At 42.8% G+C, this 72089-nt stretch overlaps 1 protein-coding gene across 1 annotated transcript; it reads left to right on the top strand.

The window, feature by feature from the left end:
* Nucleotides 1-28532: 28532 nt before the first annotated feature.
* MRPS9 (mitochondrial ribosomal protein S9) lies at nucleotides 28533-64836 on the top strand. Its single transcript, XM_065929647.1, has 11 exons — nucleotides 28533-28719; nucleotides 33673-33852; nucleotides 41408-41470; nucleotides 41560-41590; nucleotides 48755-48834; nucleotides 57399-57484; nucleotides 58607-58682; nucleotides 61020-61188; nucleotides 62125-62233; nucleotides 63086-63255; nucleotides 64238-64836. Exons 1-11 carry the CDS (start codon nucleotides 28585-28587, stop codon nucleotides 64327-64329), a joined length of 1191 nt encoding a protein of 396 aa, XP_065785719.1. The 5' UTR covers nucleotides 28533-28584; the 3' UTR covers nucleotides 64330-64836.
* The last annotated feature ends 7253 nt before the right edge of the window (nucleotides 64837-72089 follow it).

Below are 72089 nucleotides of genomic sequence, written 5' to 3'. Positions count from 1 at the left end.
TTGGAAACCCTGCATTCAAGTAATGCAAATCTGTCTTCAAGTTCATTTAACAAAGTGACATTTAAATTACTAAGAAGAATGGAATAAACTCTATGTTATTTGCAGTCTCCCAATACACTGGGATGAAATTGTCCTGGGATCAGCAACTGATTAAGCTGATTATATACCTCATACATGGAGGATGTGGTTTTCAACCGGCCACAATCAAAATACAATTTACTTCTGTTAGTGTAATAATGTAGATGCCATAAAAGGCATCTCCTGGTAAGAGTTTTTCATTTACATTTCTCCTACTATTCGGGGAATTTTCACAGCTCTGCCCTGTCTTCTCCCTGCCTTGAACTCCAAGTTCTCACGGTGGAATCTGGGCGGCTTCTCTGGGTTAGCATTGCAAGGGAAACGGGCAGAAGGCAGGAGCTGAGCTGTGGGCGCTGGAAAACCACACACACACCCCTGCTAGCCTGCAAAATGGTACAACGGGTGAGTGGTTCCAGAAAGGTTATGAGGGAAAAGGTGTAGGCCAAGAAACAGCTCAAGCCGGGCCCGGTGGAAATGGATCCACCATCCAAGAGCTGTCTGCTTTATGTCATGAATATTTCACTCTCAAAGATTCCAGTGAACACAGATGCTGCAGAGAATATTTTACAGTAGATGAGGAAGGATTACATTTCCACGCACACACATAATGAAAAAATACCACCTATATCCACGAGAGTCTTCCTTACCTTAATAAGGACAATTTCTCCAGTTCTCTGAGTGGCAGGATGACTATACTTCCAAAAAGAAGAGTTCACGGTGCATGAACTTAAGGTTCTTGCCAAGGAAAGGTAATCCTTCTGTGGTCCAGCAGTTAGGACCCTGTGCTCTCATTGCCAAGGGCCTGGGTTCCATCCCTGGTCAGGAAACTAAAATCTCATAAGGTGCATGGTGTAGCCAAAAATAAAATGAAAAAAAAAAAAAAAAAACCCTTTAAAAAAACAGTGTGGATAGAAATCACACTTAATAGTAATGAATATCAAGCTAGTAACAATCTTTCCAGCAAGAATTAGATGCAGTTTCCTCTGAGGACCACAGTCAGATTATAAGTCTTAAACGGAATGTTTTTTGTGATGTGAGCAAGGTCCCCTGTGAGAAATCTGACTGTGTGACTGCTGTGGTCCCCCCTCATATAGCAGAGATGGTGGCGGAATTCATCAGACCTAGAAACAGAGAAAGAAAACACCACCATGAAACCACCAGGAAATGGGAATGTTTGGTGCAGCCACATCAAACAGGTTGGCCCTTTTCACTCTGGCCAGTTGTAAGTGGTTGGGCTGTCTTTCTTTTAATGTTTTTTTTTTTTTTTTTTTTTTTTTTTTTTTGCTGTGATGGGTCTCCATGGCTACAAGTGAGCAGGCTTTCTCTGATTGTGGGAGCGGGGCTACTCTCTACTTGCGGGCTTCTCACAGTGGAGGCTTTTGCTGGTAGAGCGCAGGCTCCAGGGCTTCAGTAGTTGCAGTGCGTGGACTGCGTTGCTCCTTGGGATGTGGAATCTTCCCGGACCAGGGACTGAATCCATGTCCTCTGCACTGCCAGGAGGATTCTCAACCACTGGACCACCAGGGAAGGCCTGAGCTTTCTTTTTCAGATTCAAATGTTTAAGGCAGAGAAATGTAATCTAAGTGGAGCGTCTCACTTGGAACTTCTGTAAGCACCTTTCTTTCAAAGCCTATTGGTCTCATTACACTCCGTTGAACTCCATGCAGGAAACAAAGGCAGAGAGGAAACCCGAAGTTCTACCCAGGCCATCTGATTCCACACTGAGTTGGAGGCAGGGTCCAGGGTTTTTCGCCTTTAAGCAAACACCTAGGCCACATCCACGCACCTGTGCCCCAAGTCCTGTGCATTTTGCAGGAAGAAATCAGCATTTTAGAGCTGAGCCCAGGATAAGCCTGAGTGGTACAGAGGCTGGTTAATTCCTCATTCTGCAACTGAAAAGAATTTTCAAAGGATTTTTTATTAGGAGGATTCTCGATTTAAAGAGGTACTTCAGGAAGTCATCAACTGTTTCACTGTCAAGACAAGATCTACACTACTTAGTCTGTGTAAGCGTGAGTATCCTGGCCAAGAGCGGGAGGATGCAGCATTTCAGAGCAAATAGATGGGAAAGGGGTTTTTACAGCAAAAACCCGAAAGACCTGCTGATCAGGAGAGAACATACTGATCAAGCAGATGAGATAGGAGACAAATTGTATCAACATCAATTTTCCTTATTATTTGGCAAATGAGACAGAGAAAGGAGAAAAAGAGAGAAAAAAAGAATGGGGAGGCAAAAATAGCCTATTGCCTTCAGTATAAACCATGCCTGCCTGGCTCAGAATCATCATATTCATTCCCTTTACAGATGATTTAAATTTCCTGTGTGTGTGTGCTAAGTCGCTTCAGTTGTGTCCAACTCTGTGACCCTATGGACCATAGCTCGCCAGGCTCCTCTGTCCATGGGATTCTCCAGGCAAGAATACTGAAGTGGGTTGCCATGCCCTTCTCCAGGGGATCTTCCCGACCCAGGTATTGAAGCCGTTTCTCTGATATTTCCTGCATTGGCAAGCGGGTTCTTTACCACTAATGCCACCTGGGAAGCTCTTAAATTTCCTACCCGTTTCTAATATATGACAAAATATTGAGACCCAGAATTTTGGCTCTTATGATGTTTAGTTATCACTAAAGCTGGCCCTTCAGGGTGGAGCCAGACACCTGTGTGAACCCAGGGACCATGATAAATTTATTGCTATGTCCACCACTGACGCTTTAGCCACATCAAAGTGAAAGTAAAACAAGATTTCCTCTTTTTTTATTTTATTGAAGTATAGTTGATTTACAATGTTGTGTTTAATTTCTGCTCTATAGCAAAGTGACTCAGCTATACATACATACACTCTTCTCATATTCTTTTCCATTATGGCTTATTCAAGTCATTTAGGCTTGTTTCCTCCAGGAAGGGCATAGTTTCTCTGAAAATGAGCAGAAGGATTCAGAACCAACTCATATGACAGGTGGGTGATGCACGCTGAGATTGGAGGCAACGTGATGCACAGAATGGTCTCCAGAACTAACCTCTCAGGTGGAGCTTAGCCCCTAAAAGGGCTATAATCCCAAATAAACAGCAACCAACATGTAGCCTGAATGAAGTCAAGTCTTCTAGCCCAATATGATTATCCTGTTCTTTAATATGTAAATTAAAATGACTACTGGAAGATATGGTACATATATGTGATGGAATATCACTCAGCCGTTGAAAGGAAGAAATAATGCCATTTGCAGCAACATGGATAGATCTAGGGATTGTCATACTAAGTAAACTAAGTCAGACAGAGAAATATCATATGACATCCCTGAAATGTAGAATCTAAAAAGAAATACTATAAATGAACTTATTTACAAAGCTGAAAACATACAACACTGAAAGATGAACTCCCCAGGTCATTAGGTGCCCAGCATGCTACTGGAGATCAGTGGAGAAATAACTCCAGAAAGAATGAAGAGACGAAGCCAAAGCAAAAACAACACACAGTTGTGGATGTGACTGGTGATAGAAGCAAACAACTGATGCTGTAAAGAGCAATATTGCATAGGAACCTGGAATGTTAGGTCCATGAATCAAGGCAAATTGGAAGTGGTCAAACAGGAGATGGCAAGAGTGAATGTCAACATTTTAGGAATCAGCGAACTAAAAATGTCTGGAATGGGTGAATTTAATTCAGGTGACCATTTTATCTACTACTGTGGGCAAGAATCCCTTAGAAGAAATGGAGTAGTCATCATAGCCAACAAAAGAGTCTGAAATGCAGTACTTGGATGCAATCTCAAAAATGACAGAATAATGATCTCTGTTCGTTTCCAAGGCAAACCATTCAATATCACAGTAATCCATGTCTATGATCCAACCACTAATGCTGAAGAAGCTGAATGGTTCTATGAAGACCTACAAGACCTTCTAGAACTAACACTGAAAAAAGGACACCCAAAAAATGTCCTTTTCATTATAGGGGACTGGAATGCAAAAGTAGGAAGTCAAGAAACACCTGGAGTAACAGGAAATTTGGCCTTGGAGTACAGAATGAAGCAGGGCAAAGGCAAATAGAGTTTTGCCAAGAGAACACACTGGTCATAGCAAACACCCTCTTGCAACAACACAAGAGAAGACTCTACACATGGACATCACCAGATGGTCAATACCAAAATCAGACTGATATATTCTTTGCAGCAAAAGATGGAGAAGCGCTATACGGTTAGCAAAAATAAGACCGGAAGCTGACTGTGGCTCAGAGCATGAACTCCTTATTGCCAAATTCAGACTTAAATTGAAGAAAGTAGAGAAAATACTAGACCATTCAGGTATGGCCTAAATCAGATCCCTTATGATTATACAGTGGAAGTGAGAAATAGATTCAAAGGATTAGATCTGATAGACAGAGTGCCTGCTGAACTATGGTCGGAGGTTCGTGACATTGTACAGGAGACAGGGATCAAGACCATCCCCAAGAAAAAGAAACCCAAAAAAGGCAAAATGGTTGTCTGAGGAGGCCTTACAAATAGCTTTGAAAAGAAAAGAAGTGAAAGGCAAAGGAGAAAAGGAAAGATATACTCATTTGAATGCAGAGTTCCAAAGAATAGCAAGGAGAGATAAGAAAGCCTTCCTCAGTGATCAGTGCAAAAAAACAGAGGAAAACAACAGAATGGGAAAGACTAGAGATCTCTTCAAGAAAATTAGAGATACCAAGGGAACATTTCATGCAAAGATGGGTTTGATAAGAGACAGGAATGGTATGGACCTAACAGAAGCAGAAGATATTAAGAAGAGGTGGCAAGAATACACAGAAGAACTATACAAAAAAGATCTTCATGATCCAGATAATCACGATGGTGTGATCACTCATCTAGAGCCAGACACCCTGGAATGTGAAGTCAAGTGGGCCTTAGAAAGCATCATTATGAACAAAGCTAGTGGAGGTGATGGAATTCCTGTTGAGCTATTTCAAATCCTGAAAGATGGTGCTGTGAAAGTGCTGCACTCAATATGCCAGCAAATTTGGAACACTCAGCAGTGGCCACAGGACTGGAAAACGTCGGTTTTCATTCCAATCCCAAAGAAAGGGAATGCCAACGAATGCTCAATCTACTGCACAATTGCACTCATCTCACATGCTAGTAAAGTTATGCTCAAAAGTTATGCTTCAAAATGTTGAAGCTCCAAGCCAGGCTTCAACAATACATGAACCGTGAACTTCCAAATGTTCAAGGTGGTTTTAGAAAAGGCAGAGGAACCAGAGATCAAACTGCCAACATCCACTGGATCATCAAAAAATCAAGAGAGTTCCAGAAAAACATCTATTTCTGCTTTATTGACTATGCCAAAGCCTTTGACTGCATGGATCACAATAAACTGTGGAAAATTATGAAAGAGATGGGAATACCAGACCACCTGACCTGCCTCTTGAGAAATCTGTATGCAGGTCAGGAAGCAACAGTTAGACCTGGACATGGAACAACAGATTGGTTCCAAATAGGAAAAGGAGAACGTCAAGGCTGTATATTGTCACCCTGCTTTTTTAACTTACATGCAGAGTACATCATGAAAAATGCTGGGCTGGATGAAGCACAAGCTGGAATCAAGATTGCTGGGAGAAATATCAATAACCTCAGATATGCAGATGATACCACCCTTATGGCAGAAAGTGAAGAAGAACTAAAGAGCCTGTTGATGAAAGTGAAAGAAGAGAGTGAAAAAGTTGGCTTATAACTCAACATTCAGAAATCTAAGATCATGGCATCTGGTCCCATCAAATCATGGCAAATAGATGGGGAAACAGTGGAAACAGGAACAGATTTTATTTTGGGGGGCTCCAAAATCACTGCAGATGGTGATTGCAGTCATGAAATTAAAAGATGCTTATTCCTTGGAAGGAAAGTTATAAGCAACCTAGACAGCAGATTAAAAAGCAGAGACATTACTTTGCCAACAAAGGTCCATGTAGTCAGAGCTATGGTTTTTCCAGTAGTCGTATATGTATGTGAGAGTTGGACAATAAAAAAAGCTGAGCACCGAAGAATCGGTGCTTTTGAATTGAGGTGTTGGAGAAGACTCTTGAGAGTCCCTTGAACTGCAAGGAGATCCAACCAGTCCATCCTAAAGGAGATCAGTCCTGGGTGTTCATTGGGAGGATTGATGTTGAAGCTGAACCTCCAATACTTTGGCCACCTGATGGGAACAAGCGACTCATTTGAAAAGATCCTAATTCTGGGAAAGATTGAAGGCGGGAGGAGAAGGGGATGACAGAGGATGAGATGGTTGGATGGCATCACCGACTCAATGGACATGAGTTTGTAAACTCTGGGAGTTGGTGATGGACAGGGAGGCCTGGTGTACTGTGATCCATGGGGTCACAAAAAGTCTGACACGACTGAGCGACTGAACTGAACAAAACAGAAACAGACTTAGAGAATAAACTTATGTTTGCCAGGGTTGGGGGAGGGTGGGAGGAAGGGATAGTTAGGGAGTTTGGGATGGACATGTAGACACTGCTGTATTTAAAATGGATAACCAACAACGTCCTGCTTTATAGCACAGGGAACTCTATTCAATGTTGTGTGGCAGCCTGGATGGGAGCAGGCTTTGGGGGAGGATGGATACATGTATATGTGCGGCTGAGTCCCTTCGCTGTTCACCTAAAACGATCACAGCATTGTTAAGCAGCAATACTCCAATACAAAATTAAAAGTTTAAAATTAAAAAATAAAATGCTGTCACATAATTTAGTCCAAGAGAGTCATTAAAACCCTGATCCTTTCAAGCGCAGATTAACATATTAGAAAGTGCTTGGTAAACTTCCAGATATATTAGACTAGCGAGGAATTTTAGAGTAGAAAGAATACCTAATTCAGTATCAATATACTACTTTGCATTGATTTAACAAAGTTTTTGCAGTGAGCAAATATGGAGGTAGACCTCAGCTTCAGCGTGGACAAGGATCACGCTGGACGACCACAAGGACAAATCTCCTGCCAAAGTCTTTAATCACTGAGTTTACACAATTAGCCCTAAACACCAGCTTTCCGCTCACATGTTGAATACATAATAGCACTTTACATGAACTTGAAAATTTCTTTCTCTCAGTTTAAAGTATTTTTTCCTTTCCCAAAATTTGTTTATAAAACATGACAGCATGCTTATAATAGAGCAGTACTTTCTCTCCCTCGTATTTTGCAGCCTGAAAACAGAACTGTGATGGGAGTCCCTTGAAATTTCAGAGCAAACTATTGGCAAAGGCAGAAGGAGAAAAAATCCAAAACAAACAAACAAAAATTCCTTTCCACCAGAACACATCGCCTGCAACCCTCATCGCATGGTTGAAATTCCATCCTGAGCTCAAGTTAACGTACAATTAAGAATTCACCACTACGGAGAGCCTTGAAAAATGAAGACACATTTCTTACTACATTTGAAAACTTCCTCAAAGCTAGGAATTGTTGTAAAAAAAAAATGTTTCAGCTCATTTTTCATTTGGGAAGTAGTGGAAAAGGATGACAAATGGATACCATCAGTCACAGACTCAAAAATCCGACTTCTCTTGCCTTTCAGGCTCCACAGATACATGGATGTGCCCTGTTAATTACGCTTCAACACCTAGGTGAGCAGGTGTGTGTGTGTGTGTTCAGTTGCTCAGTCATGTCTGACTCTTTGGGACCCTATGGACTGTAGCCTGCCAGGCTCCTCTGTCCATGGAGTTTTCCAGGCAAGAATACTGGAGTAGTTGTCATTTCTTTCTCCAAGGTGAGCAAAGCCCTCATGCAAATAGTCAGCTGTCTTTCTGATGAAAATAATGTTTACTTTACATTTCAAGTTGAAGAGTAACATGTCAGTTGAATTCACAGCAATAATCATGGTAGAGATTTTGACTTAATTTTTTTACATTGGAAACATTTTCAAGAGCACAATTACATACTTGTCCCTTATTTGCATGAGGAAGGGCTGTCACTCCAGTCAAAGGAAAGGCATGCTTCCATTCACCAATTCATCCATTCATGTATCAGTTGGGGTCTAGGGTGTGTTCTAGGCTCTAGGGTCATAGCAATGCAGAGAAAATGATGGATATTTACAAGTCCCATGCCCCTCATTCCAGCTGGGGGAGACAGGCCATGATCAAAACAGATGAATACAGAATTGATTAGAAGGGCATCCTGGGCTGGAGGGGAGTTTGGGGGAGAATGGATACATGTATATGTCTGGCTTATTCCCTTCATTTTACACCTGAAACTACCACAATGTTGTTAATGGCTATACCTCAGCATAAAATAAAAAGCTTTAAAAAAAAAAAATCTGTATTTTTTTTAAAAAGCACTAAAAGAAAGAATTGATAAGAAAGGATAAGTATTTGAAGAAGAATGAAGTGGAGGAGGAGGATAAGGCTGGGGGCTACAATTGAAACAGTATGGAAGGTCCTTAAAAAATTAAAAATAGAATTACCATATGACCTAGCAATCCCACTCCTGGGCAGATATACAGAGAAAATCATAATTCCACAAACACATGCATTACAATGCTCATTGCACCACTATTTACAACAGCCAGGATGTGGAAGCAACCTAAGTGTTCATTGACAGAGGAATGGATAAAGAAGATGTAGTACATTTATATGTGGAAAATTACTCAGCCATAAAAAGGAACAAAATTGGGTCATTTGTAGAGAAGTGGATGGACCCAGAGAGTGTCATACAAAGTGAACTAAGTCAAAAAGAGAAAAACAAATGCTGTATATTAACACATATCCCCCAAATATGCAAATCAGGATCTCAAAGAGATGTTAGAACTCCCAAGTCATAAAAGCCAAGATGTGGAGACCATCTAAATGTTACCTGATGTATGAATAAATAAAAAAGATGTAGAATATATGCACCGTGGAATACCATCAGCCTTAATAAAGAAAGGAATGCTGCCACATGTGTGACAATATGGGTGAACTTTGAGGACAAAATGCTTAATGAAATAAGCCAGTTATAGAAAGACAAATAGTACATGATTCCACTTATTGAGGTATTTAAAATAACAACTTCTTAAAATAGCATTTTTTAAAAAACTTATAAGCAGCACTTTTGAAGTAATTTAAGATGGCATTTTAAATAGTAACACTTTTAAAGTGATCATATGGTATCCTCATCGTATACTGTTATGTGGGCTGGTCAGGGTAAATATTATCAACTGGTTTTATCATTTTAAGAACAAACTTAGGACTTCCCTGGTGGTCCAGTGGCTAAGACTCTGTGCTTCCAATGCAGGGGGCCTGGGTCCCATTCCTGGTCAGGGAACTAGATCCCACATGCCATAACTAAGAGTTGGTACAGCCAAATAAATAAGTAAAAATATTTTTTAAAAAAAGTACAAGTGTCTGCCTTGGAAGGCAGGACAGGGAGCAGACCAGCCGTGCCTCAGAGCTCAGCTCTGCAGAATCTGCTTCATGCCCAAATGATGTAAACACTGCTAGTTAAACCATTATCAGGAATAGAAATGCCTGTGCATAACAGAACATAGGAACCAGTTCAATGCATCAACTAAATGTTTTATACAGTAAAAGAACATTTCAATGTGCATAACTAAAAGATGAACCACAGACACAAATACAGATGTGTCCTATCTATGCAAAGTACAATGACAATAACATTAAATATTTAGAACATATTGATACCTATAACCTGCTCTGAAATTTACACACCCTTGTTGCTAATAATCACCAACCACCTGTATTGTTGAACTATTGTCCTGATTATGCAGATCCCCCCAAACTGAGGTTCAAGAAAGTTTGTAAGTCACTGGCTAGAAAGTGGCCATGGTGGATTACTGCATCTGACTGCAAAGTTCATGTTTTTTTTCCCTTTGTACCTTGATACCTTACTAAAAAAAAAGAAAAGAAAGACAGAAAGAAGGGAAGAAAGAAAGAAGGAAAGAAAGCAAGCAAGCAGAGACTTTCTATTCACAAAAATCTTCCTGAGACAAACGAGAATTGTGCATCTAAAGAATAGCACGCAATTTAAAAGAAAATGGATCAGGGAAGTTCAGCACAAGCAGTATTGAACGTCTTCTGCTCATTCTAGCCCAGAAGTCCCAGAAACAGTCATCAACTACAAGCGACGTTCAAGTACTTTATGAACTCTGTGTGTCGGTATTTGATCAGTTTCCTTCTAAAATCACTACAAAGTATTACTATGTTATAGCCAATTTTTTTCTAACGATTTGCACAATTCTGTCATCTACCCAGGGAAGCAAGTATAGATAGTATTCAGTCTGCAGAGTACCAAAATCTAGATGGAAAGTGTCAAGTTTCCATCACGGCATCACACCACGTTATACGGCTATTTCAGCCATAATGTCAGTGGTTATATATTGGCGGCGTGCCTAAAGGCTGGTTCGAATCTATAATTTAAGCACATATCATGCTAAAGAGTGTCGTTGTGCCATAGCCAAGAGGTATGTGGTACGTGATGGCGTTCCCCTTCCTGAGACACAAAGAAGCTTATTTGTTCTCCAGTCACAGGTGTGACGTAGGAAAATGCCTTGAAAATTCCACCCGTGCATTTGCCTGGGAAAGTAACTGAGTTTTCTGAGCTGTAAAAATATACCAGCTTTTCTTTCTGAGTAGGTTCATGGAAATGGGTAGAAATGTATCATTTCCAGCTGATATACCTTTGTGTTCCTGAAACCTTGGAAACATTTCAAAATAAACAGCCCTAAATAGGTAGGCTCATAGGCCAAAATGCTTATCAGACTGTTTTGCATCGAACCTTCACCGGCACACAGGAGTATGAGATTAAGTCGACTTCAGTCCATTTGGAACTTTTCAGAAAGTCACTTACTATAGATACAAGGTCGGGAAAAGCTCAAATATATTCTTAAGCTCAAGCTCAATGAGTTTGTGGCAACAAATTTCAGAAATTAAAAAAAAAATGATGGATGGGAGATGGCAATTATGCTACATGCACTTCCCTTACCCACACGGAGTGTCACACAAACATGAAATATCATAGCATCTGCATGCAGTATATGTGGTTGAACTTGGACTTGAACTTCATCACAGAATGGCCTTGGTAACAACTTGGGTTTACATAAAGCCTATTCCACTTCTCCAGAGCCCAAATTAAACAGTCTTAGAATGTGGGAGGAAACAAAAGGTCTATTTATTATTTGACACTGTTAACCAAAAAGAAAAGACATCAAGCGGCATTAATTGTCTATCTTTCTATTCTCGTTCCCCTCATCCAGAACAGCAGTATCATTGTCTGAGCATTCTTGGTTTTAAGTGGTCAGAGAGAAGACACTGATGGCTTCTTGTCCAGACTGGCTTGGCTGTGGCTGGCCCTCCCTCTCCTGTCATGTGACTTGTTCTCTAGGGAAATTGAGAAAAAGGCATTTAGGTCTTAATGGGTATGCTCAGCCACTTCAGTTGCATCTGACTCTTTGTGACCCCAGGGACTGTAGCCCGCCAGGCTCTTCTGTCCGTGGGATGTCCCAGGCAAGAATACTGGAGTGGGTTGCCATTTCTTTCTCCAAGGGATCTTACTGACCCAGGGATCAAACCCATGTCTCCTGCACTGGCAGGTGGATTCTTAACCACAGAACCACTATGGATGCCCAAGACCAAGTTTTAAAACTTCCAGGACCAGAAAACATAGGCTGTCCTAGGAAAGGACCAGAGAGACTATGATTCCCGAGTCACCACTCTCTGCTCCTTCCACTTTGATGAGTGATGGGGAGCTGAGCTCAGAGGAGATGGAAGGCTGGTCTCCATTTGCTTGGCCTTCCTGCATGCGACTGATTCTCCCCATGAAAGTTCTCCTGTGAGGACAGACTCAATGAGAGGTCCACCCCTGGTCCAGAAGACAGGGTGAAGCCAGAGGCAAGTCAGCATGTTAGAGAAGGTCAAAGAGAAGGGGTAGAGTCAAGAAGGAAAATGCAGAACCCTTCCTGGAGAGAGGGACAAGGCCAGGGAAGAAGCAACAGTCGACATGAACCTTGGAAGACTGAATAGAACAGAAAGGATTACCTGATGAACGAGCATCTGAACAAATGCACAGGTGTGGCTGTGCGTTCAGGAGGATTTAACAGCAGCATCTGTCCCCAAGGGAGCATAAGCTTTGCTCTAGGGATATTCAGATCTGCAGTCATATGGCTCATCAGATACAAAAGTTTATTTTTTAACGTGATCCAATGTTTGAATGTCCTCACTTTTTATATGACGCTTATAGGCTCTGCATGTAGATGTTGCGAAAATTGTGTTAATAGATGTTGCAAAAACTGTATTAGTTTTTGAAGTCCCAATCTTTTCAAGATACTTAGGGGTTTCAGATACTTTCAAGAAAGGGTAAGTATTCCCTTTCCCTCTGAAGGTATGAGTGAGCTTCCTTTAATGTCACTCGGATCTTCCTTTAATTTCTCAAAGCCCTATAATATAAAGTTTAATTTTTTCAATTATGCAAGAATTGCATGTCCAAATATGCTACTGGCCGTATATGGGAAGGAGAAGCCTTTCACAGGCATGCCACACTGAAGGTCCACCGTTGATATTTTGATGTTTACTTCAAAGATTTCAAGGGACTACTTGACATAGTGGTGATTACCATACATATTCATGTTATTTCTTGCAAAGAATATTTTTATGCCCATAAAGGTAATTAATTAGGTGACTGGGTTTATTTCCAGTTTAAATCATCAAATTAGGGCTTCCCTAGTGACTCAGTGGTAAAGAATCTGCCTACCAATGAGGAGACATGGGTTCGGTCCCTCGTTGGGAAAGATCCCACATGCCGTGGAGCAGCTGAACCTGACCGCCATGACTGCTGAGCCCGCCCATCCTGGAGGCTGTGCTCCACAACAAGAGAAGCCACCACAATGAGAAGCCTGTGCATCTCGACTAGAGAAAGCGCGTGCAGAAACACAGACCCAGCACAACCAAAAATGAATAAATAAAATTATTTTTTAAAAACCTGGGGTTTACATCTGCTCAAGTACAATACAAGAGATCTATCAGTGCATGGTATCATTAAGAGAGAGTTCTCACATGGATGCTTGATGACTGAAGGACAAAAATTAAAGCAGTATTACTTACTGCTAGCATTCAATATTGTGATAGCATTCAATATTAAAGCACTCAATAGTAACTCTATTAATATGCTCCATTTAAAATCAGCTAATGGACAGTTAAGCATTAGCCAGACCTGTTCTGAACTTAACAAGAATCATCAGCTTCCTGAGAGCCAACTTTGGGCTGGAGGGGTTTTTCAAAGCAAATGTGTGCGTTCGATGAATGCTAATTACATGGTTCCAGATCTTCTTTAGCCAATCCGCTGGCAGCTGTTATCCAAGTTATTTTATAAATGTTGGAAGCAGCTGTCAACATTCTGAGGGAGAAGCTCTTCAATCAATGAATTGACAGAAATGCAATACTTAGATTTTTCCGAGCAGAAGGCAAGAGAACATAATATACATCTATTTAGTGATGTAGCCAGCAATGAAAGGGAAGGATTGATATCACCACTGTGTTTTCAAGTGTTATAGAACATTTTCACGCTCATGGGCATGGAAAAGACATTATGAGATCACACGATGTGGGGGAGACCCGCAAAGTCAAATGGGCTATTTGAGTGTCCTAAGGACACAAAACGGTGCAATCTTATTTTCCTTCGATAAGAATGCTTCCAGTGGTGTCGAGCAACATCGTAAATCATATTTTAATTAAAATTTTAGTACTTGTTGATGCTATTTGTTTATTGTCTCAATAAAACATTTTTAACAGATGACATCTGGACATTTTGCTTAATTTCTCTCTCTCTCTCTTTTTTTCTCTATAAAATTCTTTAGTAAATCTCATTGTCAAAAAAAGGCATTAGACTGACATTTCTGGAAGATGAAGCCTTTTCTTCAGCCTTCAAATCTGTGTGTTTAGAAAGGACCTTATTTGCAGGGTAGGAATGGATACGCAGATGTAGGGAATGGACTTGTGGACACAGTGAGGGAAGGAGAGAGTGGGATGAACGGAGAAAGCATCAACATATATGCACCATCAGGTGTGAGACGGAGAGCTGGCGGAAGCTGCTGGGTGACACAGGGGAACAGCCTGGCGTTCTGTAACGACCTAGAGGGATGGCATGGGGGCGGGGAGCGAGACTTAGGAGCGAGGGGATGTCCTATACCTACGGCTGATTCACAGTGCTGGAGGACAGAAACCAACACAACATGGCAAACTTGAAAAAAAAAAAAAAAAAGAACAAATCATAAAATTAGAAAAGAAAGGAGCTCCCTGTCTGCTGTTATGGTCTCTGTTCCAGGCTGGAGAAACGATTGCTTCAGAGACGACTCAGGCCACTTTTGACCTTGGTCTAGTATTTGCTTCTTTGCTAAGGCTGCAGGCTAAAGAGCAAAAATGAGTGTCTGTTATAGCAGTGCTTTCTTGAGCCCCCGTGTCTAAAATTAGACTGAATCTACTTTGTCTTTCTATCCGCGAGTGGTCCAAAAAATGACATCACCATGACCCACTTAAAAGTAACCCAATATTTTCTTGCCAAGAAAGGAGGGAAAATGCTATCTGCTCTGACTTCTCATGGAACCACGTGGATTCTATATGGGCATGTCATCATTGGTCCCACACCAGGAGCCAGTAGACAAGGCATCTAATCAGAGTGTGCTAGTTTCACAAGTCTGCCTGGTTAAGTTATCCTGGCAGAATACATATACTCATCTTTACAAATTTGATACTGATGATCAAATATATGACAGCATTTGGCTGTTGATGCTGTTGCCTAATAGATGGAAATATCAGTAGTTGTGGCATGGGATCTTTGGGCAGTTTTTAAAAACACAGAATAATCTTTTAACTTTCAAATGAAGATTAAAAATAGAATGTCCTCTTTGGTGACTTTGAGGCCTCTTCAAGCACTGCTGAATAAGTTTGTTCTTTTCCAATTAACATTTTACTGTATGATTTTCTCTTTCTTTCCTTAACGAACATCTTTGTACAGTTGGTTAGTTACTCTACGAGGCCACCAAGGAACCGTAGCCGCACTGGGTTCCCAGAAGCAGATCCTGAGACAAGAATGTGTATGCAAATGATTTATTCAGGAAGTGCTCCCAGGGGGAACCAATCATTAACGGGGTTGCTGGGTGGAGCAAGATGAAAAGAGCAAAAGTAAGCAAGGGTGTGACCTCGGGCAAAGTTTGCTGGAGAGAAGAAACAGGCTGATCCCGCAGGAGACCTGAACTGTGAGTTTTGCCACAGTTTATCCCAAATGGAGCAAGAGAGCTGCGTTTTCACTGATCCCACCAGTTAGCCGTTAGCTAAAGGTATGGGGGCCTTCCCAGGTGGCTCAGCAGGAAAGAACCCGCTTGCCATTGCAAGAGACGTGAGTTTGATCTCTGGGTCGGGAAGATCCCCTGGAGGAAGGCATGGCAACCCACTCCAGTTTTCTTGACTGGAAAATCCCATGGACAGAGGAGCCTGGCGGGCTACAGTCTGTGGAATAGCAAAGAGTCAGACACAACTGAAGTGACTTAGCATACATGCTTGCCTTCTAAAAGTTTCTTCAGTTTTCCATTTCCCTTTTCATTTTCTTCTTTTGAGAGTCAAACATTTAGGGTCTAGAACATTTCATAGCAAGTGTGTATATGGGGGAATTAAGAAAAGTCATCATGCTTGCCCAAGGAATAAATATATGACATTGTGTTTGCATTTCAGGGTGATTCTCAGCACAGAGACAGCCTACTACAATCAAAAAATAACAGAAGTCTCTCCTTATCAGTGAAGAGGATGAAAGAAGAGATTGAAAAAGCTGGCTTGAAACTCAACATTCGAAAAACTAAGATCATGGCATCTGGTCAGATCACTTCATGAAACAGTTCACATCCCCACTAGATGGAGAAAAAGTGGAAGAACTGACAGATTTTCTTTTCTTGGACTCCAAAATCACTGCAGACAGTGACTGCAGACATGAAAGAAAAGCTAAGACAAACCTAGGCAGCATATTAAAAAACAGAGACATTACTTTGCTGACAAAGGTCCGTATAGTCAAAGCTGTGATTTTTCCAGTAGTAATGTATGGATGTGAGAGTTGGACCATAAAGAAGGCTGAGCACCAAAGAATTGATGCTTTTGAATTGTGGTCCTGGGGAAGACTCTTGAGAGTCCCTTGGACAGCAAAGAGATCAAACCAGTCAATCCTAAAGAAATTCAACTCTGAATATTCATTGGAAGGACTGATACTGAAGCTGAAGCTCCAACACTTTGGCCACCTGATGCGAAGAGCCAACTCATTGGAGAAGACCTTGATACTGGTAAAGACTGAAGGCAGGAGGAGAATGGAGCGGCAGAGGATGAGATGGTTGGATACCATCACCAGCTGCATAGATATGAATCTGATAACTCTGAGAGATAGTGGCAGGCATGCATGCTAAGTTGCTTCAGTCATGTCCAACTCATTGTAATCCTATGGATTGTAGCCCACCAGGCTCCTCTATCCACGGGATTCTCCAGGAAAGAATACTGGAGTATGTTGCAACACCCTCCTTCAGGGGATCTTCCTGACCCAGGGATTGAACCTGCATCTCATTATGTCTCCTGCATTGGCAGGGTTCTTTTTACCACATGGGAAGCCACTGGGAGATAGTGGAGGACAGAGGAATCTGGCATGCTACAGGTCATGAGGTCTCAAAGAGTCAGACATGACTTCACGATTGAATAGCAACAATTCTTTAGTAGTAAATACTTTGAGAGTAAGTGGATTAAATTCTCCAATCAAAAGACAGAGATTGAAGGACACACAATTTAGAGAGCATTAGCTTGCTGTGGCCCCCTTTGTCTGGCAAAGCAATAAAACTATTCTAAAGAAAAAGAGAGAGATTGGCAGAATGGATAAACACATGACCCAACTATATACTATCTACCCAATACAAGAGGATCACTTTAGATGAAAGATGCTAACAGATTGGAGACAAAAGGTGGAAGAAGATATTCCATGCAAATAAAAATTACATAGTAGGACTATTCATAATAGCTAAAATGAAGAGGCAACTGAGCAGCCACTGACAGATGAATGGATGAGAAAAATAGCATTCATACAATTCAGACTTAAAAAAAGGAAATTTTGACATATGTTATAACATGGATGAGCTTTGAGGGTATCATGCTAAGTGAGGTGTGTGTGTGCGCGTGCTCAGTCATGTCGGGCTCTGTGACCCCATGGACTGTAGCCCTCTAGGCTCTTCTGTTCATGGGATTTCCCAGGCAAGACTAATGGAGTGGGTTGCCATTTCCTTCTCCAGGGGATCTTCCCAACCCAGAGATTAAACCTGAGTCTCCTGCATATCCTGCATTGCAGGCAGATTCTTTACCACTATGTCATCTGTAAGCCAGCCACAAAAAGACATGTTCTGTGTGATTCCACTTACATGAGGTTCCTCGAAGTTCAGATTCATAAAGAAAAAATTAATAAGATGGTGGTTGTCAGGAGTTGGGGAGAAGAAGGGATGAAGAGTTACTGGTTTGTGAGTTCAGAGTTTCAGTTTTGCAAGATGAATTAATTTGTGTTTATTTTGCCACAAAAAGAGAGAGAGAGAGAGAAAAGGTTGACATGACGAGAACAAAAAGGCACTGAAGGAAAATGGCAGCGAAGTGATGGGGGCAACGTCTCAGCCAGGATGTCCCTGCTGGCTCAATGCATGGGAATCTGCCTGCCAATGCAGGGCACACGGGTGCCATCCCTGGTCCAGGGAGATCCCACACGTGGTGGAGCCGCTATGCCTGTGCACCACGACTGCGGAGGCAACACTCTAGAGAGCCCATGCTCCTCAACAAGAGGAGCCATCGCAGTGAGAAGCCTGCACACCATGACGAAAAACAGCCCCCACACGCAGCAACGAAGACCCAGCACAGCCAAAAATAAATAAATAATTTTAAAAAGAGAAAAAGAAACATTCAACCCCTTGTTTTCTGAATCCTTGCTGACTCACTCTTGCCCTGAATTTGGACAATAAGCTTGAATCCCTGGCCAAAGGATCATTTCATGAAACCTGGATATCAATATTTAGGGCAAATTTGTGTTTGTGGTGATGAAATTATTTCAAAAATTATTAAAGGATTTATTTCATCTTATTCAGGGTAATCTTTATGTACTGTGTGTGTGCACGTGTGTTTGTGTGTTATAGAAATTAAGAACATCTGAGAAATGCAAGAAGTAATTCTATTTTTGCAACCAGTCTACCTAATGTTTTATTTTGCCTTTGAATTACTTAATTTTCATGGTATCAATAGGTGGCTTTTTCTTTCTAAAGATCAAACAACATTTCTCCATTGTGGATATCAGTTTTTAGCATTTAAAATATCAAGCCAGTGTATCCAAACTTGACACAGTTTCCAGTATGCTTGAAATATAATTAGGTTGCTGTGAAAATCAAATGACATAAAATATGTAAAAACGCTTTAAAAATATATTATTGAATAAATATAAGGTATACTTTCTGCTGTAGATATGGTTGTAAATCTAATTTTGGAAAGAAGCAGTCTTATGAAGTGGAAATTTGTGAAATAAAACACAGAATTTTGTATAATGTGCAATAAATTCCCTTTAATTAATTCCTAAAGGTGCTGAATTTGGGGTAATTCGATTAAATACTCATCACAATAACTCACTGATAGAAATATGCAGAAACTGGGTCTTCACATAAAATGAAACAGAGGCTCCTACAGGTATAGGAACAGGATATGAAACACCAATGACTTTTCTTTAGGAAAAGAAAAATCAGAGTTTTAAAAATAAAGGATAAAAAAAACTTATGAGTGTAGAAAAAGGGAGGGTATCCTTCACTCTCACTCACAGAAATAAAGCCACAGCAAGACGTGCTTTTGGAGCACTGACAAGATGATCGTCATTTTCTGATTAATCCTATGGCCTCGCTTCAAGAGCCAGGGTGCCGTTTTCTAAGGTTAGAAGGAAGACAGCTTCTAGGAGGATAAATATCTTCAAGGATATTTTTCTGTGCAGTAAAAATAGAAACGGACCCAGCAGACAACAGCACTGTTATTGTAATGGCCAGACTTACTCTGAGTTAACTAAGCAGCAAAATAAATTCAGCCAACACAACGTTGTAAAGCAATGACACTCCAACAAAAAATAAAATAAACCACAAGGATGTATTACACAAAACAAAGAATACAGTCATCATTTTATAATGTTACATATACTGGAGCATAATCGATAAAAGTATAAGTAAAGTATAATCTAAAAAAATAAATTCAGCTGTCAGCATGAAGGGCAGGTGCACACAGACATACTCACAAATCCTGTTTGTACACATCCAAAACTTAGGAAAAGGAAACCAAATGATAAAAGTGTCCAATATGACATCTATACGGTAGCAAGCAAAAATAGGAGAATACTCAGTATATAAATCTTGACCACTGAAGAATGGTAGAGATAGAAGAAAACGACAACTTATGTTTTACTTATCATTCGTTCAACCAGCAAGAGTCTATTGATAATCTCATACTGTACCTGGCACAGTTGAGTTGGGGACACCGTATGAACAAAAAAGACATGGACTCTGTCCTCTAGGGATTTGACAAAGACCCCAATTCATCTCATCTAAGCACCTGTAAACGCTAAACCTCCTTTGCAATATAACCCCGCTGAGTATACCTGAGTATGATCAGTCGTATAGGACTCTTTGCGACCCCATGGACTGTAGCCCACCATGCTTCTCTGCCCATGGGATTCTTGAGGCAAGAATACAGGAGTAGGTTGCCATTTCCTACTCCAAGGGATCTTCCCTACCCAGGGACTGAACCCGTGTCTCCTGCATCGGCAGGCAGATTCTTTACCAATGAGCCACCTGGGAAACCCTATCCCCGTTGAGCGGATGTGGCAAAAACCATGAATTAGCTTCCAATTTCCTTCCTTCAACAGACGTTTACGTTCCAAGTTTTGGGTACTGTTTGGAAAACTGTTAGGAATAGAGCAGCAAGCAAGATGACTAAAAAATGTCATCCCTCCCGCACAGCGAAAGCTAGGAAGTTAAAGAGCCCCTTGCAGCTAGAACTCCAGATATGATTTAGTTCTGGCTAATCAGAGGCCTCCATGTGAGACTTGGATTTATAGTTGGATGTAGTGATCCTAGGGGCTTCCCTTGTAATCTAGGGGCTCAGACGGTAAAGAGTCCACCTGCAATGTGGAAGGCTCAGGTTCAATTCCTGGGTTGGGAAGATACCCTGGAGAAGGGAAAGGCTACCCACTCCAGTATTCTGGCCTGGAGAATTCCACAGACTGTACATGTACAGACCATGGGGTCACAAAAAGTCAGACACGACTGAGTGACTTTCACTTTCACTGGTCCTAGACGGGCAGAACGTGAGGCATTCACTTGGCTGGTGCACACCTTAGCATCCTCAGTGTAGTTCCAGGGAGATGGTGCTCGACTCACTATCCTGTTCCATTATTTTGTCAGTTACTTACTACCAGGTAATACACCCCAGCCACAACTGAGCACAGATTGAGGCAATGTTAATAATCCAGTGCTTCCATATGTGGTTTCTTGGTAGTCCCTCCCTGCTGCTAGGAAGATGTAATTCTATAATACTGACTCAAAAAACAAAAGATGAAAACCAAAATCCCATTTCTTTCCTTTCACTTTCTCTTTCCAACAATAGATGAAACATATAACAAAATCTGGAAGTCACAAAGGCTCGTATTGTCAATTTTATCTCCCCTGTTATAAATTGCATGAACGGTTGAATTCTGAAATTGAACTCGAGTTCTGACTACATAAAGAAACTCATTGCTCTAATTAGATATGAAGTCACAAAGAATATGAATATTTGACAAGTGTGTACCCTGAGGTTAGCAACCTATATCTAAAGAGTGCTGGACACATTAATAAAATTACAGGAAATCATGGATTTACTGTGTAAGCATAGATGTTTCTAAGCTTCAAGGTTATTAAGAATCTAACTCTAATAGCTTGATTTGAAAATTGACATGCTTATTTCAGGAAGCTGCATTTTCCCAGGATAAAATGTTCTTTTGAGTCTAAAGTTAAAATAACAACATGCAGGTGTTTACAATCTAATCACAGTGAACTTTATTCATAAAGAGATGTGATGGTTTAATCACATACCAGGCTGTGATCTGCTCAGTGAAATTGGACACAATTTCAGTTTTCAGGTAGGATACTTGATTTTGGAAAACACTTGGAAAATGGGCCAGGAATGTTTCTTCACTGGAAATAGGAAAGGTGGTGTGCAAATTCTTGAGAGTCGTTTAAGGATATTGCAGAATAATTTTTAATCGCCTGATCTGATAAATTGAGATAGAAAATTCCACTTTATAGGGTTTGTAAAATGGGGTTGGTTAATTGCTTTCAGAGAGAGTTTAGAAGTGGTTCTGCATAATGGTGAAGAAACGAGTTCAATGGTTTCCTTATTTTGATTTGCAGCTCTTTAAAACATTTAGGAAATAAAACCATCTTGATCCATTTGGCAGGGAGTAATGTTTTCCTTTGCAAACTCCCACTTTACTTTGCGATTCTTTCACAACTACATCACAGCCTCTCTAGAATGATTAGATTTGTGTAAATATCTTTTTTTCCTATAAGTTGATAAGCTCTGAAAGACAGGTATCATCTTAATACCCAGATAGTTTCTATCACAGAGCCTTGCAAAGTATACATCAATAAATAGTGAGTGATAAAGTGGTCTCTGTGTAGAGTCATTTTTTACTTTAATCCTTAATGCACCAAACTCCACGTTCCAGCTGGGTGGAGTCAGCAGAGTTGTGGGGCAGGTTTATCCAATGTCTTCAAATCACTAAGTATCCGCTTCCCTGAAAGTTTGACCTTTCTGGAAGAATTCTTCCAGTCCTAGAACTTGAGCATTCCTAGCTATCTTTGAGTAGGTAAAATCTGAATAATTTGGGGATTCATGTTTGTACTGTTGTTTTTTGGTCACCAAGTCATGTATGACTCTTGGCAACCCCGTGAATTGTAGCCCGCCAGGCTCCTCTGTCCATGGAGATTCTCCAGGCAAGAATACTGGAGTGGTTTGCCATTTTCTCCTCCAAGGGATCTTCCAGACCCAGGAATCGAACCCGGGTCTCCTGCATTACAAGTAGATTCTTTACCATCTGAACCACTAGGGAAGCCCATAAGTACATGCAAGTACCATTTATACAATTCTCTTCTATATCGCTTAGAATCATACCCTGTGGTCCATCTAAATCCATGCACTTTCCCTGATAGAGACCCTAGAGATTTGCTCTCTCCTTTACGAGTAAAAACTGACAATTACCCTTCAGTACATTTTTGAATGAGAACACTTTCATTTTTCAGGTCTGATCACAGTCTTCTACTTATTTACATTTTCAGGTTGTATCAACCTCTTTAGGAGCAATGCGCTTTTTAAGTTGCCTCCCTGCTGGGTAAAGTGGTACTTCCTCTCTTGGTCCTAAAATCGTCTCTTTGATGCCTCAAGAAGTACACTTTAGTTCTGGTTTTCTGGAATTTGATTATTGTTTATTTTTGTCATGCCCTTAGTGATTTTATTGATTCCAATTCTGTTTCATTCTACAAGCCCCAGGCTCTTGACTATATCCAGGCTACAACTGTGTTCATTTAGTTCCTCTTTTCTAGGTCTTTTTTACATTCACTCAGCATCCATCAAAGGGGAGAACTGGATGGAGCTCAAATCCAGGCCACAGGCATGGATAGAGAGACACCCACAATGACATAGAACATTTTTTGCACACTACTATTTCAGGTAGGGGAACCACTTATAGTCCCACCACTCTATCAGGATAACCACTTTCACTGTCTCAATGCACTTTAAAAAATGACTTTATACAAACGAATTACAATCACGGTCAAGGAGACCAAGCACATGGCCCCTTGAACTTGTGTGTGTTTGAAGTCATTTTCCATGCACAGCAAATCGTGCGATCAATCCACCTTTATGTTTCATGTAAATTTGTTTTATTTTTGATAATGAAGCCTGAAGGAATGATTCTTGAAGCATCATAACAGCGTTGACTGACAGCTCCCTAAGTGCTGTCTGTTTGATAGCAGACGTAACTGACAGCTTGTAGGTAAAGAGCATATGCAGATGGATGGGGTTCACACTGAACACAGTGGGGTAAAAAACCAAAGGAGATATTTATTCTATTTCTTATTTATTAAAATTCAATCAATATGGTAAAATATATGCATCTTGGGAGAATACATTTACTTGTGGGCTGAGACAGATTTCGTTTTTAAACTGTAATAGAAGCTCGATCTATAGAAATTATGTACTAAAATTATCTCATAAATATTTTTAAACTCCAGTGAGATTTACATTACTCATTTTCACACCCCATGTATGCTATCTGTTTAGCTGGGAGTGGTTAATATAATAGAGCCTTTTTAAGTTATAGATTTAAATTTTCAAGTTATCTTTTATGGGCACCCACTTGTATTGATTAAGTTAAAAATCTGGCCAAGTTAAAAACAAGAATCCTGCAATGCCACTTCTAGGTATATACCCCAAAGAACTGAAAGCAGTCACTTGAACAGACACTGTACATCCATGTTTGTAGCACCATTATTTACAAGCTCAAAGGTGAAAACAACTCAAGTGTCCCTGGACACTTGGATGGATAAAAAAAATGCGGTCTGTACATACAATGGAATATTATGTAGCTTTAAAAAGTAATGAAATTCTGATGCATACCATGAAATAGATAAATGAGTAAGACTTGAACCCACAATTTTTTCATTAGAATTACTCCTCTCCAATATTACTCAGTCATAAAAAGGAACAGTTTTGAGTCAGTTCTAGGAAGGTAGATGAATCTAGAGCCTGTTACAGAGACTGAAGTAAATCAGAAAGAGAAAAACAAATATTATATGTCAGTGCAAGTATGTGGAATCAAGGAAATGGTACTGATGAGCCTATTTGCAGGGCAGGAATAGAGATGCAGACATAGAGAGTGGACCTGTGGACACAGAGTGGGAAAGAAAGGGGGGGGGAGCGAATTGAGAGAGTAGCATTTAAATATATATGTTACCGTGTATAAAATAGATAGCTAATGGCAAGTGGGTGAATAACAGCGGGAGCTCAGCCTGGTGCTCTGTGACAACCCAGAGGGGTGGGATAGGCTAGGAGGTAGGACGGAGGTTCAAGAGGGAGGAGACGTATGTACACATACGGCTGATTCATGCTGACGTATAGCAGAAACCAACACAACACTATAATGCAATTTTCACCCAATTAACAATTAAACAAAAGAGAATCGCTTCCCTCCCTCTGCCCCTTACAAGTGTTGAGCCTTTCTTTATTCCCAACTTGCCGCAAGACCAGCTCCCGCTCACTGCAGACAGCACTGGGGACACCTTCTGTACCATTCCCTTGCAGCAATTTCCCGGGCGCTGACACCTGGTTGGGAGACCACTTTGGAAGGGATAGCATGTGAAATCAGAAGTGCAAATCTCAACCAGATTGTGCCATGGATTTTCACTTCAATGGAATTTTGGCTAGCAGGGGAGTTAGAAACATTATCTTAGGCTTAGATCTGAAATGGGTCAGGCTGCATCAATCCTGGCTGATACCCCCCTGGACCATATCCTCTGGGATTGCAAAAGATTCAGACAACAGAAATTAAAAAGGAAAAATAAGCAAATAAAACACCTTAGTAGGATATGTAATCAGGTTTGATCATATATGAATTAGGATGGAAGCACCCTATATCTAAATTTTCATGTCCTTGTGTCTAGGCAGTGGAACCCAAAAGGAATTTAAGGCCTATGTAGCTTGGACAGAAACCTCTAGAAAGGACACAGAAGATATTTTAACTGACCCACCCTAGAAGGCCATGGGTGCCAAACGAGCAGGGATCCCTCTCACCCACCCCACTCCCGCCCCCACCCCATCCCCTGGCTCAGGCCCTTTGCCCATGCATTTCACTGCCCAGTCTGCCCCAAACATCAGGCACAAAGTTCAGAAAATGGTGCTGGTCCTCAAACTCTGATGAATGATTTGTTCCAATTGTTTTATTCAGTTTTCAGTAATAGGGATATGGCCAAAAAGGCTGAATGCACCCAGAGAACTGTGCAAAAGGCCCAAATGATTGCAGTGGGTGTGTTCGTTCAGGGACCACCAATGAGGAAGTCGGTCTTTTGGGGCCAATCTGGCCCTGGCAGACCAGTAGGCCCAGGGGTACCCAGACGGGACCACTGCACCCTGTGTGGACAACAGTGGCGCTCGGGGGAGGGCTGCAACTGATGCACGCTTTGCAAAGAGCCAGGGTATTGGTGGAGGGAATGCCCCAGACGCCAGAGAATATCGGGGGCCCCCTCAGTCACTGACACTTTTGCGATCAGAAGACTGAAGGGGCCCAAGGCCAAAAGTGATTCCGCCTAGAGATACCATCTACATAACTAATGTCAAGCCCTGGGCGGGCAGTGATGTGGCAGGCCACGAGATAGAGTTTCCGACAGACACTGGTGCAACCTTTCAGTCTTAACCCAAAGGACTGGAAATCTTAGGAACCATAAGGAATATGTAGTGGGGATGTCAGGGGTGAAATTGGGGCACACTTTTCTGGAACCCCTTTTGTGCAACATCAATGGCCTGTTATTTTTACAGCGCTTTGTCTGTGCCTGACTGTCCCATCCCTTTAAAGAGATGAGACTGAGAGGCCGCTCTGTTTCTCAAGGGGCAAGGGGACCACCCTCATCACCAGATGGTTCTCACAAAGGAACCGTTGATAGTAGACCTTAGTAGACCATGGAATGTGGAATTTTGGGGCACTTAGCTTGGCCTAAGATACTCAGCTGGTGATTATTAAGTAAAAGGGTTGTACAGTATCTAAATAGAGAATACAAATTTCTTAAACCTAGGGAAGATCCTCAAAAATGTTTGTAAATAGATTATCAAAAGGGGAGGCCACTGGTCTAACTAAACTACGTGCATGCTAAGTCGTATCCAATTCCCTGCGACCCCATGGACTGTAGCCCCCAGGCTCCTCTGTCCATGGCATTTCCCAGCAAGAATCTTGGAGTGGACTGCCATTTCCTCCTCCAGGGGATCTTCCCAACCCAGGGATCGAACCGGCGTCCTCTGTATTGGCAGGTGGATTCTTTACCACTAGTGTCACCTGGGAAGCCCCTAAAAGTTTTCCATATTGATCAAAAAACCTCTGCAGATCCAGAGATTTCTAGGAATCCTTTAAAGGTGTCTGTGTGTGTGTGTGTGGGGGGGGGGGGGGGGTTGTGTTGTTACAACAGAAAATGATTCTATACATATTTGCATGCATGTATCCTGATATACTTGTGCAAGAATTTCTGCAGGGTATATATCTAGAAATGTAAGCAGTAAAGTTGTGTGGTGTGTTCATCTTAACATAGACCACTGGCTCGTTGATTTCAGGAAAACTGTACCAATTTACACCCTCACCAGCAGCACCTAACAGTTTCTGCCGTTCATATCTGGCAGCACTTGTTTTGTTAGTGCAATGTCTGACTCTCCTGATATTTACATTAGAAGCTGGTTTTAGCACCAAACTTTCACATTTACATGATTCCACCATGTTGGATAGTTGGGATTTTATGATCCTGATATGGGACCAAGAATACCTGATGTCTCCAACATAACGGGTGCTCAGTAAATGAGAAAAGATTAAACGAATCTATACTTCAGCTGTTTGGTAAAATCATAAGATTTTTCTTTCATATTTCAAATGTTTATCAGTACATTCCTGATTCCACTCTTTCCTTCTGTCTCCAGATTACGAACCCAGTGTCAACTTACAGTGGTGTATTTCTTCCCAAACTCAAAGGCTACACAGGAAATTGAACGCAGCAGTCTAAGGGTTGGCCCTAGAAGTGGGATATATATTACAGTTACTTTACTGTAATCTAGTAAATCTAAGTGAAATATAACATAAATTTTAGAGAGAAAAAAAACCCTCCTCAATTTCTAACCTTGATTTGAATACTTCTGTAGTTTTTATGCGCTCTGACATGTCATTTTAAAAAAATGATATAAATTCGAGTTTAACATACTTATTTGATTGTTCTATACTTGGTGAAATTTTCATGAGCTAAATCTTGGTTCCCAAATACTAGTTCATGGGCCTCTGCCAACTTCTGGCCTAAAAAGTAACAACAAAAAGAAGAGTGAACTTACCATACAACTAAATGGATTCCAATTAAAGGACCACATTTCATTCCACAACTATGTCATTTCTACCTTCTGACTATTAAAATGTTCTGTTTTACAAAATAAGCAATAGTGTATGATGTTTATCTGCTTGACAACTTGACCTCAGATTTTCCATATATGTGTGTTTGTGTATTACTTTTACTGACCTTTCAAATCTAAGTGTTTGGAAACATTTTCAGAGCTGTTTACTGCTTCCTTTAATAAGTATTTTGTAGAAAGCATGTTGGGAGTTACCATCAGGGGCACACAAGCCTCAGAAGGTAAGGCACAGTCATCGGGATTCATACCTATTTATTAATATTTAGTTCTGACTGGGTTTCCAGGGAGGCTTAGTATTGCTAATAGTAAGGGTTATTGTCGTCGTTCAGTCACTCAGTCCAGTCCCACTGTTTGCGACCCGTGGACGGTAGCCCGCCAGGCTGCTCTGCCAGTGGGGTTTCCCAGGCCAGAATACTGGAGTGGGCTGCCATTTCCTTCTCCAGAGGATCTTTCCAGATCAGGGATCAAAGCCCCTTCCCCGGCATTGCGAGCCACCAGAGAAAGCCCAACAGTAGGGAAAAGCGAGAGTGAAAGTCGCTCAGTCGAGTCTGACTCTTTGTGACCCCATGGATTGTACAGTTAGTTCATGGAATTCTCCAGGCCAGAATACTGGAGTGGGTAGCCTTTCCCTTCTCCAGGTGATCTTCCCAACCCAGGGATCGAACCCAGGTCTCCCGCATTGCGGGCAGATTCTTTACTAGCTGAGCGACCAGGGAAACCCAACAATAGGGGAGTGATGAGCAAAGACAAGGGTCTGTTCCCGCCGGTGTAAGGGTTAGCCTGTGCACCATACGCTTAGGAAACAACCAGTTTCCCGGAGAAGGAGGGAGACCTGGGCCCGGATCCAGGTGGGAAGGTGGAAGGAGGAAAACCCGCGCTCCGACGCGCTCGGCTGGGAGCAGAGGCTCGGAGAAGAGCTGCGTGATAATGGGCGTGAAGTCAGGGCTGCGCAGGGGGCGCTGGCGCAAGGGCCGGCTGAGCGTGGCACGGAAGGGTTGGCGAGAAGGCTCTTGGAAGTCGTTCCAAGGAGATTTGGTGAGCCACTGACTTCAGGATGCGCAGAAAGACCAGGATGCCAAGTAGACTAGAGACCCGGATCAGAGGCGAGGGTGGACACGCCCCGCGTGCTCCCGCGCCCAATCAGCGACGAGCCAAGGGCGGTCGCGGGACACGCCCCCTGCTCCGCGCCTCTTCCCGGCAGCCTCGCGGACCCGGCGCCCATCTGCGCCGGCGCAGTTTGCAGGCCCTGCCCCATCGCCCTCGGCTGGCGCCTCCTGCCGCCAACATGGCAGCTCCCTGTATGTCCTGCGGTGCAGCAGCTTCCTACCGGCTCTTTCTTGCGGGTAGGGTTAGCTTCGCCCGGGAACAAGGCCTCTGGAAAGCCGCGGCTTCTGGGCTGCAGACAGGTACCAGATGCCAGGTAAGGCTTGGGAAAGGTGGCAGTGCTGGTCCCTGTAGCACGCCGTGTGGCCAGGCGCAGCCAGAGCCCTTAGTTGCTCTGAGGATCTTTAGTTGCTGGGTGCGAGATCTCTTTAGTTGCGGCATATGAGGTCTAGTTCCCTGGCCGGAGATCGAACCCGGGCCCCCAGCATTGGGAGACGGGGCCTGTGTGATCTTAGGTGCTCAACAGAGGTCTTGGGTAAACAGAGGGTGGAATTGCCTTGCAACGGCCAACCTTTGAGGTTGTTGCTGGTTTTCGCAGGATGCAGTGAGGGGGAACTTATCTGAGACAGAAACAGAGCGACCCCTCCCTTGACTTGTCGCCTGGGTGGATTATGGGTTCAGCCCTGCCCCCCGAGACCCCGATCAAGAGGGTGTTGGTGGATGAGAACTGGACTCCTGCAGTGGCCCGAGGACTTAATGCAGGAGGTCATATAGTGGAGAGGAGAGAGAAACATTTCTAAAGTGTCTTGTGTCTGAGCAGTGTCCATTCTGTTAATTTTCTCGGTAATCTGTCTCTCATTGATGGAGACCGTAACTTGTAAGTTATATTTAATCCCGGGGCCAGTGGGAAGCCAGGATTCTAGCTTCAGAACTGATTGGATGATAATGCCATTGACTGACATGGGACCTGAGTAAAAGGAACAAAATTTGAGAGGGAAAAAAACGAGCTTAGTTTTGGAAATAACTGTATTTATTACATAGTTATATTTGCGGTGTCCAAGTGGACCCAAAGAGAGGCAAGCTTATAGTTCAAGAAGAGAATTGGTTTACAAGTCCTCTGTTGCCTTGTGTGTGGTAATTAATGGATTAGATCATTTGGAGGAGGGTGCAGTCAGTGAGGAAAAAGAAGGACCAGACCCTGAAGGACAAACAGTAGAGAAAGAAGGGCCCCCAGGAGAGTGGGAAAGACTACCAAGGAAGTAGGAGAAAAACCAGGCAGTGTGGAGCCATAGAAAACAGGAGAATGTTGCAAGGAGGGAAAGTGATTAACAGTACCAGATATTGTAAAGAAGTCAAGTACTATGCTCAAAACCTGTGTTGAAGAAAGAAATACTATCTTTTTTCATTTTTTCTTCTACATTTTATCTCACAGCAACCAATCCATCCATTCATTTACCCATCAAACATTTCTTTTTATTGTTTTTTAACTGGAAAATAGGCTGGAAGTTTTTCTTTTCTCATGCATCTCTTTTGAGTATATCCTTTTGTATACACACAATTTTCTGTGAAAGGTAATGTAGGTTACAGAATGTCTTTATTGTTGACAGTGTGGGGGAAGCAGCCAAGAGTATTTTTTTCCCTTCCTGGAACTCCCAAACCTGCTAATGCATGTATCCTTCTGTGTCTTTCTTTATGTTTTTTAAATCACAAACAGACATACATGAAATGCATGTTTTTTTAAAGAATAAAGTCTGTTCTACTATTTGTTTCTTTACCTAACATGTATAGTATAAGTCTCTCCAATTATTGTTATTATTATTAAACACCTACTATGTGTCTTTGTTGTTAGTCGCTCAGTCATGTCCAACTCTTTGCAAACCACATGGACTGTAGCCCACCAGCTCTGTCCAAGGAATTCTCTAGGCAAGAATACTGGAATGGGTTACCATTTCCTTTTCCAGGGGCTCTTCCCAACCCAAGGATAGAACCCTCATCTCCTACATTGCAGGCAGATTCTTTACCACTGAGCCACAAGGGAAGCCTTCTTATAGAGGGTATTTTTACTTTTTGTTTATTAAGTATAAATGTGTTCCAGATAGTGATATAAGCAGTAGCTATTACTGTGAGTCACAGTCAGAAACGTTTGAGAGACTGATGCAACAAGGAAAAAGAAATAAGTTATGTTAAACTGTGACTCCTGGGTGCTCAGTTGGGAGCCTCTGCGGTGGGTTTTCTCCTGTGTACCAGAATTGTGGAATCCACATTTCACATCAGTGCTTCAGTACAAGTGCCGATATCCGGCTGTCCCAAATTTGAGTGGAGGAGGGAATATTACTTGTGAATGGCCAGATTTTTCTGGTTTTAAACCTGTGAATATCAAAGATCTACGCACAGTGTCCTGTGAGATTTGTAGAGGTAAATGCAGACAAGCACAGACACAGGGAGCCTAATACAAATGAGCTGAAATGGATGGAATGACAGCCTCCTCCGGGGAGGTAACGGGAGAGTCTGTCAGCAGTTACGTGAGAAAAGAGGGATCCTGTCCCAGGAAGATGCAGTAGGTGCCCAAGCCCCAGAGATGTGCACAGTCAGTGGATTCTGGCAACGACAAATAACTGGTTCTAGCAACTGCAGTTGGTATAATAACTGATGAGAGAATGGCGAGATGGGATTAGAAAGTGTTTTGCTATGCTAAGATAACTTGACTTTTTAAAATTTATTTATTTTAATTGAAGGCTAATTACTTTATAATATTGTGGTAGTTTTTGCCATACACTGACATGAATCAGCCACGGATGTACATGTATCCGCCCATCCTGAACCTCCCCTCTGCTCCCCCATTCATCCCTCTCCCTCCCACCTCCCTCCCCATGCCATCCCTCTGGGTTATCTCAGGGCACCTGCTTTGAGTGCCCTGTTTCATGCATTGAACTTGGACTGGTCATCTACTTCACATATGGTAATACACATGTTTCAATGCTGTTCTCTCAAATCATCCCACCTTTGCCTTCTCCCACAGAGTCCAAAAGTCTGTTCCTTACATCTGTGTCTTTTTTGCTGTCTTGCATATAGGGTCGTCATTACCATCTTTCTAAATTCCATATATATGGATTAATATACTGTATTGGTATTTTTCTTTCTGACTTACTTCTGACTTACTTACTTGCCTCTGACTTACTTTCTGATTTACTCTGTAAAACAGGCTCCAGTTTCATCCACCTCATTAGAATTGACTCAAATGCGTTCTTTTTAATAGCTGAGTAATACTCCATTGTGTATATGTACCACAACTTTCTTATCCATTCATCTGCCGTTGGACATCTAGGTTCCTTCCGTGTGCTGGCTTTTGTAAACAGTGCTGTGATGAACATTGGGGTACATGTGTCTCTTTTACTGTCACAAATGAAAGTAGTTTTGGCTTTGTTATAAGTAGTTGACAGTCACAGTGTAATACAAAGGTTGTCCATGAATTCTTAACGCATGTCAATATAATTTTATGTAGGAAAGCTCATTTAGCTTTCCGTAATATTTGTGACATTCATAATAGGAAAAAGCAGTAGGCCAATCTCTACTTTGAAAACTGTTACTACAAACATCAGTATGTCCTCTTGATTTTCTACTGAGCACTTGCTAAGTTTTTACTGAGCCAGCAAGCCTTTGTTGATTGGACTATCAGCCAGAGAAGAATGCTGGATGATATTCAATGGCTTAGCCCTTGTGTATTTTGCTTTTATTGTGAAAAACATTGCTACCTCTGTCTTAAGGATCTGTTCTTTTCATCTCTCATCTTGTGGGCTCCTGGAGGTTATAATGTTCTATATTTATCACAGCATCCACTTTGTTTACAGTAGTCTTAATACTACTTGCAAATAACTTAAAAGCCTTTGCAAAACAGATTGAAAAATTGACCAGTGTTTGTAGCAGATGCTTTATATAGCTAGTACATTAGTTGTGTTTTCCCCCAGATAATTTTTGAAGTTTTTAAAATTCCATTTTGTTAGCAATGGGAAAGGAAAGCCCCTTTGGTAGCATTAGTTGTTCCCTTGGCAGTCTCATCCTCCAAGATGTGTGTCCCTCGTCACTTTAATTACGGAAAATACTAGGTCATTAAAATTTTCATTTCCCTCATGTAGTTTACAGAGTTCTTATTTAAAGAAAGCTTGATAATAGGCATACCCATCGTTGCCACCTCTCTTTCCTTATAAAACAGGGTAAGTGAACTTTCTTGTACTCTGCTTTATTGTTGTAATTGGGGTGTTGAGTGATTATTTATTGCTGTATAGCAAATTGACCTCAAATATAGCAGCTGAAAACATCAGATATTTACCTCGTGGACTCTGAGAGTCAGGATTCCAGGCACAGGTGCACTGGGCCTTCTGCTCAAGGTCTCCCGCAAAGCAGCAGCCCATGGTCATCTCGGGCCAAGGTTGGAAATCCGCTGTCCACATGCTCAGTGTGGGTGTGGGCAGGACTCAGATCCTATTGTGCTGGCTGTTGGCCAGAGACCACCCTCAGTTCTTGGCCTGTGGACCTCTGGGGGGCAGCTCACCACGTCTTGCTTTCCTCATTTGACCAAGAGAGAGAAAAGGGGGAGGAGAGCCTTCCTGTAACCTGACTTCGGAAGTGTCTTTCTGCTGTCAGTGGTGTTCTGTTCCTGAGAAGCGCGCCCGGGCCTGTGTCTGTCTGCATACACACAGGCTTATTTTAAGGGGAGTGGTGTTTCTCTCTTTGGGCTTCCCAGGTGGCGCTAGTGGTAAATAATCCTCCTGTCAGTGCAGGAGACACAGGTTCCTTCTTGGGTTGGAAGATCCCCTGGAGGAGGGCACGGCAACCCACTCCAGTTTTCTTGCCTGGAGAATCTCAGTGGACAGAGGAGCCTGGCAGGTTACAGTCCATGGGGTGCAAAGAGTCAGATAAGACTGAGGATGCACTGTACTGCTGTACCCTTCATTCACTATACGTCAAGCCCCATGGCAGCTGATATTGACCAGTCGGTATCAAATGTGGATATTTCTAGCAGATAATGGAGGCAGACTATCACCCAGTTAATTTTATTATTATTTTTAATGTGTTGAAATGCTAGTAGGTTAAACTTCTTTGTGAGCATAGGCTTTTAAAAGCAAGCTTTATCTCATCTCCAGACTCCTGTCAATTGAGTACCGTCCTAAAAAGACAATTGTTCGAAATGTCTTCTTTTATTCAGAAACAGTGGCCTGTGAGATCATTGTTTAATTTGAAATCTTATCTTTCTATTTGTATTTTCTGCTAGATATTAAGGTTCAAACATTCCCCGGGTGTAACAACAAAGAAAAATGTTGCAGCCTTAAGACGTGAAAGTTACACAGTGGACTTTATTAAAAAGCAGATTGAAGAGTTCAACATTGGGAAGAGACACTTGGCCAACATGATGGGGGAGGACCCAGAAACCTTTACCCAGGAGGACATTGATGTAAGTGCGGTGCTTGTTCTGGGGATCAGGGGAACAAGGGCAGATCTTTGTTTTTCTAACATTGTTCAGTGAAACATGACTTCGTAACAGTAAAGCCTTTAAACAAAGTGTTAGATGTCAGTTAAAACTCACAAGAATCAGAGATTTTTTTATTATACTTTAAGGGATGCAGGTTATTTATTTATTTATTGCATTAATTGACTTGGATGTTAAACCAGGGGCTTCCCTGGTGGCTCAGTGGGTAAAGAACCCGCTTGCCAACGCAGGAGCCGAAGGAGACGTGGGTTTGATCCGAGGGTCGGGAAGATCCCCTGGAGTAGGAAGTGGCAACCCACTCCAGTATTCTTGCCTAGAAAATCCCTGGACAGAGAAGCCTGGCAGGCTGCAGCCCCTGGGGTCACAAGGAGTGGGACGCGACTGGGCACACTAGTTAAAATACTGGGCTCACTGTGTGATTTTACATAAGAAACTGGGTTCCGTTGTGGTCACATTCAGCCGTTTGTTAGGATTGTATGTGTTTTAGAGATTGGGTTTTCCTTACTATTAATACTTAACCAATTGCTAAAATAATGATCACTGAAATCATTTATGAAATTCATTTAGGCAAAAATATTGAAGATGTAAAACAATTTTTTCACATATTAAAGTAGCTAACTTTTTTGGTTAAGAAGTTTAAAAAAGATACACATGGGGATACTCTTTCATCTAGAGTATCCTTCTTATATTATTTAGAGACATCTAAAAGATTCTGTCATTCAGTCAGGTAGAAGCAGTATTATTAATTCTGCCCCTTAAAACATTGAGTTGTTTTCCAGAGAAGATGTGCTTAAAATCTTGCTGTAAATGTGAGAGTTCACAGCTCTCCTGTACTTTTAAAACTGTGTGTGTGTGTGTTCAGTGAAAGTAAGTTGATAATATTTTGTATCATTGTGCTAATTGAACGTAATAAAAATCCTCTTTAGAGTTAGCCATAAAGTAGTGATATCATGAGTTAATATGAAAAAAAACATACAATAGCTTCTTTTAAAATGTGTAGAACCTTTTAAAAAATATATATAGAAGCTGGATTTCTTGTGAGGAATATAGATGTAGAACTTTGTTACTAATCTTTTTTAGAAGATAAATTTGTTGTAGTTGAAGTGATGTTGTAGAAAGATACAGAAGCTGGCATCAGGAGAGTCCTTGCAGTGTCGTGAGCTTACACGTTTAGCAAGTCGCAGCATCATCGCTTGGTTTCCCCGTGTCTGAAATAACAACTCCTGTTTGCGACCTCAGAATATAACTAAGGAGCATGAGACTGCTGTGTTGTGTCGTTGCCCTCATTGCCATTAGCGGTAATAAATAAAATCTCCCGTGACTTGAGTCAGTCCCCAGTGCTCCAGTGGCCTTGGGCACGTGACTCTCCACGAGCCGCCGTGTTGGGGAGAAGACTGCAGTCCCGTCGGGAACGTGGCTTCGTCCTGGAGCCGCTTCATCCCGAGCGCTCTCTGTGCTGGGGGCCGGGGGCGCTCTCGCCTCGCCCGCGTCTGGGAGCCCGCGTGGAAATGTGAGCCCTTCTCTGTGACACGAGTGACCCAATGCCACTGCCTTCCACTTTACTGCCGGTGACCAGCTTTACCGGGTCTCACACTTCATGTCAGTTGACTCCTGCGGCATCGTATTAAACTGTTTGTCATTAGAGTAGACGATAAAGCAGAAGAGGACAATGACAACCAACCGTTACTGAAGCATTGAAATTGTATCGGAATGTACCATTTTATGATTCCTGTTTGCATTTATGTTTCTGAAACTATTCTTTCTGTAAGAGGTTTGGCTGTGTGTATCACCTGAAAGAGACAGTACTGCTGATGGGTCTTCTTTAACATTTCCATACTGACAAAATGCTTGCTTATTTCTAAGGACAAAAATAAATAATTTGATATCCAAAGTTCAGTTCAGTTCAGTTGCTCAGTCATGTCCGACTCTTTGCAACCCCATGAACTGCAGCACCCCAGGCCTCCCTGTCCATCACCAACTCCCAGAGTCCACCCAAGCTCATGTCCATTGAGTCGGTGATGCCATCCAACCATCTCATCCTCTGTCATCCCCTTCTCCTCCTGCCCTCAGTCTTTCCCAGCATCAGGGTCTTTTCAACTGAGTCAGCTCTTCCCATCAGGTGGCCAAAGTATGGGAGTTTCAGCTCCAACGTCAGTCCTTCCAGTGAACACCCAGGACTGATCTCCTTTTGGATGGACTGGTTGGATCTCCTTGCAGTCCAAGGGACTCTCAAGAGTCTTCTCCAACACCGCAGTTCAAAAGCATCAATTCTTCTGTGCTCAGCTTTCTTTGTAGTCCAACTCTCACATCCATACATGACCACTGGAAAAACCATAGCCTTGACTAGATGGACCTTTGTTGGCAAAGTAATGTCTCTGCTTTTTTTTTTTATTTTTATTTTTTTATGTCTCTGCTTTTTAATATGCTGTCTAGGTTGGTCATAACTTTCCTTCCAAGGAATAAGCGTCTTTTAATTTCATGGCTGCAGTCACCATCTGCAGTGATTTTGGAGCCCAGAAAAATAAAGTCTGCCACTGTTACCACTGTTTCCCCATCTATTTGCCATGAAGTGATGGGACCGGATGCCATGATCTTAGTTTTCTGAATGTTGAGCTTTAAGCCAACTTTTTCACTCTCCTCTTTCACTTTCATCAAGAGGCTTTTTAGTTCCTATTCACTCTCTGCCATAAGGGTGGTATCATCTGCATATCTGAGGTTATTGTTATTTCTCCCAGCAATCTTGATTCCAGCTTGTGCTTCTTGCAGCCCGGCATTTCTCATGATGTACTCTACATAGAAGTTAAATAATCAGGGTGACAATATACAGCCTTGACATACTCCTTTTCCTATTTGGAACCAGTCTGTTGTTCCATGTTCAGTTCTAACTGTTGCTTCCTGACCTGCATACAGGTTTCTCAAGAGGCAGGCCAGGTGGTCTGGTATTCCCATCTCTTTCAGAATTTTCCATAGCTTATTGTGATCCACACAGTCAAGGCTTTGGCATAGTCAGTAAAGTTAGGAAAATATTTTTTAAGAATATTGATTTCTTTGACCGTGTCAGGCCTTAGTTGCAGCGTGTAGGGTCTTCCATTGTGGTGCACAGACTCTGCACTTGCCCCGCATGTGGGTTCGTTTCTCCGTGGCACGCGGCCTCTTAGTCCCCAGCCAGGGAAGGAAGCTGTGCCTCTTGCGTTGGCAGGTGGCTTCCTAACCACTGGACCACCAGGGAAGTCCCGAGGGAGAGCAGCTTATTTTTAGTTGTTATTTGTAACGAAGAATACCGCCACTTACTGAAACCTCCTGTGTGTGCTCACGATGCATCCCCGTGTTTCATCTTCATAAAAACCTCACAGGGCAGGTGTTTGTTGTTGCAGCCGCCAAGACTATACAAGGCGTTCACCCAAAGTCTCTGTTCCCACGCTTTCAAAGATGTGATTTGGATAACACTTTGTACAATCAGATGCCGTCTCCCTGCCTTACTTGGTAGAACTCAGTGAGCGCAGCAAACCTCTCAGAGCCGCAGGACTCTCCTTTCTGGGATGGCTGTCAGACGGTGGGGTCCCCGAGGACATGGTGTCCCTGTGCTGAATGGCCTGGCACTGCCCTTCCGTGCCAGTGTGTCCAGCTCTGCTTCTGCCGCTCGGCGCTCCTTCACCTGCCTGCCTTTGGCTCAGCTCAGGTGGTTGGGTGTGTGAATTAGAGCCAAGAGCCACTGGCCTCGGTGTGAGGACCCACATGCCCTTCCTTCTAAGTAAAGTCACAGATTTATGTCGGCTCATCTATAGACTGTTTTCATTGATTTCTAGGTTTACAATTTTATTCCTGGAGGTTGAGCTGGACTAGAAGTCTGGCCTCTGGCCTCCGTGAAAGAAGCATATATAACATAAAAGTATGAAAATTACACCTAGCTAACCTTGCATGTTGGTGCACCCTTAATTTAATAAGCCTTTTAAAAAAGAGTGCTGAGGTGGATTAGTGAAATAAAAAAGAAATATGATTGGTAGAATTTATGAATAAAAATAATTCTGCTTGTTGCTGTTGATATTTCAAATTACATTATTTAGAAATTTTATTATTATTATTAAAGCTCCAGCATTGCATATCTGCTGGAAATGTTTTTGCAAAATATTTAATGCTAAATTTATATGAAAAATACCCTTTTAGTTGGTGAAATAGCAAATTCCCTGGAAAGAAATTAGGTGTAGACAGTCTCCATTTCAAAATAGTTTGAATTTTGTCTAATTTCTTCAGTTATATTGAAAAGAAAGGAGCCACGCACCATTCTTTATTCCCAAATCACTGGTGCTGCCGGTGACAGGAAAAGCAGGTCCCTCTGACGAGCAGCGTGCTATGCTGGGCTTAGTCGCTCAGTCGTGTCCGACTCTTTGCACCACCGTGGACTGTAGCCTGCCAGCTCCTCTGTCCATGGGATTCTCCAGGCAAGTGTACTGAAGTGGGTTGTCATTTCTTCCTCCAGGGGATCTTCCTGACCCAGGGCTCAAACCCAGGTCTCCTGCATCGGCAGGCGGGTCCTTTACCACTGAGCTGCCAGGGAAACCCGTGACGAGCAGTGGTGGGCTCTGTATGTGGCACCTTGCTGAAAGTACTTTAATGCAGGCTAAGTATTTTGAAGATAGATCTTAATGGTGTGGACCCCAGCTCCTGTGCCATAAATCTTTCCCAAGTGACTGCCAGATATTGATCAGACGAATGTTCTCATCTGACAACACTGTGTGCTGGGTTGGGGCGGTGCAGGGTGGGGGGTGGGAGTGTCTGTCAGATGAAGACTGAACTGAGTGGGGTTGTAATTCAATGTAAAGCAGTTACAGTTTGGCCAAGAGAAGAGTCTCTGTGTACAGAAACTGAGAAATAGCCCCGTCGTGTATAACAGGAGTGGGGTAGAAATATTTTCTGCAGATCTTGACCCAGCGCTGCAGACTGGTCAGGTGAGTGGTGGTCAGGGCCCCGGAATTCGTAGGCAGTCACACATTGCTCTGCTGGAGTGGCCAGACCTCGGTACTGTTGCCGACTCTTAACCCTTTTTGATGGTTCACATGGATCATCAAAATTCCTTTTCTCAAAGTCATGCTGCAAATACACAAAAAGGTGAGGACCACCGGTATTTGCATCTTTCTTTTTGAATCAGCCTATCGATTTTAAGTTTGGAGATATTTCAGTTATCCTAAATATTACAGATACAGAATTGCACTTGCATTTACTAATGAGTGTATTTGGGAATTAAAAGTTAAGTTCTGCGTTAGTCGAGAAATTCAGGAAAAAAGCCAGCAAATTGATATATAATACTGCTGAAGTCTACCAATTACTTTTTAATTGGTATTATAGACCTCCTTCCGAAACCTGAGTGTTTTATTCTCCTAAGTGCGAATCTGCTGTGTGAAGTTTCTCTAATTGATTTGCTGTGCCCATTCCATTTGATGTATCATTTTTCACAATATTTCATAATTTGTGCTCACTTCTAATGAACAAAGTCGTTAGGACAGGCATGTCTAAGTACAACTGACAGCCAACATTAGGTGCCAGATGCAGTTTATAAAGCTGTGTAGCGCTGCAGAGAACAGTTTAAATAAATTAGCACCTGTACATTAGTCTCACTTGCTGGTAATTTATAAGCGAATCAGTAGAGATGACATGTAGGTAAGTCACTGATCACGTTAACAGCTGCAGACCCACTGCCCAGCTGGGATCCCTAATTAATAGGGATTGCAGTCCTGACCCAGGGCTTCCGTGTCCCGGATGGCATCTGCAGTCCTTTTGTACTTTGACATAAAGCCTGAGAATACAGTTACATGTTTAGCCTTCATGGGAGGGAACACTGCAGTCACCAGTATTCTCATGAAAATATGAAGATGTAAGCAGCATATTTACAAATGAGAAATACCTTACTTTACTCTGTGACACTTACTTGGGTTAATTTTTTTTTTTACATTCTTTTGTTTTGGATTTAGATAAGCCATGCTGTAGTCTTATAAATTTCTAAAGGATTCTGTTGTTTTTGTTCAGTCGCTAAGTCGTGTCTGACTCTCTGCGACCCTATGGACTGTTACCTGGCAGTCTTCTCTGCCTATGGGATTCTCCAGGCAAGAATATTGGAGTGGGTTGCCATGCCCTACTTCAGGGGATCTTCCAGACCCAGAGATCGAACCCAGGGCTCCTGCATTGCCGGCAGATTCTTTACCTCTGGGCCACCAGGGGAGGCCCTGACGGAACTCATCCATGCTGTCTTCTGGTACTGCTTTGACTTCGTTTTCCAACTTTGGCTCTCTGACTCATCTGGAGTTTACTCAGATGTGTGGCGTGAGGTTTGGGTCCAGTTTTATCTTTTCCAATTGGCAACCACCTGTCTCAACATCATTTATGAAATAAAATCTCTACCTTCTGCAGAAAAGGAGAGAGAGGAGCCCCTGGTTTTTTCAAAAAGAAGAAAGTTCACTAAAGTAGCACTCTGGTGTTTGACCAGAGTTTTGTTTTTGTTTTTTAGTGTTGGTTTTATTGCCAGAAGGCAGAATGAGTAAAACTTAACCCAGAGACACACCTGGGCTCCTTAATGTAATTGAATTTGCGCCGCCCCCCCCCCACACCCCCCACCCCCCAGAATTTATAGGCCCTAATTCTAGGGACAGGATCTGGTCTAGCACATTTTCTTTTTTTAAAAAAAAAAAAAAAAATTATTTGACAGCATCGAGCCTTGATTGTAGTATGGTGGGATGTAGTTCCCTGACCAGAGATTGAACCCAGGCCCCTGCATTGGGAGCATGGAGTTTAGCCCCTGGACCACCAGGGAAGTCCCCAGCATGTTTTCTCTGCAGAAGAAACAGGTTCTGAAAGTAGAGCGCTGGGCCGCAGGGGCTGCCAGTCCATCTGGAGCTCAGGGAGGGTGTAGGGTCCAGAGGCTTTGCATCTGATGACGTGCAGCAGAGATGAAGACCCATGCTCTGTGTGTCTGCTTTTCCTTTGGATTGTGAGGAGGGTGCTGGAGAAAACTGCAGGGTCTTATGCGGTCCCTCTCGGGTTGGGGGCACTGCCCTCAGGAGGTGAAGGCGTTTGGAAACGTGTGGTGGCGAGATTTGTCAAGAGCACTGGGTGTGTTTCTGCTGGAGGTTTTGGGAGAAGGACCAGGGATGACATAATGACCCAGTGTATGGGGGAAGTTAGTCTATAGGGCAGCCTCACGTTCAAAATGCCAGGAGCATCCCCATTGAGAAGCAGGCGCTGGAGGGAACATGCTTGGGAAAACAGTTGAAAAGCCTCTCCCAAGTTCGAGGAAAAGTTCGGAGAGCTTCTGAAAACATCCAGGTGTCACGGTGGCGGAGGATCTGGGGCCTGCCCTTTGGGGAATGTATGCGTGGTGGTTTTATTAATTCACTTAAAAGAATACACAGTGAAATAATGCACATGAGACCCTTGGTTCACTATCTGGCACGTAGTAAGCACTCAGTTATTTTAGTCATAAAGGTGAACTTGTTTTTACAACTGGTGCTAAATTTGTGTGTCTTTTCAGAGGGCGATCACTTACCTTTTTCCCAGTGGTTTGTTTGAGAAGCGAGCCCGGCCCATAATGAAGGTAGTTCTCTTTATTAATACTTTTTACAAATTTCACTTAGCTTTATATGTTACAGTAATTACCTAATGCATTTTTAATTTATTTTACAGCATCCTGAAGAGATTTTTCCAAAACAAAGAGGTGAGTTTGTTCAAGAATAAACTAGCTCTTTCTTTCCACAGTGCTCTTGTGTATCCTCAGTCTCTCAGGTGGGTGGAGGTCTGTGTCATGGTTGTTGTGAAAGAAGTCGGGACTATTTTATAACTAATAATGAATGACTGGAGTTAACAGATTGTTTCCTTTTCACTAAATAATATTAAAATTAGATCAGGTTAGAGTTTACGCCTATACTGATGTCAGTTTATTTGCATTCTAATATACCTTTTTGAAGAAAAATTTGGGTATGGATCTGCTGGAGACAAATTCAGCTTTTTTAAATATGAGAATTTTTAAATGTTCTTCATTTTGTAAGCATATTTTCACTAAATACAGATTTGTGGTCTTTTTTATGTGATCTGTTGTTTCTGATGAGCGGTTAGCCATCACTGTTCTCTTGCCCCCTGTCTTCTCTAGTTTCTTTTAAGATTTTCTCTTTATCTTTTAAATATGTCAATTGAAACCTTGGAGAAAGCATGCAGCAAGCTTTAAGGTCGCCAGGAAATAGCATATGTACTATTTTCTAATTCAGATTAGAAGCTTCTTGGATAAGCTTGGGGCAGGGAGGTGGGTTGTCAGTTACTTTAGAAAATACTAAAGCCAGAAGTCATTTCCTGAAAGCATCTGAAATAGAGATTTGTGCTCAGCAGACTCTTGCTGTGACCCTGGAGAGGTTCCCTTGAGGGTGTGTCTGTCCCTCCCTGTTTCTTTCATGCCCCTTTGCTGCTGCTGTGCCATCAAAGGGTCCAGTTTTGGTTTCCTTACCGTGGAGCAAAGAACTTAAACTACCTTAGGAAATCTGAGTGAGCAGTATTTTTATATTTCTGCAGATATTCCCCCAGCCACACTGAAGTTGAACAGACCTTTTTTTTTTTTTTTCTTTTTTAGTAACTTGCCTTTGAATGTTTTTAAAGCATTAAACTTAGTCTTCAGAGAAGCAGCTACTATCTTTTTCTGTTTTCACCCATGTTTCATCTGTTTATAGAAGACTTAATTCATGTAATTATAGGAGTAAGTACAATTGTAATAAACACAACTGACTCTTAGTAAGCCTGTACCTCAGCAGTGAAAATGTGTGGAGACACTGGAGGGTCCCCTGCTGGCCACAGATGCTCAGTTTATGGGTGGCATTAGAGTGTTTCAGAGCCAATAAATCGATTGATAAGAGAGTAGATATTTCTATTAAAAATTAATTTGTTCCAAATTGATGTTTTTGCTGAATGTTCACCTCTGTTCAAAGCTAGGCATTCTGTCATTCTCTGCTTCACTCTTTTCGGGATAACTTTTATTTTGAATCCTGTTAGAGGTATTTGGAATCTTCTAATAAATATTTTCTGTCTTACATTTTCTGAACTCTTACATGTGGTTGATAATAAACTGTGACATCAGTTTAATTAATAGCTTCTGGGAAGATAATAAATGAAGGCTATATTAAGAGTGTAAATCAAATCTAAAGACACAACTCAGCTTTCTAGAAGTAAAACTGAAGGCATAGCACGCAGTAGCTTACACTTAGAGCTTTTCTGTAGATGATTGCAGTGATAGTGATGGTCCCCCCTCTTTTAGTGGTTTTCCCACCTTTCAGCCTCTCAGGCTCCTCACCTGTGTCTCTTCCTCTCTGTTCTCTGTCTCTGTGAGTTGCATCTCTTCTCGTGTATCTGCCCCACTGAGCCTGGTCCTTTGAGGTCACACTAGCTTCTCAGTAGTGGGAAGTTTTTGCTACCGTCAGCTGGAATGTCCGTGTGTCCCTGCAGAATGCACATATGTTATCCTGGAAACACGTCCGTGTTGGTAGGATTTTCTTACATTTCAGTTAAGTATATTTATCTGTGTTTTGGGCGCTCCCCTGTTGGCTCAGATGGTAAAGAACCCACCTGCAATGCAGGAAACCAAGGTTCAATCCCTGGGTTGGAAAAAGCCCCTGGAGAAGGGCATGGCTACCCACTCCAGCATTCCCGGCCTGGAGTATTCCATGGAGAGGGGAGCCTGGGCTACAGTCCATGGGGTCGCAAAGAGTCAGGCACAACTGAGCAAGTAACAGCCACTTTCGCTTCAAACACTATACCTTTAGAATCAGCTAAATACTTTTTGCCATCTGTCTACTAACCTACTTACCAATTTTGCTGTACTTTGTAAATACAGAACAAATTGATTTTTATGTTAAAAAATGTCATTGAATTTTAGATTTGAATAGATTATGGCACTTTCAATGTGCTCCGACTTCCCTTATCAAAAGATGGAAGCTTCTAGATTGAGTTAACCTAAAATCCTGCTTTGCTGTTTAAAGCAAGTGATTAAAAAATTATTGGGAAAAACAAAGATAGGTACCCGGTTGATGACAGAAGCAAAGAGGAACATCTAATACCAGACAGAATGGAATTCAGGGAGCTTAGGGAATGGCTCAGTGAGACAGGAATGTTAATTTATATTGATAAAACCTAATATCCATTAAGTGGCTTTGACGACCATGAACCTTTTTGCACCAGGCATTTAGCATGGAAACATTTAAAGCAAGAAGCTGTTAACTAAGGCTCTAAAGAATTCGAGTAACACAGCATGATTTTATAGCTACAGATTGAAGTACAAAGAATACATTTTCTATGCAGATGCCAGTGGAATATTAATAGAATTATGATGTAGTAGGTTGTAGAGAAAACCCAACAAATTATAAAAATAGGAATTATGTGGATTAGAACTGTAAAACTTTGGGGTTAAAGTGAAATCAAAATTGAGATTACAGACTGTTTAAAAATATATGACAATTCATATTAAACCCTATGGGATATGGACAGTGTTTAACACAGAGGCAAATGTATTTATTAAGCATTGAGAAAGACTAGAAATAAAATGAACAGTAGTCAGTTCAAGAAGGCAGAAAAAGAATGAAATGGATGATTGAATTAAATAAATTTAAAAGAAAGGGTAGGACAAATAAAACCAACTAACCCTTTGAAAAACCAGTGAAATTGATCAAGTGCCTGCAAGTCTGGTGAATGGAAGAAGAACATGTAAGAGGACAACATAATGTACATAATAATATTCAGAGGGTATATAAAAGTATAAAATTGTTATGGGTAACTTGATTCTAATTGATTTGAAAAGTGTCCTAAATAATACAGTAACTGGTATTTTTTGAAACTTAAAGCAGACCAGTTAAAGTTCTCAGGGTTTTGCATGCATTAACTCATAATTTTCACAACAGCTTTAGTAAGTAGATAACTGTTGTTTTTCTTGTTTTCCGATGTGGGAGATTAAGTGCTATCCAAAACTCCTTTTGCTAAGGTTTCCATGGTCATCTGTTGGTTGAATGCAGTTCATTCATTTTCTAGTAGATTTTCCAAAAGGGCTCACAGATACAAATTCTTATGTTTTTGAAATTGGTGTTTTATAGCTTTGATACGTGAAGGACATCTTAGCTGAAGGAGGAAGTCTCTGGTTCACACTTCTTTTCTTGAGTTACTTAAAGATGCTGCCCCATTGCTGCCTTGCTGTGCCTGTGGTTTTTGAGAAGTTTCGTGCTAGTAGTCTTCTGCCGGTGGTCTAAAGGGTTTTTTGTCTATTTAGTAGCTTTATGAAAATATGGCATCCAGTTGGTTATTATTGAGGGTTAGATTACAGTGGTGACAGTTCTTTCAGTAGGTAGATTCAAGTCCTTATATCTAGAAATAATTCTCTTAACAGTTACAAATTTTAGTTCTATTCCACTTTTAATTCTTTTCCTTTGGACTCCAATTATATAAGTGTTATTCCTTCCTTGATTGCCTTCCAAATCAGTCACACCAACTCTGACTCTTAACTTCTTTATCTCATTTTCATTTCTTTGGTTGTTTCCTTTTTTTTTTTTAATGTATTATGTTTTAGTCTCTTTGCTTTTACGTTACTTATAAGCTAGTCTACATTCCTGATACTTTTAACTTTTCCTGTTTCTCCCCTGAGTTTAGTCAAGTTGTCTCATTCCTTTGAGTTTTTTGTCCATTATGTTTTCAGTTTCCAACTGTTGATTCAAAGTGTTCTCCAAAAACTCCAAGTGTTTGCTTGAGGATATTTAATTCAGTTTGGAAGGTTGTGTTTCAGTTTCCTTCTCTTTTACCAGAAATTTCCTTCAGTTTACCTGGTTTTGGTGAGGATGAATTTTCATCAGCAGAGCATTTGGGTTATTCTCACTTTCTGGGTTTTTAAAAATTTTTTTAAATTTATTTTATTTATTCATTTATGGCTGTGTTGGGTCTTTGCTGCTGCGTGGACTTCCTCTAGTTGTAGCAAGTGGGGGCTACTCTCTGCTTATGGTATGCAGGCTTCTCATTGCAGGGGCTTCTCCACTGGAGGAGCTCAAGGCTCCTGCAAGGTGGGGGTGGGGCACAGACATTCAGTCTGCAGCAGGTGTGTGATGTGAATGCAGCTGGATGCCATTTGTATTTTTTTATATGTGTTTTAAGTATTGTTCATTTATTCTCATAATCCTCATGATTATTTTGTGGTTTTCTTTCTTTTTTTTCTTTTTACAAATGAGCAGCCTGATTCACAAAAGAGTAAATAACCCACCTAAGGTCACAGCTATTAAGTAAAGAAACTGAAAAACAAACCAAGCAAGTTTCACTTTGCAGCCTAAGTTCTTTCAATTACACACTTTCTAATAGACAAATAGTTGCGTAGATCAAGAGATGCCACTCGTACTTATAAACACACACAAGCATCTCTGTCTCAGAAGGTGGACATATGTAAATGCAGTGAAGGAGTCCAGGGCCATAATCTCTAAGCTTGCTTCTGGTGAGGGGATTCTAATATCTGAAAGATTATGCAGATAAGAAGAGTGGGCCAAAGCCATGCTCCGAGGGAAATCTATAGCACTGAATGCATGTATTAGAAAAGAAGGAAAATCTAAATTCAGTTATCTAAACATCCATCTGAGGAAAGTAGAAAAAGAAGAGCAAGTTAAATCAGTAAGCAGAAGAAAAGAGACATTAAAAGTTAGAACAGAAGTCAGTGAAATTGAAAAAAAGGAAATTAGGGGAGAAAATGAACAAAACCAAAAGTTGGTTCTTTGAGACGACAGTAAAGCCGATAATCTTCTCGCTAGGCATAACTGAAAAAAAGGAGAGAGGACACAGTACTGTCATCAGAAAAGGAGGGGGCGGCGATTCTGCATAACTGAAAAAAAGGAGAGAGGACACGGCACTTCATCAGAAAAGGAGGGGGCGGCGATTCTGGTCCTGCGACGTTAAAAGGATAATCAAGGGGTACTGTGAACAGCTCTGTGCCCACCCACCTGATAACCCAGATGAAATGGGCCAGTTCACTGAAAGGCCATCTGCTGAAATTTGAGCACGAGGAAGTAGACAGTGAATAGGCCTGCACCTATTAGAGACACTGAACCAGTACTCAGCAACCTAGAAGACCTGGACTTGCCCCTAGCTTTTTAGATGCAACACTGAAGGCATGGTTCATGACAGAAAGAACTGACGAATTGGATATCACTACAGTTAACATTTTCTGCTCTATGAGCGACATGGTCAAGAGAATGAAAGACAAGCCATAGGACAGAAAAATATTTAGAAAAGACACATCTGATAAAGGACTGTTACCTAAAATATATGAAGAACTCTTAAAACTCAACGATAAGAAAACACCCACCTGATTTAAAAATGAGCCAGAGACCTTAGCACACTTCACTGGAGAACATACTCAGATGGTGGAAAATAAGCAGATAAAAAGATGCTTCAGGAAAATACAAACTAAAGCAACAATGAGATACCAGTACACACCCGTTTTCCACCATTTATTATAAAATGGCCTTCATTTTAAGTCTATTCACTTAAATTGGCCTGTGTATAATCCAGTTATCCCAGAAGAGGAAGATACCCTACATGCTGTACAGGTGATATTTCAAAAGAAAAGAGCATATTATTTTAAAAAACTGATGGAGTAATGACCCTCTTTGTTGGACGGAATAAGGAATACTTGGATTTCTGCCTCGCAGATGTATTAATAAATTGCATATTGATTAAATTTCTGATCAGAAAAACATACACAAATTCCGGAAGATAGTATATAGGAAAATAGTTTTTAGACAACCCAGAGTCTTAGAGCAGGTTTTCTCAGTGAGGGTGGTATTGCCCCCAAAGGAGTGTAAATTAGTTCATAGGAGGCAAAAGGATCTTAGCTTTTTCTGTCTTTGTGGCCCTAGAAAGGACCACGGTGTGTGTCAGCAGATAAACAATGTATCTACAGTGTTCAGCTTTCCTGGGGAGACGGGTGATGAGGAAGAAAGTGTCTAATAAGGGTTCCTTAGTAGGGATGATAATGAAAAAGCAGTTGAGAAGCACCACCATAAAGGGAAAGGGATGGAGTCCACTGCTACACTTTGCATATCTTGACTGTGAAGGATACCCCAGACAAGGTCAGAAGGCAGGCAGATTGGGAGAAAAGTGTTTACAACTCGTGCAATAGAGAGTGTAATCTCCGTGTTTGGAGTTCTTGCCAGTGGTTAACAGAGTAACATTGCCATATAAATACAAGGACATGGAGTTAGTGTTGGCTTCATCTACTGCTGCAACGCCATTTCTCAGCTTGTCTGGTGTTTATTAGATGTGAGTGATTATCTGTATTTCAGAAAGAACCATACATAGCATCCTGTGGGGTCCCTTCTATTTTAGACTTCTTAAACTCTCAGAGGTATGTCACCACAGAGTTGAAGCAAACAGAGTGGCACAGACAAATCCATTTCATTCTCTCCTGTGTTATATTTTCCTAACTGTATTACATTTGACTTTATCAGTGTTCCTTTTTAAGAATATGGGAGTGCATTATATTAACCAAATATAAATCATTTTGTTCTAGCAAGATAATACTGGCATTTTGTGTGTTAATTTAAAACAAATTATGGAAACCCTCATGGTGAAATGTTTAGAAATGTTTTATCGAATATAAACATTGTTTTGTATCAGTGGGTATGAAATATTAAATATCCTAAATATAGGTTAAACCTGCCAAAATCAATTTTAATTATTAATGCTTTTTTTGTTATTTTAAAAGTTAATCATAATTAAAAGCATGTCTTACTGCATGAATTACAAAACCGCAATTAAATGTAGGCTATTTGGTCTCTGTATTTTTATTTTTGCTTATTTGTTTTCATTTGGTTTTTATTAGCTATCCAGTGGGGAGACGATGGCCGCCCATTTCATTTTCTCTTTTACACTGGCAAACAGTCATACTACTCATTAATGCATGTAAGTATATCACATTTATGGTAAATAATATGAACTGTTAGCTAAGTAATAATGATACCAGAGATTTATTTCACTCAGCTTCAGAATTTACCTAGTATGTTTCATAATGGACAAAAAGTAAGACTTCAAGAGGTAAGACAGTATGTTAAAAGGCTTTATATCTTATTAATTTATTTTTGCTAAAGGTAAGCACTAGAGAATTTATGTCAGAATGGCTTGTCCTTAAAACGCTTTTACTTCCAAAGGTCGTGTTGCGAGAGAGGTGCTCAGGGCAGTATCCAGGTGTGGGTGTGCATCACAGGGCCAGAATCAGGAAAGACACATCAGGGCGATGGGGCGCTCGCTCACCTTGGGGAGAGGCAGAGTCCTTCCCTCTCCTTGTTGTTCAGTCGCTAAGTCGTCTCATCCTCTGTCCCCCTCTGCTCCTTGTGCCCTCCGTCTTTCCCAATATCAGGATCTTTTCCAATGAGTCAGCTCTTTGCATCGAGTGGCCGAAGTATTGGAGCTTCCACATTAGTCCTTCCAATGAGTATTCAGGACTGATCTCCTTTAGGATGGACTGGTTTGATCTCCTTGCAGTCTAAGGGACTCTCAAGAGTCTTCTCCAGCACCGAAGTTCAAAAGCGTCAGTTCTTTGGCGCTCAGTCTTCTTTATGGTCCAACTCTCACATTCATACATGACTACTGGAAAAACCATAGCTTTGACTTTACAGACCTTTGCTGGCAAAGGGATGTCTCTGCTTTTTCATACGCTGTCTAGGTTTGTCAAAGCTTTCCTTCCGAGGAGCAAGCATCTTTTAATTTCATGGCTGTAGTCACTGTCCGCAGTGATTCTGGAGCCCAAGAAAAGAAAGTATGTCACTGCTTCCACTGTTTCCCCATCTATTTGCCATGAGATGATTAGTTATTCAAATACGATTTGCTTTTCATAGGCCAGCACAGTGTATGAGGCTAGAATCAGGGTCTAGAGGACCCGAAAAGAAGTGGTTTTACTACATTCTGACCCCCACCCCCACCGCATTTGCCTGTCCTGAGAACAGGTTGTATTTTCTTTCAGAGCCCAGGTGTTTGATGATGTACACACTGGGGCATCTTCTACAGTTACTGTGACAAAAGGCTGGATGCTAATACCCAGTTTTAAACAACAGAACCTGCTTCACCTTTAGAGCACGGTGTCAAGTTTTATTTTATTCATAGTGTGATTTCTCCCAGTTAAGGGAAACAGTCCCCAGGCCTCCATGTCCCCAGCGCACTCTTGGGTGGCTTGGCCCGCATGCACGTGGGCCCTCTGCTTTGTCAAGCTGGCTGGGGTTTGTGCTCTGCAAAGCCAGAGGACAGAATCCCCACTTGTCAGGAGCATTTATTCTTGAGTGGGGTGGAAAAAAAGAAAACCTTCTTTTCACTTTCTGTTGACCTTGGGCAAATGAGCTTCTTGCCCCAGCAGAAATGAAATGAATGATGGACGCGGAGGGCGTCTTTGCTGAGTAATGGAGCCGGCCGCGCTCTCCGCCCAGGCTCTCCGCACCGCCCGCGGCCGCCCGGGGACCCCTGCCGCTCATTTAAATAGGTATGTCAAATCTGCCTCCCGACGCCGCTGGTTTGATCTGTGGTAATATTTGTGAAGGTTCCATATGGACTCGAGCCCCCCGCAGAGCTCAGAAATAATGTACAACGCTTCATGGTGCAGACGCAAATTCCCCCTGAAAAGGGGCGCAGCGCGCGCAGTAGCTGTCGGAGAGGTGATGGAGCTGGCGCGCTCGGCTGTCAGCTTGTTACACGGATGGCTTGCACGCAGCGAAGCTGTGGAAAATCTGTGCCTTTTAACTTTTCTACTTAATCACGGTTGTAGCATTGCCTTTAGACTGTATGCTACATTAATTCTCTTCCTGCCTTCTGCCTTTCATCCCAAGTTTCACGGGAAAAAGTAAAGCGTGCGGGTCGTGGAGAGGAGCCTTATCAAACAGCTGTCACCCGACAAGCCATTTGCATTTGTCTGGACTGAAACCGAGCAACCTCAGGGCACGGTATTTGGTTGCATTCCATCATAATGAAGAAATTACACATCGGAGAAGAGGCCTAACTTTAGTTTATGTGTTTTTAAAAGGGATCGCTCAGGAATCTGGTCGGCTTCTCGGTCGATCAGATACTACCCCAGTCGCAACTCAAATGTCAGATTACACTCCGTTTATCTACGGTCTTCCTTCTTGCATCATATAGTTTCGTTACATACAGGAGAGTTCTTTGGGCTTCTTCATTTTAGTTAAATCTAGTAATTTAGGTCTGTCTGTCTGTTGCGTTATTTTGACCCCCAAACACTGTGGGTTTGGTATTTGTTTTTGTTGTTCATCAGAACAGTTTACACCTGTGAATTACAGATGATTTGGTTAAATTTGAACATATTAATTCAGATAATTAATAGAATTTTGTATTTAAAAAAAATGCACCTTATGGAATTTTAAACTAATTATGTGTATGGAATAAAGGATAGAAGTTTCCCTAAGTGCATAGCAAGCGCTTACACCTCATGCAGAGCAGAAGTTGTTAATCACAGCTGTGGTCCTTGCTGGGCCGGTGTGGGTCAGCGTTACACGAGAAGCTGCTTGTAACCCTGAACTGTGTTACGTGGCTAAACACTCCCTGTTCCAGGTGACTCAGGCATCACGTGTGATATAGGACAGGACACCTCGAAGCTGCTCCCTGCGTTGCTCTGCCCTCTCTTGGTGGGGGAGGGGTGCCGTTCCCTCTGGGAGGGGAGTCCCCTTACTACCATCCACCACAGCCAGGGCATCGAACCCCCACGACTGTGACAGGCAGGCGGGAAGTGAATCACTGTTGTCACCGTCTCTTTCTGTCGATGTCGTTTCCTCCCATGTGACAGGGTGAACGACTCTAAGCCAAACTGATCCTCCCGCGTCCTGGGCGGTCTGTGACGGCGAGAGCCGTGGGCGTCCTCTGCCAGGCTTTCTGGCAGAAGAGCACCGATCTCAAGCCCGTGTGCGGTTCTGCCAGGGGGCCTCTGTGGCATCTGTGACCTTCTGTCATGATGTCAGCACTGCTTCCCAGTGTCTGGTGACTGTGTGTTAAAGTTACACACTACGTTACAGCAGCGGGTGAAAGAGGGCCTGGTGCAGCTTCCCGCTGAGGATAAGACGGACAGCTTTAGTGAGCACTGTTTCCCCTTGGCCTGAAGTTAGTCCATCCGGTTCTTCTGCGGAGACGTGGGGGGAGGAGGATTCTCAGAAAGAAGCAGCTCTCTGTTTTGCCCGGAAGTGAAGCTGCTGGGGGAATGTCAGGTGCAGGAGCATGTCCTGGTCCTCGGGGGTTGCACCCTGAGTGTGTTACACCCTGAGTGAGCGTGTTATACCCTGAGTGTGTTACACCCTGAGAGTTCACAGGCAGGTTGGCTGGAACTCCCTCCTGTGGGCATAGCCATGCACCTGTCTCCAGGTTCCTGGGAAAGTCAAGAAAAACCATCTATTTTACAAACTAGTGAGTAAGGTGCACATATGTAATGAATGAAGTGTGAAACAGTATTAATAAGTAAATTCTTAAACAGTAAAGGTCATTTTAAGTAAGAGGAAATGAGAGCCCTATAGTTTCTCAAAGGATCACTGAGAAAGATTAAGGGGCTCCATGCTGGACAGCCCTGCTCATCTGTCTTTTTTACCCAAAGTAGATGACTTTCCATCTCCTTAATAACCACTTACCAGTAGAACTTGTGTACTTCTCAGACATGATTTAAGCTTTCAGGAGCAGAATGAAAAAAGATAGTAAAGGAAGGGACCTGAAACCTCTCCACCCAGAACACCTTTTCACCTCCCATGAAACCAGAGCTCGGAAAAGGGTGTGAAACACTTCGAAAACACTGTAAGCTGTCAGAAACATTCAGCATTTATTGAAATTTTCCGTCAGCTCTCCCCACCACAACCTTTAAGATAAGGTTCTTCATCTCTAAAAGCTACACTGGGAATTTAGAAACCTCATTTATATTTCATGACTTGCCTTACAGTAAACACTGGAGTATTGCCAGAATATTTCTATAATTCAAAGCAAGTATATGGCCACAGATGAAATTTTTACCCAAAGAAGTGTCAAATTAAGGAATAAGTAGATTATTATGTACTTAAACTGTTCTACCCAATTAGGGGGAAAAAAGTTTAAAATGTGGAAAAAAAGAAGTGATTCTAATCCTGATAGTGTAGGGATAAGCAGGATTCATTTGCCTGGCTCATGTAGAAATTCTCCAGTTTACTTTAAGTGACTTAAATAACTTCTGGGTTCATGCAGCAGCCCCACAGGGGTGTGTGTGTCCACTTATGTTGTTGCAGACCCAACTAATGAACGTTCCGGGGACCTGGCGCCCCGGAATTCCTCCTTACTTTACGTCCTCCCTGTCCTCTGGTTGCGCATGTTGGAAACTTTTGAAGCAGCACTTAAAAATGGACTTAAAGCAGTGACCCTTCCCACAGTGAGGTCTTACAGAATTCTGCTTTACAACTGCATTAAGGGCTTCCTTTTAGAAAACGACAGACCAGGCTGACCTGCATCTGCGTGCTGTTTTCAGCCCTTTCTTGACATGCATCTGTGCGTGCTATGCCGCTTTAGTTGCGTCCAACTTTGGGCGACCTTTTGGACTGGATGCAGCCCACCAGGCTCCTCTGTCCATGGGATTCTCCAGGCAAGAATAGTGGAGAGTTACTTTGGTAACTAATTCAGTAACAGAATCTGCTGTCCTGGAGGTATCTTTATTATACATTTTCCTCACATATGAATAATTACTGTTGTGGATCTTGTATGTTCTAAGTGTAACAATTAGGAAAGTCAATTTTTAAAAACCAATTCAACTTACTGCCTCTGTTGATTTCAATCAGATCACTTCTTTTATAATGATGATTATTTTTCTAAATATATGATGGAGCTTTAGGTAGTGAAAATGTATGGTATCGACTCACAAGCACTTCTGTGTAATTTCTCCTGGTGTGTACTTTCCCAGAGGACTTGTCTCTGTGACCTGTATGTGAGACTGTTTTGTTTGTGCTGAATAGCATTACATGAAGTGTACCTGTATAGCATACTGTGTTCATGAAGTGACAGTCATGGTCTCCCGTGGAAATATGTCTCTTGGAACTCTAGATAAATAGCATGATGAAATCCATGAGAAATGAATTATATGTACGTTTATTCCAGTTGGTTTTGTATATGCCAGTAGCCAAAAAATTTTGAGAAGATTGTTATTTAGGACATTTATTTTCTGTGATTTTTTTTTCCAAAAAACATTTTAAAGTCTCAACTGTATTGAACTAGTATCTAAGATGATAATTATTGTTAGCTGTATATATTTTGTATATCAAAAAATAAATATATATATATACAGACTTTTTCTGTACCACCCTCCTAAGAAATGTTATTTGTTTGCCCTTCCTAAAATTGGAACTTCTACATGATTAATAAACCAAACAGATTTGGGAAGACTAAAATTAGTTTTCTTTAGACTAAAAATCATATTGCTCATGCTCTTGGAAGAGTTTAGTTTAAGCATTTCTTTTTTGCACCCTGAGCATCTGGTATTTTCAAATTAGGCACCTTCTAAATGCAACTCATACATTATGGAAATCTGATGACATGAGGGGTGGATAGACTGGCTTTGATTTTATGAAATATTAATCATAGCTGTGATTAATGATTCAGCATTTCACATGTGGGTTATTCCTGTCATATTTGAAAATTATACTGTTAAATACAGTATATAAACTTAGTGTAGCTGGGGTCACGGCTAATCCTCTAGCGCCCCTTAAAAATTAAGTGGAAATTGAACAATAGACCAGAAGCCAGTCCTGATAATCTGTGATGTTGACAGTGCCTGGCATATTTTATACTCTCGAGGATTTTCTGATGTAAATTAGTACACACACACCTCTTCAGGGAGCTGAAGCTGTAGGGTGTACTTTCCAGACGACTCTTGTCTCTGAGTAGCCAGGACAGACTCTGAAGAGCAGGTTTATTATTTAGAAGAGAAAGAAAGGCAGAAACAGCGTGCACATAAAATGGTTTCGCTTATTTGACACCCAAACGCCATACCTCATCCCTGTGTCCTTTTTTGGTCATTACTATAGGCCAGGCAGTGTGCCAAGTACTTTACATATGTTTTCCTAAATATTTAGAGAACTGAACGAGGGGCTTTAATGTGAGCATTATATAACTTGATGGATCACAACTGTCAAAGCACATCTGAGCCACCAGGGAAGCTCCATAAATGATTAGAACTTAACCATGTTCGAAATTTGACGTATACCTTCATGGATGGTTTTTCTCACATTCGACATTTTTTCTGGTGATTTTACACACACTATTTATGCATTTTTATGGAGCTAAATATGAACTCCAGAAGATAATAGCAGAGTGAAAAGTTTAAGAAAAATAGGGATTTAATGTAAAAATTGCTAAGACGTCACAGGCAAACGATGGCAACTTGAGCAGCCCAAACTGTGACATGAAACTTACCTATGAAGCAGGTCAACTATTTTTGTTTTTGTTGCCTTGGTTATTCCAGAAAATTAACTAGGGCTTTAACAAGCCGGGTGTGTTAGTTGCTCAGTCGTGTCCAACTCTTTGTAACCCCACGGACTGCAGCCCGTGAGGCTTCCCTGTCCATCACCATCTCCCAGAGTTTGCTCAAACTCATGTCCCTTGGGTCAGTGATGCCATCCAACCATCTCATCTCCTGCCGTCCCCTTCTCCTGCCTTCAGCCTTTCCTAGCATCGGGGTCTTTTCCAATGAGTTGGCTCTTCGCATCAGGTGGCCAAAGTATTGGAGCTTCAGCATCAGTCTTTCCAATGAATATTCAGGGTTTATTTCCTTTAGGATTGACTGGTTTGATCTTCTTGCTGTCCAAGTTGTAGAGGTAGTTATTTTTAATCTGGACAATAGAATTGAATTAACCTGATTTCTTTCCGTAGTTCAGGTGTTTAGACTCAGACTTCAGCGTACATTACTTAGGGGCATGGTTCTAACAGATCAGTGAGCCCTTGACAGAGGTTCCTCTTCCGGAAGTCTTGGGTGGAGCCTGCGACGGTGCATTCCCGACCTGGTGTTTGGCTTTGCTGCTGCTGATGATGGGGACTTAGCTGTAGAACCTCTGACTAGTTAGTGATTCTTCACCGTGTCAGAGATGCTCAGCCAGCTTCACAGTTTCTAAATGTGACTGCTTTTCTTCTTCTCTTCTAAGTTACCAATTCTACGATCCTTCCAAGAACAAACAACACAAAACACTCTCAGGAGTCTCCCAACCACAGGAAATGAACTTTGTCCTCGTCTCACCATTCCTAGCCCACGGAGTATAATCTGGGCTTTTCTCACCTATATTTATGGAAATCAAAGGTGCAATCCTTACAGCCTTTCTTCCTGCGTCTGCCCTTTCTTCTTTTTTGCTTGAAAGAAATGGATTCCTGAGAAGAGGTTGCAGAAGTGAAGATGATAATATGTAACAAGCACTGGTCAGTACAGAGGCAGCAGCCAGGGACACGCCTATTCTTAGAGCAGACTCTTTATTGGCAGCTTTGACTATAAAATAGTGCTCTGATCAGCACCCACACAGGGTTGTCCCCCAAACTGGAGATTATTAAGACTGTTTGAAATAGAGACAGGCATCTCTGTGAGTACAAGTTGTGTCCTCTGAGATTAGTAGACGCTCTCATGATTTAGCAAGAAAAAAATATATCATCTCTAGTTCATCCTTTGAACATGTCTGTTCCTTAGATTAGTACATTATAAACAAATACGCACATGAAATTAGCATGAAATACACACAGAGTCAACATGAGTCTTCAAATAGGCTCAGTCAAAAAAAACTGGGAGACACTTGGATTATTCTGCTTGTTGTAAGCTCATTTCCTGGAAAAATGTATTTTATTAATCACCTTTGTTGCCAGAATATTGCTTTTTTACAATTCTAACAAAATGGTAAATTTACCCTACTTGCATTACAGTTTAACAGGTGGCACACATTTGAAGTCTTTGTTAGAAAGTAATAATAGAAATCAAATAATGAAAAGTAAATATTAATAGAAAACTTTTAAAGACAGAGACTACATGATGAAGACTTAGCTATTACATAAGTGTTAAATATGAGAAAAGTTGTTCAGTAGTAAATATAATTTTTACTGATATTTCTCCAAGTTTAAAGGCATATTGCTATATAAATTAGAAATTTTTTAAGGAAAGTTTTTGGTTCTGTTTGAGGAATTCTTAAGGCAAATAAGTCATTTATAATTTTATTTTGTGTTTAATATCCTCACTGAGTTAGTTGTAAGCCTCTTATAGAGTTATTTAAATTCAGTTGAAGTGTGTCACTATGCATAATACTAAATTCTCATTGAAATCACCATTCTTCGGTTTGAGTGAGAAGTAGTATTGTTGAAAAGCATTTTCAGCAGCACTTGCCGTGCAGCTGTGACTTGAGAATTGAGGAGGGGCGCTTCTGAGATGAGGGGGACTCAAAGGGAGGTCGAAAGTATTGGTGAGAATGTGCTGTCTCTGGGATCAGCGTGTGTTTTACTTGCCACAGGAAGCCTATGGAAAGGTGCTCCATGTAGAAGAACGCCAAGACCAGCTGAGAGCCAAAGGTGTGTTTTCAGAAAAACCTAAAGCCAAGTAAGTTCTTCTTTGCGTTAAAATACTAACTAAAAACATACCACTTATCATTGGTGTTTCTTAGGTCTTAGATAAAGCTTAAAAATGTGTTCATTATTTCAGCATTAATCATTATAATTCCAAATAATGGACAATTTTTTTTGTTTGGGAGGATATAATTATTAAGGTTATTATTTTTATATTACTTCATTCCAGATTTATTTTAAATGGCACTTAGTTACTCTATTTGAATATTATTTCTTCAAAATTTTTGGGTTGTACACTTACATGCTTATGTATATATGTGTATGTATATGTGTGTGTGTGTATTTTATATATTTTGTGTTTAAAGATTTGTGCGTCCATTCAGCAAACAGTGATAGACTAGATCCATCAACTTGACCCACTGGTTTTAAATTTTGGACTGGTTAGTCATATATTTCCTCCTATTCAAAAGACATAAATTTTTGACCCAGTGGCACAGTGGTAAAGAACCTGCCTGCCAATGCAGGGAAGACGCAAGAGATGTGGGTTCAATCCCTGGGTTAGGAAGATCTCCTGGAGAAGGAGTAGCAACCCACTCCACTGTTCTTGCCTGGAGACTCCCATGGACAGAGGAGCCTGGCGGGCTACAGTCCGTGGGGGTTGCAAAGAGACATGACTGAGCACGCACAGCACAGCATATTCATGTGTTTTATTCAAAAGACCCAGGCTTTGGAACGTAGCTAGTTTAAGCTGTAAGTACTGCCCCTAGCCTTTTCTTTGTATTCATTACTACTTTAGTCCACTGACAGAATACTGTGCTTCCGTAACCTCTCCTGTTAAACAAATTATGAAAAACAAGCACAATTTGAATTTTTGAGAAATCCAGTGACTTCAATATCCAGCAAGTTTCACAATGCCAAGTCTAACTCTTTCAATGGAACATTTGCTAGACTGGGTATCTCTTCTTCTAAAGTAGACTGAGGAAATGCAGTAACCCATCTTAAAAAATTATTCACTTGGATGTAATTTTACAGCTGTGTAATACTAATACAAAAGTGTGTTCCCCCGTCAAGAATTACTACCACTTGTGGGATCTTTCATGATGTAACTCTCATTGCGTGGTTAATTTAAAAGAGAATATATGTGATATTTTAACAGAGACCCGATTGGCAGCAGATGGCTGATAAAGGAAGAACTGGAAGAAATGTTAGTAGAAAAGCTGTCAGATCAAGACGTGAGTAATTAATCTTTTTAATTTAAGGGGACCTGTGCTGTAATGTAGACAATTGCTTTATTAATATTTAGGATCCTAATATTAACGTTCCTCAAGAAGCATGTGTTCCTAAGACAGTTTTCCTTAAAAAAAAAAAACATTTGGAGCTGATTCTGTCCATAGACCAGGAAGGTGGCAGCCTAGAAGACCAGACCCTTTCCTGCAAGTGCGCTGGTGGTCTCTCTGACTGTTGTCTTGGGGGGAGTATGGCGGGTGTCATTTTTTACATCCTTCAATAGAGTGGGTGTTAATTTTACAGGCCAATGATAAATGTAAGGAGCCGTTACAGATGAAACAGGAAAGAAACGAAGCACAGGGTTCCCTTCCTGCTTAGCAAATGCAGTGTCTGATGGCCAGTTCTTAGAATCGGCAAAACTACCAGTGTCAGGATCACCTGGAATGCTGGGAAGAAAATGTGGTTTCCCACGATCCAGGCCTTGCTCAGAATTTCCACCGGCCTCACCCAGGAATATACATTTTTAGCAGGCTCCCAAAAGCCTATAAAGATGGTGATCCTTGGTTAGGTCTCAGCCAGATTCTTATTTTGCTCAGTATTCTAGCATATGCCAAGATTATCAGAGGAGATCTGATGTTTTAAATATGTTAATGTTCTGGATTTAGATTATTTCTAGAAGATGGGAGTGTAGATAAATTTCACAAATTGTTTCGAGAAAGGTTTTTTCCCTCCCACGGCAGTGGCTGACATTGTTAGTACCTTGCCACTGTGTAGATTTTAAATCATGTACTTAAATTTCTCTTTTCTTCATTTAAGTGGTTACAGAAATTAATGTGATGGAAAAGTTGCAGTTTGCTAAACTAAGGTGTTGGACATGGTGAATGGTAGAGCTGAAATTAATTTCTAATATCCTGACTGCGAAGTCAGTATCGCTGCATTGGATGCAGCTGAAAAAAATCTCTCTTTTCCTCTTAACTGACTGCATCATTTCAGTGTTTCCCATTTCCTGGTTGCTTTCATTTTTTATGAAATAACAAGTTTGTTTTCATTTTGGAAATATCCCAAAGACTTTGTTAAAGGTGTGCAGCCATGAAAACAAAACAACCAAATATGTAGGCTCATCTATTCATCTATCTATCTGTAAATATATGGGGTCTTTGTACTTTGGACTGTTGGATAATGGAAGAAATCCTGAAGCTGACAACTGGTGTTAAGATGACAGAGGCAGGAGTGGTCAGTGATATCTCAGCTCATGATCTCAGTGCCTAGGCATGCCATGTCACACCTGTGGTTGCCTCCTTGTGGGTCCGAGGGTGTCACGGCACATCCAGAGGAGCTGAGAGCAGCTGAGGAGGGACAGCTCTGAGTGGAGGCGACGGGCACCACCAGACTGGGTGCCTCAGTACCTCACCCTTCCTGAGACTGCTTCTCTTGTGACTTCCTTGGAGGCAGTCATTGACGTAGCCCTTGGAATCTTGCTTGTGTGATTTTTATATATTTCAAATCATTAGTGGCAGATTTGCACTATAAAGGCAGAGGTCATGAAGACGAGCCTGATTTTTAGGGTTGGCAGAAACATAGCTCAGGTTACAAAAAGCGGGGTCTCACGCTCTGCTCACCAAGGAGGTCAAGTGTCGATTGCTTCCTTCTGCATAAACACTTTAGAGTGATTACTCTGGCTTCTAATTTTAAGGGTTAATACCAAGTTGTTTACTTTCTAATCACATGTTCAAGAACTATTAAAAAAATGCACAGAGTAGCAAGGATAATTTATTTCAAGAGGTTGCCCTTTAAGTCAAGTATCTCTTGAATTTTTAAATAGCTTGATTGTTCAGTTTTAAAGGAAATCATAAACATTAAAGTAACACAGCTTGAACAGCTAAAGATATATTTGCCAAGTGTATTATGAAATATAATTTAAGAGGTACATTTTCTCAAAATCAGACTCTCCCCATTTTACTGTGCGAAACTCACTGGAAATTATTTATGAAGCTCCTCTTGATAGCAATTCTAATAAAAGAGTAGAAGTCACACTCAAAGATCATCTAAATATTTTTTTGAAACGGAATTTAAATTTCACTTTCTTGTAATATCCCAATTCAGAGAAATGGATTTTTCTTTGAAAGGTTTATCTCTCTTTGTTTCTTGAAAGAAAAGATTGAGCACCAGAGGTGCCCGGGGAGAATGCCACGCCTGCACGCTGTTTTAGAAGCAGCGCAAGTGTCATCCTGTCAGAATTCATCAAGAAAAGCAACACTGGAAAGATCAAGTATATAAAAATAGAAAAAACTTAGCAAATGCAATTACACTCCCATCTCCTAATGAACTTTTATTGTCTGCAGTACGCACAGTTCATCCGGCTGCTGGAAAGGTTATCAGCCTTGCCGTGCGATGCAGCCGAAGAGGAATTTGTGGGCAGGTTCCGCAGGACAGTGACTATTCAGTCGAAGAAACATCTGATCGAGCCTTTGCAGTATGATGAGCAGGGCATGGCCTTCAGCACAGGCCAAGGTAACGCGCCCTGGAGAGGAGGCGCGCCCCCGAGCGTGGGGAGACGGTGGGGGGTGTGTGTGCTCTCACCCTTTGCTGTTCACTTTGTCCGTTTGTTTATTTTTGCTGTTGCTACATTGGATTTCCGAGGTTTTAAGATTCTTGTTGACTTTTTGAAAACCGGAACCCTTTAATGTCCCAAGAAAGGATGTGGACACATAACCTACACAATCACATTAGCGTTTTGTATTTTCACATTTTCAACTGGTGGAAATAGCAAAGTATTTATCACAGAGCTTTCTTACATACACTGAAAATGTTCAGTGAATCTGCCCATCAGATTCCAAAACTACGAAACCTGAAAACTTTAGGTCCTCAGCTCACATCTTCCTTGTAGATGCCCAAAGCCATTTGACATGGTGTCATTTTAAAGAATTGAGCTATTAAATGATTCATCTGCAACTCTAAAAAGTTTAACATCATTTCCTTTGTCATTTTCAGTTAATATTTTCAAAGAAGTGTGACCTTCCCTGAGGATTCCTTTTATTTCAACCTTTTATTCCTTTTCTTTTACTTATGCTTTATTATACTGTTAATGTATTGTAAAAATTTACAGTTGAGATTCAGGTATATTCTTATGAATTTAAAAAAGAATACTAGGTGAATTCATTTTTTAAAAATAATGTAAACAAATGTGAATTACTTGGTTGAAACTAGAATCATTGTAGTATTTCTAAAATGGGATCAAAGAACAAAATCACCCCCATAATAAGTTCATTACATCAATTATAGTGTAGTTTGCCTGTTTTATTTTTGTTTGGCATGTAATAATTATAGAACTTTCGTATAGAGAGTTAGATATTGTTACTCTGGGGGGAGGAAATTAATGTAGTTTTGCCTCACTCAGAGCCCTGGTCTTCAAGATGTTCACTGAGTAGATGTCTTGTATTTTTCAAGGTAAGAGAAAGACTGCGAATGCGGAGGCGGTTGTTTATGGCCACGGAAGTGGGAAGATAGAAATAAATGGGGTCGACTACCTGCTCTACTTCCCAGTGACCCAAGACAGGTGAGGTCTGCGTTTGGGTTTGGCTTTTTGATTTTAAAGGAAATACACTTGATGATACATCCCAATCAACAAGGCTTATAATTTCCTTATGTTTGCCTGATTGCTTCTCTTTGTTGTTTAGTTGCTAAGTCATGTCTAACTCCTTTGTGACCCTATGGACCATAGCCTACCAGGCTCCTCTGTCCATAGGATTTCTCAGGCAAGGATGCTAGAGTGGGTTGCCATTCCCTTCTCCAAGGGATATTTCCAACCCAGGGGTCAAACCTGCGTCTCCTGCATTGGCAGGCTCATTATTTACCACTGAGCCACCAGGGAAACCCCAGTCCAGGTTAATTCAGATGACTAGTGGAGTGATCATTTTTAGCTGCTCCCCTTTGGGTGTGGTTTCCTGTCCTCATAGACTTTGGCTGTATTCTGGATACCTGCCTCCTGACTGCAGACCCCGCTTTCTGGGGGTTCTTTCTCACCTCGACTACCCTGACTCAAGTGCTCTCATGTCTCCTGATTTTTTTCTCAATTTTGGTCTCAGTTTCTTTATGCTTATAAGCACTTGCTTGGGAATCTTAAAAGCTTCAGGAATTAAAGCAGATACATGTTTACGCTCCCAAACGATTAGGTGAGCAGAGCTTCCCTTAGTAGCGTTGTCACTCCTGTCACTCACCCTCAGTGAGGCTGGGTGTGCCACTGCACCCAGAAAAAGAGAGACCGACCCCACTCTCACGGTGTCTGAGTATCTGAAACAGCAGTGTCTCTGCGTGTGTTGTGGCTCCTATAAACGACCAGAGTGTGAGCATTCTGCGAAGTCGTGTGTATATGCCGCAAACCTAACTCCACCTATTGTGATGTCCTCAGAGAGCAGCTCATGTTCCCCTTTCATTTCCTCGACCGGCTTGGGAAGCACGACGTGACCTGCATGGTGTCGGGAGGCGGGCGGTCGTCGCAGGCAGGTGCCATCCGCCTGGCCGTGGCCAGAGCCCTGTGCAGCTTCATCACCGAGGACGAGGTTGAATGGATGCGCCAAGGTATGGCTCGTTTGAGTTTCTTTGAGCCCTGGAAAGTAATAAAGTGTCATCACTTAACTTTTCAACTAGAATTTAGACAGGTCTGGTTTGCCTTCCATGCAAGTTCGTTGTTTTTTCCATGCATTTTAAGTCAGGTACGTGCAAAAGCCATGGGTATGTGGTAAGTGAAATTTTGCCTTTGCTGTGTGACCATAAAAAGTACTCTAACAAAATACATGAGCCTGGCACACAATGAGAAGAAGTGGTAGTGTTGGAAGAGTGAAGAAAACAGTGAAGAACTCCAGCCTGTGTAGTACTTATAAACACATCAGGGCTGGAGGCCGAGAGTGACTCGTAATCACGCCTGAGGACTGGGAGGGAGGAAGCCACCAGCAAAACTGACTTTACTCTCCCAGACTGCAAGTCTTGAGCTGAGAACACAACCCTAAAACTATTTTTTTTTAAGATCTTGAAACAAAGTCCTAAGAAATACTATTGTCACACAAATGTATAAGTTTCTTATCTCAAATGTGTTCGTGAAGTCATACCTCACTTGTACATAATGGGACCAGAGGTAGAAAAGAAGAACCTCCTGGATGGGGAGGTGTGTGGAAGTGTAGACCCCTTACGGTCACAGTGTCTGTATAACTTCCACTTCTGTCACGGTAAGCGCGCCAGGCGGCTTTCCTTGCAGTGACTAGGGATGCCACACAGGAGCAGCTTTGTCCTCAGCTGAACAAGTTTTAAAACCAAAAAGGAATTGATCATAGCTCTCAGAGCAGAAGACAAGCAGGCTCAAATAATGTGCCTGGCGTTTGTCCCAGAAATCAGGAAGATAGCCCCGAAGAGGGAAAGCACGCTGCTGTCCTCAGCTTCATGTGAGGCGGGGAGCTGGCCGCGGGCCCGGGTGCTTCCTCTTAGCCCAGGAGCTGTCGGTTCACGCGACTCACCTGCCTCCCTGCATTTTCCATGGTTCCTGAAGGCGTCTCTTTTTATGCTGCAGCTGGACTGCTCACCACGGATCCCCGCGTCCGGGAGCGGAAGAAGCCCGGCCAGGAGGGCGCCCGCAGGAAATTCACCTGGAAGAAGCGCTGAGCGTCCCTGGCGGGAAAGCAGAGGGGCGCCCGGGGACCGGGGCCGGCTGCAGCTGCCTTGTGAGGTGACTTACTCTAAAATGCGGTGCTGTGAAGGTCGCCTTCTAAGAATAATTACTTAAAATGTTTCAGCTTTGTTCTGCTGCTTCACTTTTAAAACTTTTTCAGAAGAGAGTTTTCAAAGCATAACTCGGACTCCTGGCGTAGTCAGTCTGAAAGGAGCGGTCAGCCAAACCCAGCAGGAGGCCTTTCTCAGACGGGAGGCCCCAGCCCACGGGTCTGAGCCGGGAGCCGCGCTGCGGACGGGGAGCGGCACAGGCCCGCACTCGGTCCTCCCCGCGCGTCGCTTTTCCAGGCAGCCGCACGTTTTTCACAACAGAGGGGCAAAAAGCCCGAGGGGTCGCTGATGCTGGCAGGCCAGCCTCTCGCGGGGCCTCTGGCAGCCACAGTCCTGTGTTTCTATGAGCTTGACTTTTGTTTTTCTTTAAGATTCTGTGTATGAGTGACACCACGCAGTGTCTGTCTTTCTCTGTCTGGCTTGTTTCACGGCACAGTACCCTCCAGGTAGGCTACAGACTTGCAGTCACAGGCGGAATCAGCTCCACGGCTCTGGGCTCGCACGATGCCCTGCGGGTCCCTCCCTGTGACACTGGGAGCCGCGGGCAGGAGGCGGGTTTGGAGTTCTGTAAAGGACAGTGAGTCTGGTCTTCGTGTGCAGCCCTAGACACAGTGGACAGCGTGGTGAGAGGGCCTGGCCCAGGGGGAGCAGGGGTGAAGGCCCTGGGTGTGATCTGGGAGGGGAGGACACAAGTGTCCACTTCACCTTCCACATGTGATACAAACAGTTTTTGTTACGAACCGTTTTATGATAAAAGTGACTAAAGGACCGACCACCGTGAGGCAGGATATAGGGCTCAGGTGTGTCCTTGGGTGGGGGGTGCACCTGTGAGATGGGGGCATAGCAGCCCCTGGCCCAGGTTTGGGGGGTCAGGATAGTCCAGAGGCCCGCCAGGCCCCAGTAGGTGCACGGTCATCGTGGGTGATGATTCTCATCAGGAAACCCACCCACCCCTGACCCCCATATCCTCTATCATTCAGTTACACACGTGTGCGGGGGTCTCATTCTGGATGGGCGGGGGGAGTCATGGTGTGAACAGGCAGTGTCCTTGAAAATGAAGGATGTTTCATTGCCTTGGCCCCTCAGAGCAAACAGAAGCACGATGCTCTGGATGGGGTAGCTGGACGATGCAGACCCAGGACCTCCACGTCTGTAACGACGTCCAGGCTACACCCCACTTGGCAGCCCCAGAGACAAGGGTGTGCAGCCCGCATAACACAAGGGAGGTGGCCAACCACGAGGACCTCTGAGAGTCCATAAGGGAAGGTCAGCCCCTCGCGTTTGCACGGTGCTGACACCAGGCACCCTGTCATGAAGGCTGTGACCCTTTCCACCAAATTAACCGTCAAGGAGGGGCTTCCCTGGTGGTCCAATGGTAAAGAATCCGCCTTCCACTGGAGGGAGGGCACAAGGGCCTAATCCCTGATAGGGGAGCTGAGACCACACATCTGGGGGCCTGCCAAGCCTGCACACCACAACTCGAGAATCCCAGGCCCTGCAATGAAGACTCCGCACAGCCAAAAAAATAAATAAAAAGTTTAAAAATATCATCAAGAGCCATAAAAATTAACATCTCACAAAAATACCGCCACCTTCTTTGGTGACCAGCCTTGAGATATAGAAATTTTTCTTATTATTTGTAAACCCTTGGTTAAGACAAAATAAACTCATTAAACACATTATTAAAAATTGGAAGTCATCTTTGAGTGCTAAGCTGTAAAAACTCCTGAGCTTCAGCACTGAGCAAGATCTTGTCAATTTTCTTCTGTCATTTCTTTAGAAAATATAAATGACCGTGGAGGTGCAAAGTGTAGGAAAAAAAGAATTCAAAGTCATATCACTGTATTCCTTTCTTCAACTCAGGCCGTTAGTTTTTTAAACAAAGTGATAAAATTCATGTTTTTTAAAAAGGAACCATAGGTAGAATTAGGTTTCTCATTAGAGTCAGAAGACACTCACGGGTCATGATGTAATGGACCGAAGGCCTGCTTTAACTTTGTGTTTTTAAGCATCTGGGGGCCTTTCTGTCTGCAGGAAGGGCCCCTCCTAGGCTTGCCAGTCCCTGGCGAAAGTAACCACATGCCTGCTCCATGCCTTCCAAGCAGTCATTCCTGGCCTGTTGGATTCCTCTCACCTGATAATGATAAAACCCGTTTTACTGCGGGCCTCGGCCTTTCGGGTTCTGTCCTGCAGTAGCAGCATGGAGCGTCACAGTCTGGCCTTGCTGTGTTAGTGCCTTTTCACACTCAAGTTTTGTTCATCAAACATTTACTTACCACATTATAAATACCAGCCAGACAAGTTCCTTCTAGGAAATTTTCTTTAAAGGATGGGAGGAGACCCCTTCATGAAAATGGTAAATTCCTGTTGCATGCATGCTTAGTCGCTCAGTCGTGTCCGACTCTGCAATCCTTTGGGTGACAGCCTGCCAGGTTCCTCTGACCATGGGATTTTCCAGGCAACGATGCTGGAGTGGGTTGCCATTTCCCACGAAATCATGGCTGCTTAAAGCTTCCACAAAAGTTAGGACCACTTTTGGATCCTCTATGAAAACTTCTCATGAGAAATGCAAATTTATTCCTTTTTCATTTTCCCAAGACCTGATTGAAACCTGCCCGGCCTTGCAGGGTGGGGTGTTCCTCTCCATGTGGAGAATGAGGGGTCCACCTGAGCGCTCCTGATTGAGTCTCACCTTCCATCAGCCTCTCCGCCGGAGATGCTGTCATCACTGTTCCCTTGCAGCTCCCCCACTATTACTTGAATTTTCCTTCTGTGATTTCAGTACGCTACCTTGAAGTGAGGGGCAGGTGGTGGAGGGGCATTTTTCACGATGGTGATTAATAAAGGAAGCAGAATATTGCAGGTTGTTTATATGAGGAATGCAGTTGCAGGTTGCAGAAACCCCAGACTTGGACTCCACACTGAAAAGGAGGGTCTTGGGAGGCTCTGAGGGTACGTGACCCCTGAGGGAGGGGCTGGGCGGATGTCCTGCATGGCAGGAGAGGGGCTGTGTACCCGATCTCAGGGGCGATCAGCTGCCAATCCATTGTCTTGCTTTCCTGCTCCCTGGGATTCTTCCCACAGACTAGGGAGCCAGGGTCACTTGGGACCGAGGGCCATCCCCATGGAAGCCGTGGTGGAGCGGGGGCAGACCTGGCAGATAGCCCTGTGCCTGGAGGTGGGACCTGTGCGCCAGGGTCCGGCCTGGGTCCCTCGCTCCAGGGCTGTGCAGAGTGGCCTGGGGCCCCTCACCCCCGCCCCCAGGCTCAGCCCTGCCTGCAGGCCCCCAACCAGTGCCCACGGGGTGGCCGACCCCCGACACTGCCTCCAATGTCTGACCCTCCACCCGGCCGCCCTGCCCCGCCCTGCCCGGTGCCCACAAGCGACCCGGCTGCTCGCCTCCCATCCGCCCACCCTCAGTCCAAGCTTGGCGTGTGGGGCTGGTCTGTGCACCTGTCTCCTCCAGCAGACGCGGGCCATGAACTCTGCTGCCTGCCAGCCCCTGGCTTGCAGGGGCTCGGGAGTGAGCAGGCGAGCTCGGGGAGGGCCGTCGCTGCCGACCCGTTGCGGGGTGCTTCTGACGACTCAGGAGCTGGGCCCGTTTGCATGTCTGCCCTGAATCATCCATCTGCCCGCAGCATCTTCACTGGGGTCCCGCAGGACAGGGGTTACAGAAAGCGCTGGATGGAGTTCCTGTCCTCCAAGTCGTGAGTTTGCGTCTCTAATTAGAGACACACAACAAACAGAGAAAACAATTAGATGGCAATTAGGCCCTGCTGGGAAATGTCGACTGAGATAATGACTCGGAGCCAAAGATGGGCCGCCCTCACCTGGCAGGTCGCCTCGGAGCCTCTGCAAAGCCTGGGGTGACAGCTGCTCAGGAGACCACTGCCCTCTGTCCCCACGGCCTCTGCCCTCCAGCCTGAAAAATGGGGCAGAATCCTGGTGTTCCAGGGCTCCTTGGACCCCATAGAACCGGAGTGAGACACGGGGCAGTCTGCGGCATATAGCCCTAGTGAATCACTGCCCGGCCATTTGACCGGAAACATCAAACCTGCGCAGAGCAGGAGGTGGGCCCTGCCCAAAGGGCAGCGATCAGAGACCACCCTAGTCGCCCCCTGCACACCACCTGCCTGCCTGAGGAAAGAAGCGACAGGAAGTCGGTGCCCACTGTGTTGCTGTCTGCCGCTGTGCCCTGGGCATTCCCGTGTCCCCGAGGTGGGCTGGCCTCGCCGGGCTGGCTGGCTTCCTGGTGACGTCCCTCTTCCAGGCCCTCCTGAATCTGGCTTCACTTCGCTTTGACCTGGCTGCCCACAGGTGGCGGCAAGGGCATCGGTGAACTGTGGCCTGGCACACGGTGTGGGGGGCTCTCCCTGGAGGCCCCTCTGCACACAGATGCTGAGCAAGCTGGAGGCCCGCACGCACGTCGGCACCAGGGTCTCTCTCTCAAGATGATGCAAATTCAAACCGTGAAACTTTCAGTCCAGGTGGGAACCATGGGTCCACGTGGGAACCAGGCTATGAGATAGAAGCACAGGCCCCTCGCCCTGGAGAGACGTCAGGTAGGAGACTACCATTGAGGGGAGGGAGGAGCATCGTCAGGTGGGTGGGGGCTTGGGGCTCATTCTGTCCGGCGGTCACCAACCGGAGGCTCCCCACACGGGCACCAGGAGGTCAGGGGCCGGCCTCGGGGTCCCACTGGGGTGCCACCTCTGACACCTGCCCCCCACCCTTTCACAGACAAGGACACCGAGGTGCCCCGAGGGGATGGCTTCCCTCATTGCTGGGTGCCAGAGTTCTGAGTTTTTATTCCAACATGCCAGCTGATCAAATCCTAACCAGCTCTCATTCCTGAATCGTCTGGAGATGTAGATTCGTTGAAAGTGAAGAAGCCAACAGGTGACTAATTCTCTTCTATCAAAGGATATTCATTTATTATGTGCCTGTGTTTGATTTATAGAATCTACTTGTGTCTGGATATCTTTAGGCAGTGAAATTATGGGTAATTTTTCACTTTCCCCTTTTATGTGTTGTTTGAACTTTGTAAAGCTCATTCATAACTTTTATCACATAAAATAGTGATTTTTCACCGCGAAGTGTCCAGATTTCCAGCGGGCAGTACCCTTGCTTAACCACAAGGTGGAGTAGTTTACAACAGAATAAGCAACTCCTTGCGGCGAGGTAAAGGGGTGGATTGCCCCAGCTCCTCCCCAGGTTCATCTGGGTAATCCATGGATGTTCTAAGGCTCTTGGAAACAACAGGCACATTAATTATATTTTCAGATCCATCCGTTGCAGATGAAACTAAATTCTGAATATTTTCGTATTTGAATTTATAATTTATAATCTATAATTTGAATTTATAATTATCTCACTTAGAAAATTGATTCCTTTATACTATATTAGTTTTAGGTGTGCAACATAATGATTTGATATTTGCACACTGGCATACCTCGTTATTTTATGGTGCTTCCCAGATACTGCATTTTTTTTTTTATAAATGGAAGGTTTGTGGCAAACTTGTGTTGAGCAAGGCAGTCAGTGCCGTTTCCCCAAAGCATTTCCTCTTTGTGTTTCTGTGTCCCGTTTTGGTAATTATCTCAATGTTTCCAACATTTTCATTATTATTAAATTTGCTAGGGTGACATGTGATCAGTGACCTTTGATGTTATTGTGCTGCCACGGGCCACCCCCGCAAAAGACAGGAACTTCATCGATTAATGTATGTGTGTTGTGACTGCTCCACTGACCAGCCGTTACGATCTCTCTCCTTCTCCTTGGGCCTCCACCTTTTCAGAGACAATATTGAAATTAGGCCAATTGATAGCTCTTCAGTGGCCTCTAGTGTTCAAGTGAAAGGAAGATCCACGTCTCTCTCACTTGAAATAAAAATTTAGAAATAGGGCTTCCCTGGGGGTCCAGTGGTTGAGAATCCTCCTGCAGTACAGGAGACATGGGTTCAGTCGCTGACCCGGGAAGATCCCACCTGTCGTGGAGCAGCTAACCCCGTGCGCCCTGACAGCTGACCTGAGCTCTGGAACCCGTGCTCTGCGGCTAGAGAAGCCACTGCAGTGAGAGGCCCACATACCAAATCGAAGAAGAACCCCCGATTGCCGCAACTAGAGAAAGCCTGCACGCAGCAACAAAGACCCAGTGCAGCCAAAAATAAATAAATACATCTTTAAAAAAAAATGCCAAAAATGATTAAGCTTAAATGAAGAAAGCACATCGAAAGTCACGGCAGGCTGACAGCTAACGTTCTTGTGCCAGACAGCCTGCTAGTGGATGCAAAGGAAAGGTCCTTGGAGAAAGTGAAAAGTGCCCCAGTGAACACGCACAGATGATAAGACGTGCGTCGGAGCAACTCAGCCCGAGAGTCACAGCTATCAAGCCTGTGCTCCAGAGCCTGGGAGCTGCAGCCGCTGAAGCCCACGCACCCTGGAGCCTGTGCTCTGCAACAGGAGGACTCACTGCAACGGGAAGCCTGAGCATCACAGCTAGAGAGTAGCCCCCGCTCGCCGCAACTAGAGAAAACTCACTGCAATGAACACCCAAAAATAAAATGAATAAATAAATGTTTTTAAAGTTTCTTTCAAAATAATACTGCTTACTGACAGTGATCCAAGAGTATCTCTGATGGAGACAGTGAGATTAAAGTTGTTTTCATGCCGGCCGGCACAGCATCCATCCTGCAGTCCATGAAATTACTCAAAGAGTAATTTCAACTTTTAAGTCGTATTATTTATGAAAAACCATTTTCTAAGGCTATAGCCACCATTGATAGTGACTCCTCCAATGGGTCTGAGAGAAAAAAAAAATCAGACACACTGAGGGCTCAGGTGATGGTTAGCGTTTTTTAGCAAATGTTTTTAATTAAGGTTTGTACTTTTCTTAGACATGATGCTACACTTAATAGACTACAGTATAGCATAAACGTGACTTTTATCCACCGGGAAACCAAACATTTCACGTGACTCACTTTATTGTGATATTTGCTGTACCTGTGGAGGTTAGGAAGCAAACCCACAGCACCTCCGAGGTCTGCCTTTGTGTTGCAAAAGGATCACCATAAGACATTGAGTTCCCATCTGTTGGCACACATAGTGACAAATAAGTGATTTTTCTTGTGATGAGGATAAACTGGGTCCTTTTTCAAGAGGTGGATTGTTGGAGATGACCAAGATCTGCCGTCACAGGACTTGGCCACAGCATCCTGCAGAGAAGGAAGGTTCCTGCAGAGGGAAGGCTGGATGCCCCAGCTGCCTCCTTCAGCCACCACCCCCAGGACAGCATGGCTCCCCTGAGATGTTGAGTTGCTGTTTTAAAACATACGTTTATATCAGCATTTTAAATATTAATAAACTGTCTAAATGCTAATTTGCAAAAAAAAAAAAAAAGAAAAGCAGAGAGAATTTAATTCAAAATAGTGGGAGACAAGTGTTAGAGTCTGAGACACACCACCAACCCATTTAGGATGGTGATTCATCCTGAGTCTCAGGTGGGAGGGGTGGGGGTGGATGAGACCCCACCCAGGGACATGCCCCCGGGGCTCGGAAGCTCCAGGGCCCTACTTGGCCGGGATGGCCATCTCTCCACTTGCCCACCCTCCGCCCACAGTCCATCCTGGCAGGACACGTGGACTG

The sequence above is a fragment of the Muntiacus reevesi genome, chromosome 3 (assembly GCF_963930625.1).
Source record: "Muntiacus reevesi chromosome 3, mMunRee1.1, whole genome shotgun sequence".
Lineage (NCBI taxonomy): Eukaryota > Metazoa > Chordata > Mammalia > Artiodactyla > Cervidae > Muntiacus > Muntiacus reevesi.
Note: the sequence above shows the minus strand (reverse complement) of the source record. Positions and strands in the feature narration are given on the sequence as shown.

Coding starts and splice junctions, on each gene's coding strand:
- MRPS9 (XM_065929647.1), top strand. CDS start 28,585: ATGGCAGCTCCCTGTATGTCCTGCGGTGCAGCAGCTTCCTACCGGCTC. Junction 28,720..33,672: donor AGACAGGTACCAGATGCCAG/GTAAGGCTTGGG, acceptor ATTTTCTGCTAG/ATATTAAGGTTCAAACATTC. Junction 33,853..41,407: donor TTACCCAGGAGGACATTGAT/GTAAGTGCGGTG, acceptor GTGTCTTTTCAG/AGGGCGATCACTTACCTTTT.